Below are 72,089 nucleotides of genomic sequence, written 5' to 3'. Positions count from 1 at the left end.
TTATGATTATTTTGAGACAGAGTCTTGCTCTGTCACCCAGACTGGAGTGCAGTGGCACCATCTAGGCTTACTGCAACATCCGCCTCCCGGGCTCAAACAATTCTCTTTTCTCAGCTTCCTGAGTAGCACGGACTACAGGCTTATGCCACCATGCCCAGCTAATTTTTGTATTTTTAGTGGAGACGGGGTTTCACCATATTGGTTAGGCTGATCTCAAACTCCTGACCTCAGGTGATCCACCCACCTTGACCTCCCAAAGTGCTGGGATTACAGGCATGGGACACTGCGCCTGGCCACCCTATCTCTACTAAAAATACAAAAATTAGCTGAGCGTGGTGGCATGTACCTGTAATCCCAGCTACTTGGGAAGCTGAGGCAGGAGAGTTGCTTGAACCCAGGAGGCAGAGGTTGCAGAGAACCGAGATCGCCCCACTGCACTCTGGCCTGGAGATAGAGTGAGACTGCATCTCAAGGGACCAAAAGAAATAAGAAAGAAAGAAAAAGAAAGGAAGAAAGAAAGAAAGAAAGAAAGAAAGAAAGAAAGAAAGAAGAAAGAAAGGAAAAGAAGAATGAAAGAAGAAAGAAAGAGAAAGAAAGAAAGAAATGAATGAATGAAAAGAAAGAGAATGAAAGAAGAAAGATAAAGAAAGAAAGGAAAAGAAAGAATGAAAGAAGAAAGAAAGAGAAAGAAAGAAAGGAATGAATGAAAAGAAAGAATGAAAGAAGAAAGAAAGAGAAAGAAAGGAAGGAAGAAAGAAAGAGAAAGAAAGAAAGAAAGAAAGAAAGAAAGAAAGAAAGAAGAAAGAAAGAAAGAAAATTGACTCTCATATATGGATCTTGTCCACAGGTAGGTGGGTGACTCTCAAACCAAAATTCATTACATCTGTGAGACTGTAACTCTCCTAAGGGGAGAAATTCTTCTCAGCCAGAGAAGACTTATTTATGAATCCAGTTCACTGTTAAGATTGGGACTGGCGTACTTAGGCCCCACATACAAATTCTCATACTTGGAATCTGGACATGTGTGAAGTTGTTCATGTCATCCCTGTTGCTTTCTGCAGGTGGGATTGTGACATACATCTCTGCCCAGCTCCAGAGTGTTTTAGATGTTTCCTGTGTCCAGCTCACAGATGGGATTCTGATATATCACTGAAGCCAGCACTTAGGTGATGTGACTCTTATCTCCTGCCTTGGTGCTGCCCACAGGGGACATTGGGACATATCACTTGGCCTTACACCTAGGTAATGTATGTTTTCTGTCTTGCATTAGTGCTACTCACAGGTGCGTTGTGATGTATTGCTGGGACCCACATCCAGGTTATGTGACTCTTCTGCCAGTGCCCTGTCCACAATGGCCATTTTGACATATTGCTGCATCCAAAAGCTAGATGATCTACCTCTCCTTCCTGAGTTTTGCCCAAGAGGATGTTGTGAAATATCTTTGTGCCCATCACCCGTGTGGTGTGATTTTCTTCTCCTGCCTAGTCCCTGCTTAAAGAAAGTATTGTGACATATCACTTTGCCCAGCACCTAGCTCATGTTACTCTTCTTTTGTTTTTTAGGAATTGTTTGGAAAGAGATTGTAATACATTGGTGGGTCCAACTTCTCGGTGACATTACTCTGTTGACTTTGCCCTACAAGCAGAAAACACTGTGACACATTATTGGGGCCAACACCCAAGTGAGTCTCCTGCCTGAACCCTGCCTACAGCAATTTGTGACATAAGGCATTGGGACATATCTCTGGGCCCATCAACTATTTGACAAGACTCTTCTTTTTTAACAAAGGCTTTGCCCATAGGAGAGATTGTGACATAATTCTGAGCCCAGAAAATAGGTGATGTTTCTTTTGTTTTCTGCTTGAGCCCCACATTGTGATATATTCCTGTTCTCAGCAACTGAGGGAAGGGAATCTCCTGCCTGGGTCTTGCATACAGGGAGCCTTGTAAAATCTTTCCACACCATCACCTAACAGATTTGACCCTCATCTTCTGCCTTGGCCATGTTTACAGAAGGGAGAGTGGGTTATTCCTAGACCCAGCACACAGATCATATGATTCTGCATCCCGGTCTCTCTAGAGGGGTCATTTTGACGTATCTCTAGACTCATCAACTAGATAATGTGATGCTCCTCTTCTCCCTGAAACCTATCCATATTGTGAAATATGGAGATTTTGAAATACAGCCTGGCACAGCACCCACATGATGGTACTCTCTTCTCATGCTTGGGTGCTGTCCACAGGCATCATTGTGACTTATAGCTGGGTACAGTCTTCAGGTGATGTAACTCTCCTCTGTTTTTGGGCCCACACACACAGGGCATTACCATATAGCTCTGCTCCTCTGACCTAGGTGATGTGACTCTCCTGTCTGTTACCTCCTCTTAGGAGGTATTGTGATATATTGCTGGGCCAAAACTGAGGTGATGTATCCTTTTGTCTTGCCCGGGCCCTGCATACATGGTATATGGTAACATATGTCTGGGTTGAACAAATAGGTGATGTGACTCTTCTGCATAAGTCTTGCCAACAGGGGTATTATGACATACCTTTATATTCATTGCCTAGGCGATGTGACTCTCCACTCTTATCTGGGCCCTTCCAAAAGAGGGCATTGTGATATATCACTGACCCTACCACCAAGGTGATGTGATTGTTCTCTTTTTCCTGGGTTTGCATACTTTGGGTATTGTGACATATCCCTGGGCCCAAAACTTAGGGAATAAAAGGTTTATTCCTCTATCTTATGCACAGTGAAACTTGTAACATATTTCTGCATTCATCACCAAGAAGATGTGACTCTTCTGCCTGCATCCTGACCACAGAGAGGATGGTGACATATTGCTAGATCCAGCATGCAGGTGATGTGTCTCTGCTGCCTGGGTCCTAATTTGAGAAGTGGATTGCAACATACTGATGCCTGAGCATTCAGATAATGTGACTGTTGCCTGGTCTCTGCTCTCAGGGAAGTGACATATCACTGGCCCAGCGTCCAACAGATTTTACCCTCCTGCTCTCTTCCTATACGCAGGTGTAATTATGACATATATCTTGGAACACAACACACAGGTGCAATGATGACTTTCATATGTCAAACTAGCCAATAGGAGAGATACTGCTTCTCCTAGCTACACTTAGGGAAATGAAAAAAAAAAACATGGGTCTCCACGCTAGGATCATCCACTCTCTCACATATTACAGAAAGCTCTCAGGTGGTAGAGATTCTTATCACAGGGCCCAGCACACAGGTGAAATTTGTTTCTCGTATGCACACCCTGCACCCTCCTGACCATTATGATTTTCACCCTCACATATAAACAGAACCCACTGGTGAGGTCCTGAATTGCACACATGAATCAGTTTATAGTTGGAACTGTGACTCTCATATGTAATCATCTGTCCAGAGTTGGAATGGGAACTTCGTTAAAAACCCAGCGCATAGAAAGTTGATGATTGTCTTATCTGGACCCCGCCAATTGTAAAGGTGTTGACTCATATATTGGCTTAGGGCCATAGGTATGATCATGGGTCCATGTCAGCATGAAAATCTCTGAAAGAATTGAGACTGTCATGCATAACATATAAAGCCCTCAGGTGCAACACAGATAGTCCTAATAGGGCTCAGCACACAGTAATATAATGACATTGGGATGCACACCCAGCCAACATTAAAAATTGTCGTTCTTTCACATGATCATAGTTCGCTTTTGAGGCTCTGAATCCCACACCCGAAGGCAGTTTCAAAAGTTGAAAAATTGACTCTCATATGTGAGAGTCACAGATGTGTTGATGACTCTGAGATCATGAGTCAGCACACCTGGGAAGCTGTGATTTCAATTAGGGGACAAAGTCTGCAAGAGAAAATAGGGTTGCCACGCACAAGTTTAGTCCACTATTGAGATAGTGACTTGTGTACTTAGATCAAACATACAAAAGGTGTTCACTCTCGTGCCTAAAACCAGAATATGTGCAGGATTAATCCCATATCTGGACCTTCCTCCAGGTGGCATTGTGACAAATATACACTTTTGTCCAGCACCTGAGTGATTAGACTCTTCTGTTTAAGCCCAGATCACAAATAAAATTGGGACATATCATTGGACCTAGAACGTAGGTGATGTGGCTCTATTCTCTTGCCTTCATGCTGCCCACAGGGAGCATTGTAACGTATCACTGAACTTAACACCTAGGAGATTAGAGGCTCCTGCCCAAACTCTGTCCACAGTGAGCCTTGTAGCCTATTTCTGCTTCCAACGCCAGATGATGTGACTCTCCTTTCTGCCTGCACCTTGCCCACAGGAAAGATTCTGACATATCACTGGGCCCAGTAATCGGTAATCACGTGATGTGTCTCTCCTGCTATGGCCTTGCCCACAGGGAGTGTAGTGACATATCACTGAGCTCAATATTCAGGTGATTTGTCTCTGCTGCATATACTCTGATTTCAGGAGGGGATTGTAACATATCCCTGGTGAGCACACAAGTGATGGGACTCCCTTCCTAACCTCTGACCTCAGAAAACATTGTTACATATCCCTGGCCCAGCCTTAGGTATGTGACTCTCCTACATGGTCCCTGCCATCAGGGAAGATATTGACAAATCTCTGGCCAAGCATCCAGGTGATGTGACTCTCCTGCTACCTCCCTACCCAGAGGAGAGATTGAAAAATATATCTTGGCCAGCTCACAGGTGTAATGACTCTCATACCTCAAACCTGCCACTAAGAGAAACATTGTTTTTCATAGTGAGGCTTTGGAAAACAGGTAGGTCCTAAGTTTTCCTTTTGTATGAAGGTCTGAGGGGAATACCACTCTCTCTTATATTATATAAAGCCCTTAAATGGTACAAAGAGTATTATCACAGGGATATGTTGCACAACCTAGGGAAGGGGCCCAGTTATATGTCACAATTACCCCAGGAGGCAGGGCATATGCATGAGAAGAGAGTCACATCACATATGTGCTGGCCTAAGTGATATGTCATCATCCTCACTGTGGACAGGTCTCAGTAAAAACAGGAGAGTCATATCATTCTAATAATAGTCTCAGAGATACATCACAATGACTCCCCTGGGCAGAAACAAGAAACAAGAAACAAGGGATAAGAGTCACATCACCTGTGGGCTAGGCCCAGAGATGTCACTCTTACTTCCGTGGGCATGTGTCAGGCTGGAGAGGAGAATCACATCATTTAAGCACTGGACCAAAAAATACATCACAATCTTTCTATGGGCAAAACCCAGGTAAGGGAATAGAGCCATATCAAATAGTTCATGGGCTCAGAGATATGTCACTATGCTCTCTGTGGGCACGGTTCAGGTAGGACAATCACATTACATTGGTGCTTGTTCAGCAATATATCCCAATGCCTTCTGAGGGCAGAGCCAAGATAAAAGAGTAAAATCATTTTGGAGTTTTACCTATCGATATGTCACAATCTCCCCCTTGGGCAGAACCTGAAAAAAAGCAAAGAGTCACATTAGCTAAATGCTGCGCCTGGTGATAAGTCACAATTCACCCTGTAGGCAGAGACTAGACAGAAGATAGAGTCACATCATCTAGTGACTGGTGCAGAGATATGCCACCATGCCCTCTGTAGGCAGAGTTCAGACAGGAGAGCTATGTCACCTGTGTTTTGGACCCAGAAATATGTCACAAGAGCTCATGGACAGAGCACAGAAAAGACAGTCACATAACCTGAATATAGGGTTAAGTGGTATGTCCCAATGCCTCCTGTGAGCATTCCAAGGCAGGAGAGGAGACTCACATCACCTGTGTGCAAGACCCAGTGATAGGTCACATGGAGGAGTACCACTGTCATGCATATTGTGTAAACTATGGTAGAGAAATTGTCACCACAGGGCTCAGCACACTGGTGAGATTATGCTTCTCAGATGCACACCCCACCAATATTCAGGATGGTCTCTATCACACGTGGAGAGAGTCCACTCTTGAGGTCCTGAATTACACATGCAGACACAGTCCACAATGGGGATTCTGACTTTCATATGTGAACACCCAGCCACAGGTGGGATGGTGACTTATTTTTAAACACAGCTCATAGGCAGTTAAGAACTCTTACTTGGAACTTGCCAATTAGAAAGATGTTGACTGTCATACCAGGGCTTAAAGCTAAAGGTACCAGGAGGGGTCCGTGCCTGCTTAAGGTTTCAGAGAGGATTGTTATATTCATGCAGACTCTATAAAGACTTCATGTGGTGAAGAGAGTGTCCTGACAGGGCCCAGAACAAAGGTAGATTGTGACACTCATATCTACTCTGAGCCGAGAGTAAAAACTGTCATCTTTTCACATGAACACAGCCCACTGTTGAGGTTCCGAATCTCACACCGAGAGGCAGTTGAAAGATGAAAAATTGACTCTCATAAGTGGATGCGATCCAGGTTTGAGTTAGCGACTCTAAAACTAACATTCAGTAAACACGTGAGGCTGTGACTCCATTAAGGGGCCACAGTCCTTAGGAAAGACTGAAGCTGCCATGCACAGATCCAGCGCACCATTGAGACTGTGACTTGTATATTTAGACCCAACATACAGAATGTGTTTGCTCTCACACCTAGATATGGGACATGTGAAGGGTTGTCAGTCTCAACCCTGGACTTTCCTGGAGGTGTAACTGTGAAATATATCTCGGCCCAGCTCCTGAGGGACTTGACTCTTCTGCCTAGCCCAGCCCATATATAAAATTGTGACATTATTGAACCCAGCACCTATGACCCTCCTCTTCTGCCTGGGTCCCGTCAAAAAGAGAGATTGTGACAAACCAATGGGACACAAGCACCCACATGATGTGACTCTCCTCTTTTGCCTGGGCGCTGCATATTTTAGATATTGTGACATACTGCTGGGCATAATACCTAGGGAATTGATGGCTACTGCCTGAGCCCTGTTCACAGGGGACCTTGTGACATCTCTCTGCATTCACCACCTAGAAAAAGTGCGTGCACCCTGCCTACTAACAAGATTGTAACAGATTACTTGTCCTAGCAACCAAGTGATGCGAGTCTCCTCTCTTGCCTTGGTGCTGCTCGCAGGGGACATTATAACATATACTTGGTGCTGCACCCATGTTTTGTAATTTTTCTGCCAGGGCCCTACCAAATAAGCCACATTGCCTGATCCAACACCCAGGTTATGCAGCTCTCCTGCCTGGGCTCTGCCTACAGTGGACACTGTGACTTATCTCTGCACCCATCACTCAGGTGATGTGACTTTCTTCTGCTGACTGATTCCTGCTCAAGTGGGGATTGTGACATATCAATGGGGGCCCCATCTAGCTGATGTAACTATTCTCTCCTGCCGAGGTTCTTCCTGCAGTGGAAATTGTGACATATCACTGGGCTTAACACCAAAGGGACATTAGTTTTTTGCCTTGGTTCTTCCCTCAGAAGACATTGTAACATATTGCTGGGCTCAGCACCAAAACGATGTAAGTTTCCTGTCTGGACCCTGCATACAGGAGTGTCTGTGACATATCTCTTGACTCATCAACTATTTGATGTCACTCTCCTCACTTCCCTGGGCTTTGCCTATAGGAAAGCATCAGCCTGGGCTCCAGAGCCAGCCACCCACCCCTGCACAGACAAGTAGAGGTCTCATTAAGCTTCAGCACAGTCTGGGACCTTGGCTTTTTTTGTAACGATTTGTTCGACATGAGGCCCACTCACAAGGGCCCTTCGTGACTGGACTCAAGGAAAATGAAAAGGCCAACTTGTCTTTGTGATTGTCTGTTGTTTCTCAATAACTATTTCTCAGTAACAGTGCTGGATGAATTCCACTAGGGGTTCACACAACCTGTTCCAGGACTTAGTGACCATTGTTTCTGTCCGTGTTCATTGAGTTCAAATTTAATATTTAACTTTTCCTCCTCATTCAGCCTCAATTTGACACTGAATCACAGGAAAATATTTTTACCGATATACAGGGAAGGCACAACTGGTATAGATTACAGATAAAGCAGAGGAGAATTAAAAGCACAATTAATAGAAACCACACCCACCACGGCCAACGCCAATGCCGGTTTGACAGCCAGTCCATGATGGGGTCCTGACGGTTAGATTCTCACTGTTTTACTTGTCCTTGCATGTCTTGGTCAAGGAGAGTAATATTGTGAGACTTGTCAGGGATATACACACAACATTCAGTATGCAGCAAGGTTCAAAGCCCTCCTTAGGCTGCTGTAAGCATACCTAATGCCATTCGATTTTGCAACACAACAGTACACAGCTGAGCAAATTCTTCTGATAACAACAGAAGTCTAGTGCTACTATCTTAGGCGCTTTTTCTACATGTAGACTTAATATTTTAATTTGTTGCTGAAGCAGGATTGTACCAGGGGCAAGGGAGAATATTGTGATAAGTTTCCACCACCAGGGAGTCTGGCACGTTCATAACCAGCTCTCTTCGTAAGCATCTAAATTACTGGGGAGGGGAATATTATCCCAGATGCTGAATGGAATTAATGGCACCCCCAAGTGAATCTCCCCATCCAACATGGGGGCAGGTACAGCCACCCATAGTGTCTGCATACCCAGAGGGCCCCCCAGGGGACAGTAATGGTTATACTATAATTATAGTGCATTAAGATGTTATTAAAGTAGCAAAGAAGTCCAGGTTGGATTGCAAGTGTTGTTGTTTTGGCCCCATTGGTAGTGACAGAGCCATTCAGAAATATTGGCAAGGACAACTCTCCAAGGTAGTCCATTTCCTGTGGCCTCTGTCAATTCGATGCATAGCCAGCATTGACTGCAGTTGGCTTCTGTTGCAGTGGTTGCTGCCCAGTTGATGAACTCATTCTCAGCCTCAGACAAGATGACCCAGGTGCTGAATACTAGCTGACAGGTTATTCTCTGTAACAACAAAAATGAAGGGGAACATGATATTGTTTTTCATTTTTAGGAAATTGTACTACCTCTTTATTTTCTGCTCCCATAGCTACAAGGTCACCAGCCTTAGGGGCGGGTTCTGATGGAGGCTGTATCCATATTTTGGCTCCAGGATTTAAGCTACCTATACCAGTGGATCTGAATTTCCCAGTTCTGTACGTAGCCTCTGTTGAGGCAGAGATTTCCTCAGGGGTTAATTGTTAACAAGGTACCAGGTACCAATGACAATTGAGCAACCTGCATCTGCGGTCTTGTAACAAAAGAATGTGGAGTGGTATTGTGTAAAGTGAACTATAACTCTTCCCGGTAATCATTATCAGTTATACCACCATACATTATAATGTGTCTCATTGCCAGGCTTGAACGTGTTGTAATACATTCACCCACATTCAAGTTTGCATTTATGCTGGAAATTTTCGCCTGTCGATCTGCCTGCTGTTTAGTCTGTCAAGAGAAAGCAGAGATGCATGAGCATCAGTATGGAAAACAGCAATAATGGTAGTGTGCATCAGGATTCAGGTATCTTCCAATATTGTTTTCTCCAAACCTCTTTATTTGTAATTCACCATTTATTTCATGGTCATTTGGGCAACTAGGTAGTAAGACAATTTTCTGCTGACTAACAGTCGGTATACAGGCAACAAATCGCTCTGGCCTCCTCCTAAATAGCTCAGGGGATGGCTTCTAGTTCAGCCAGCTGGCTGCTCACACCCCTCCCTTCATCAGAAATGTTTATGTTTTTAACAGGATTATAAACCACAGCCTCCCAGCATCGAGTACCATCAATGTATTTGGTGGGACCATCAGTAACCAAGCGTGTTTCTGATCCTCTGGACTTAGTACTTTAAAGGATTTGCCCCATTGGGCAAGGAAGGTTTCCTTCCCTATCTGCAGGACTTGCTCAGTTGTTTGCTGAGCTGGCAAGTTTTGCACATCCTCATGTAAAAATGATACATGTTTTGGTTCCAGCTTAGCCTGGTCTTTTATGTACCATTTCCATTTACTTTCTTGAGTGTACCCTATCCAGTGAGTTTTGAGGGAGCTCATGACCCAAGTCATAATAGGAATTTGGGGCCTCATAAGAACATCATGATTGAAACAAAGGTGTTCTGTTTCCTGTGAAGCCCAGTAGCAGGCCAACAACAGCTTCTCAAAGAGAATATAAGCTTTGCCAGCCTCTGGCAGCTTCTGGGTCTAAAACCCCAAAGGTATCTTCTTCCCATCTTGTTTCTACCTAAGGCTCCAATAAGCATGTTGATCTAGGACAGTTACTTGCAGTTCTGTTGACCCATCCTATAAGGGCCATAGATCCAGGGCCAGTTGCTCCGCTTGTCTGGCTTACTGAAAAGCCAGGCTGTCTTTCTGTCTCCAGTGAAATTCATAGCATTTTCAAGTGACTGCCTGCAGAGGTTGTAAAATGTTACCCAAGTGGGGAATATGATGTCTCCAGAATCCAAGCAAGCCACTACAATTTTGGACCTCCTTTTCAGTGGTAGGGCTGCAAATTCTAGTATTTTAGCCTTAGCCTTTGGTAAAATGGACCGTTTCCCTGCATTCCATAGGATGCCAAGAACTTTACAGTTTGTGCAGGCCATTGAATTTTACTAGAGTTAACTTCCCATCCTTGAGACAGGATTTGGGTTTTTACCCTCTCCAAGCCCTGAAAACTGACTAGTTCTTCAGTTTTACCCTGACCGGGCCACTGGGACAGCTGCTTTTTCTGCAATAGGCTGGTAGCTTTGAGCCTGATCAGTCAAGACATAGGCCTGGCATGGGGCCAGGGCCAGTCTGGAAGTCAGATTAAAATTTTCCTTTTCCAGCTTACATTTCTCTTGTAGCAACCAGTCCCTATATTGACACTTTAACTCATAAGCCGTAAGCAAGCATCATCAATGCTGGGAAATTCCCTCAGCATTCCAATTACCAACTGGGATTCCCTGCCGCACCTCACGCACAGCCAATGATTCAAAATGCACTAATATAGATTCCCAATTTTCACAAAGGCCAGTTCCCTTGGACCAGTCAAAGGCCAAGGGGAAGAACTGGAGGAGTTTCCATCTGAATACATGGGAAGTTCCTGAGCTCCCTGTCTGGTTTCTGCTGCCAAAAAAATGGCACGCTTTTGCTTTTGAATCCTGTTCATGACGCCAAAAATGTACTGTGCGGGAAACACCCAAAGGGAGAAGAAAAAACACACACACACACAATAGCTTTAAGGGTAAACAAACTTTATCCCACTTAAAAGGCAATGCAGATATAATAAGCAAATATATAAGCAAGTTGCAATGGGAAGGGGAGAAGGGAAAGTATATATATTATATATATATAGTGTATATATACATTATATATAGTGTATATATATTTTAAATATAGTGTATATATATTATATATAGTGTATATATAATATATAGTGAATATATATTATATAGTGTATATATATTATAGCTATAGTGTATATATATTATAGCTATAGTGTATATATATTATATATACTGTATATATATTATTTATAGTGTATATATATTATATATAGTGTATATATAATATATAGTGTATATATATTATACATATAGTGTATATATAATATATATAGTGTATATATATTATATATATAGTGTATATATATTATATATGTTGTGTATATATATATTATATATATAGTGTATATATATTATATATATATAGTGTGTGTGTATATATATATATATAAAATATATATATTTACACTCACCAAACTATGGAGGATTCACTACCAGACTGTGAAGCAACAGCCTGGGCTCCAGATTGGCCACTCATCCGTGCACAGACGAGGAGAGATCTCATGAAGCTTTGGCGCAGTCTGGAACCCTAGCTCTTTTTGTAATGAGTTATTTGGCATGAAGTCCAGTCAGGAGGGCCCTTCACGACTGGGCTCAAGGAACACAAAAAGGTCAACTTGTTTTTTTGATTATCTATTGTTTTTCAATAACTAACATATAGGAATCAATTGAAATAGAAATTTATCTGAAACAGAGCCGGATGAAGCCTTCAAGGGGCTCACACAACCTGTTCTGGGACTTGGTGAACATTGTTTGAGTCCATGTTCAATTGAGTTCAAATTTAATATTTAACTTTTACTCCACAAAGTGTCAAAAGTAATTCCTTCAAATGCAGGAAATTATGTAGCTACTCACAAACTAAAATTCTCAACCAAAAGTCATAAATTGAGTACAGAGATAAAAAATAAAATAAAATCTAACTACATCTGTCTACAGGGTGCTCAATTTATTTATTGATTTATTTATTTTAGAGACATGGCATTGCTGTGTTTCCCAGGTTGGTCTCAAACTTCTGGCCTCAAGTGAACCTCCTACCTCAATCCCCTAAAATGCTTGGATGACAGATATGAGCCATCATACTATATAGTAACAAAAACAGACTAAAAGTGGCAAGATGCATCAAAACAATTTTATGCAAATCGTAAACAAATGAAGACAATGTCACAATTACATTATGCAAAATACTTTTTAAATGACTGTCTTAGTTTATAAAATATACTGTAAGTTAAAACTGTCAAAGAAAACAAAGGACAAACTAATAAAAGAGTTTATTCACTGGAAACCTAGGACAATTATATACATTTATATAATTGTATTTATCTAATTATGTATACACACACATATATATGCACCTCACATGAGGATTTTAAAATAAACCAACAACATTTTGTCAGAACATAAACAAAAAACTGCAATATACTGAGAACAATATTTTAATACACCAGTTCTGTAATTAATAATAAAGCCAGATAGAATATTAAAAAGAAAACAGAGGACATGAAAATACTATAAAGCAGTTAGATTTAACAGATGCATAGAGACCCCTCTACACAACAACAAAACTCACAGTCTTGTCAAAAGCTCATAAAACATTGTCCTAAAAATAAATATTAGGCAAAAAAAAATTCTTAACAGAATTAAAAAAAAATTGCATGTTACAGAAAACCCTTCAAAAAATCAATCAACCCAGGAGCTGGTTTTTTGAAAAGATTAACAAAATAGACAGACCGCTAGTAAGACTAATAAAGAAGAAAAGAGAGAAGAATCAAATAGACGCAGTAATAAACGACAAAGGGATATCACCACCAAACCCGCAGAAATACAAACTACCATCAGAGAATAGTATACACACCTCTACGGAAATAAACTGGAAAACCTAGAAGAAATTGATAAATTCCTGGAAACATACACCCCCACCCCAAGACTAAATAAGGAAGAATTATTAGCTATTGCTATGAATAGACCAATAGCAGGTTCTGAAATTGAGGCAATAATTAATAGCTTACCAACTAAAAAAAGTCCAGGACCAGACGAATTCCCAACAGATTTCTACCAGAGATGCAGAGAGGAGCTGGTACCATCCCTTCTGAAACTATTCGAATCAATAGAAAAAGAGGGAATCTTCCCTAACTCATTTTATGAGGCCAGCATCATCCTGATACAAAAGCCTGGCAGAGGCACAACAAAAAAACAATATCCCTGATGAACATCGATGCGAACATCCTCAATAAAATGCTGGCAAACCAAATCCAGCAGCACATCAAAAAGCTTGTCCACCACAATCAAGTCAGCTTCATCCCTGGGATGCAAGGCTAGTTCAGCATATGCAAATCAATAAACATAATTCATCACATAAACAGAACCAAAGACAAAAATCTCATGACTATCTCAATAGATGCAGAAAAGGCCTTCAACAAAACTCAACAGCCTTTCATGATAAAAACTCTAAATAAACTAGGTGTTGATGGAACATATCTGAAAATAATAAGAGCTATTTATGACAAACCCACAGCCAATGTCATGCAGAATGGGCAAAACCTGGAAGCATTCCCTTTGAAAACCAGCACAAGAAAACGATGCCCTCTCTCTCCACTCCCACTCAACATAGTATTGGAAGTTCTGGCCAGGGCCATCAGCAAAGAGAAAGAAATAAAGGACGTTCAATTAGAAAAAGGAGAAAGCCAAATTGTCTCTGTTTGCAGATGACATGATTGTATATTTAGAAAACCCCATCGTCTCAGCCCAAAATCTCCTTAAGCTGATAAGCAACTTCAGCAAAGTCTCAGGATACAAAATAATGTGCAAAAATCACAAGTATTTCTATACACCAACAACAGACAAACAGAGAGCCAAATCATGAATGAACTCCCACTCAACAATTGCTACAAACAGAATAAAATACCTAGGAATCCAACTTACAAGGGATGTGAAGGACCTCTTCAAGGAGAACTACAAACCACTGCTTGATGAAATAAAAGTGGACACAAACAAATGGAAGAACATTCCATGCTCCTGGAAAGGAAGAATCAATGTCATGAAAATGGCCATGCTGCCCAAGATAACTTATAGATTCAATGCTATCCCCATCAAGCTACCACTGACTTTCTTCACAGAATTGGAAAAAACTACTTTGAAGTTCATATGGAACCAAAAGACAGCCTGCATAGGCAAGAAAATCCTAAGCCAAAAGAGAAAATCTGGAGGTATCATGCTACCTGACTTCAATCTATACTACAGGTCTACAGTAACCAAAACAGCATGGTACTGGTACCAAAACAGATATATAGACCAATGGAAAAAAACAGAGGCCTCAGAAATACCACCACACATCTACAACCTTTGGATATTTGAAAAATGTGACAAAAACGAGCAGTGAGGAAAGCATTCCTTATTTAATAAATGTTGCTGGACAAATTGGCGAGCCATATGCAGAAAACTGAAATTGGATTTCTTCCTTACACCCTATACAAAAATTGACTCAAGAAGGGTTAAAGACTTAAATGTAAGACCTAAAACCATAAAGACCTAAAACCATAAAAACCTAAAAGAAAACCTAGGAAATACCATTCAGGACATAGGCATGGGCAAAGACTTCATGACTAAAACACCAAAAACAATGGCAACAAAAGCCAAAATAGACAAATGAAATCTAATTAAACTTAAAAGCTTCTACACAGCAAACGAAACTATCATCAGAGCGAACAGGCAACCTACAGAATAGAAGAAAATTTTTGCAATCTACCTATCTGACAAAGGACTCACATCCAGAATTTACAAAGAACTTAAACAAATTTACAAGAAAAAATGAGCAATCCCATTAAAAGGTGGGCAAAGAATATGAACAGACACTTCTCAAAAGAAGACATTTATGTAACCAACAGACATGAAAAATTGTGCATCGTCACTGTCATCAGAGAAATGCAAATGAAAACCACAATGAGATACCATCTTACACCAGTTAGAATGGGGATCACTAAAATGTCAGAAAACAACAGATGCTGGAGAGGATGTGGAGAAATAAAATGCTTTTACACTGTGGGTGGGCGTGTAAATTAGTTCAACCACTGTGGAAGACAGTGTGGCAATTCCTCAAGTATCTACAACCAGAAATACCATTTGACCCAGCAATCCCATTACTGGGTATATATCCAAAGGATTATAAATCATGCTACTATAAAGACACTTGCACACGTATGTTTATTGTGGCACTGTTCACAAGAGCAAAGTCTTGGAACCAACCCAAATGTACATCAGTGATAGACTGGATTAAGAAACTGTGGCACATATACACCATGGAATACTACGCAGCCTTAAAAAAGGATGAATTCATGTCATTTGCAGGGACATGGATGAAGCTGGAAACCATCCTTCTCAGCAAACTATCACAAGGACAGAAAAACAAACACTGTATGTTTTCACTCATAGGTAGGAGTTGAACAATGAGAACACATGAACACAGGGCAGGGAACATCAAATGCTAGTGCCTGTTTGGAGGTGGGGGGCTAGGAAAGGGATAGCATTAGGAGAAACACTTAATGTAAATGATGAGTTGATGGGTGCAGCAAACCAACATGGCACATGTATACCTATGTAACAAACCTGTACGTTCCGCACATGTACCCTAGAACTTAAAGTATAATAAAAACTGAAGGTTACAGACTATAATTTCTGACCAAAATGGATTAAAACTAGAAATCAATAACAGAAGAAAATTCATAAAATTCACAAATACATGAAAATTAAACAATTTACTCTTCAACATGTTTTTGTTCAAGAGTTAGAAAATTTAGTATTTTGAACGTGTCTATAACACCCAAGGTGAGCTACAGATTTAATACAATCCCTATGAAATTCTTAAGATTATTTTTGACAGAAACAGAGAATGTGACTCCCCAAAGTATACGGAATTTCAGGGGACCACATAAAGAAAGTTGGAAGCATTACAATTCCTGATTTCAAGACATGTTAGAAATCTACAGTAATCAAAATCGTTTGTTACTGGCATAAGGACAGAAAACTAGACTAATAAAAAAATCTTTGCCAATTCTGCAGACAGTGCCTGCATCATCCTGCAGACTGAAAATGATCATTTTGCTGCTGATGACTTTGAAGTGTGAGACAGAGCTGGCCATATGCCAGTTTGTGGAGAGCGACATTACTGATAACACCAGTATCACTCAGCCTCTGCTGGAGACAGAGATGGAGGCCCTCAAGGAAGAGCTGCTCCTCATGAAGAATCATGAGGAGGAAGTTAAAGGTTTATAATACCTGATTTCCAGCTCTTGGTTGACCATGGAGGTAGATGTCCCCAAGTCTCAGGACCTTGGCAAGATCATGGCAGGCATCCAGGCCCAATATGACGAGATGGCTGAGAACAACCGAGAGGAGCTGGACAAGTACTGGTGCCGGCAGACTGAGGAGAGCACCACAGTATTCACCGTGCAGTCCACTGAGATCGGAGCTGCCGAGAGGATGCTCAGGGAGCTGAGATGTACAGTCCAGTCCTTGGATATAGACCTGGACTCAATGAGATATCTGAAGGCCACCTTGGAGAACAGCCTGAGGGAGGTAGATGCAGATGGAGGAGCTCAACAGGATCCTGCTGCACCTGGAGTCAGAGCTGACCCAAACCCGGGAAGAGAGGCACCAGGCCCAAGAGCACGAGGACCTGTGGAACATCAAGGTCGAGCTGGAGGCTGAGATTGCCACCTACTGCCGCCTGCTAGAAGACGGGGAGAACTTCAATCTTGGCGATGCTCTGGACAGCAACAAATACCTGAAAAACATCCAAAAGAACACCCCTGCAGGATAATGGACGGCAAAGTGGTGTCTGAGACCAGTAACACCGACGTTTTGAGGTGCTGAGCCAGCAGAAGCAAGGTCCCTTTGGGGAGCAGGAGGCCAGTAAAAAGTTCAGAGGTCAAAAAAATTACCTTCAAATCACAGAAGTGTTTCCTTCACACAAAAGTAATATAGAATCATTAATACATAGAAGTGGAAATTAAGACAATTTCCACAACTACGCACCCAGAGAGGATTAAAAAAGTAATTGACCACCAACTAATAAAACAAATACACAAGTCATAAATAAAGTATGAGTAAAGTTTATACAGGCAGATGAACAGAGAATTATGTTGGCAATAGACATATGGTTGATTCACATTTGACTTATTTTCTACACTCTTTGAAACTGTACACAGTTGAATATAGTCGTGCAAAATTATAATATATAGGCAGAATCTAAAAACACAAATGATGTAAGGCAGCCTATCCTAACAAGGAAATACAAGAATATATAATATTAGAAAATAAAATTAAATAAACATTAACCTGTGAAATACTGAATAAACAAAGCATACAACGGAAGAAGACTCTTTCTAGGTAACTAGCATGTTCAACCATAACTGGGCACCCAGAAAGATCAGATTTTGAATTATTAGCATATGGTTAGAGTAACAAAATTGCACAACAAATACATTATAATCTCCCATAAAGAGCATTTAGAAGAAAATTTTAATAGAGATTTCAATGATATTAGAGACACTTTTTATTATATTCTTAATATATTACTCCTCTTTTTATACAAATGCAAAGGCTATAATTTATTTATTTATTTATTTATTTATTTATTTATTTAATTTTTTGAGACGGAGTCTCGCTCTGTCACCCAGGCTGGAGTGTAGTGGCGAGACCTCGGCTCACTGCAACCTCCGCCTCCTGGGTTCACGCCATTCTCCTGCCTCAGCCTCCTGAGTAGCTGGGACTACAGGAGCCCACCACCACGCCTGGCAAGTTTTTGTGTATTTTTAGTAAAGATGGGGTTTCATCATGTTAGCCAGGAAGGTCTAGATCTTCTGACCTTGTGATCCACCTGTCTCGGCCTCCCAAAGTGCTGGGATTACAGGCTTGAGCCACCGCACCTGGCCGGCTATATTTTTTGTAGTTTTAGTAGAAACGGGATTTCACCATGTTGGCCAGGCTGGTGTTGAACTCCTGATCTTGTGATCCACCCATCTCGGCCTCTTAAAGTGCTGGGATTACAAGCATGAGACACAGCACTGGCCAATAATTTATTTTTATAAAAGCAAAGAAAAGCCTTACATTTTTACATATGGGAAAAACATGAATATTGTAAAATATGCTGTGGAACACTACAATATAATAAGCAATTAGAAATAAATTATACTATCATTCAGATAGATGTTGAGGAAAGTAAATGGAAACACTAATGATAAGTTTTTCTATGCAGTGAACTTAGACACAAACTAAAACTTTTCTTAATGTGATGTGCATACTATCTACTTCACTTTCTGTATAACACATAAATTCAAGTATGCTATTCTGAAACCCCCGAAGCTAAAATTATAGGCTAATTTGACATACACAAAAACAGGACAGGGAAAACGTACAGATCACAGTCCCACTAAGCTTCATATAAGATTAATTAATAAAATAACTCATTAAGAAATCATGTGACAATTAAGAATTTGTTCTATTCCTGGCAAGTTTCCAAGTTTTTCTATGGCATCAAGTTCTTTAAAATTTCTTTGAGATGAGTAGATACAATAAACTATTCCACAGGTGAGACGTTTGGCATAGAGAGTTCACATTTCTAAGTTAGTTTCTACTAAGGGAAAGAAAACATTTTGACCTACATTACCAGAGATGAAAAAAAGAATAAAGTGAAATAGAAGATTCAACTTTATCATATGTGCTAAGGTGCTTTGGGCTCTGATAATTTTTTTTCCAATTTTTTTGCAGGATCACATTTGAAATCATAGGACTGAAAATTATGAAGAAGAAACCTTTGTCCTTGGACTTTCTGAAATATGTGAACCAAACCCCAATGCCTGCACTTTTACTCTCACAAACTTCTGACATGAGGCACAGATTTTTACAAAACAGCTTAACATGGAAGTCTCACAAAATGTGCAGATTTCCTCAGATCCCAAAAACAATGGAAAAGTACTTAGACCACAAGGCCTTCACAGGAATAACAGAAAGAAGAGGAGAACTTTGGCTGTCACTGTGAATGCCCTGGAATGCTAGAGGATGAACAGGAGAAGCCTTAGAAGATTGAAGAGCATAATAAGCAAGGGTAGGAAATTCCCATCTGTGGAGGCAAAAGAAGTAAATCTAGAATTTTCCAGAACCAATTTCTTTGAAGCAGAACTTCCAACACCACATTTTAAAGGTTTTCTCCTTGGCCTTTGCACCTCTCATCTTTGTTATTTGTTCATTCTTTCCTATTGGGGTGATGCCTATTATTCTCTCTTTTTACATTCCAAAGATATTTCCTTTACTGTAGAATGGGGCATCCAAGGGAGACTACAGCCATGAGTTCTTAGCTTCTGTTTCTGGTTGAGCCAGTAAGGTCCTTTCCTCATTCCCCTTTGCTGCTTATCACTAGAGACAGAACCTGAAAACCATTGCTGCAGGCTGCTAAAAACCTAACACAAAACAGAGCCATAACAAAAACAAAACAAGGCGGGTTGGAAAAGCTTGCTGTACAAGGCAACCAGGTCTGGCTTATATTCACCACATCCCTTCTTCTTTCCCAGAACAGCAATTGGGCTCAAGAGAAAACATCCAACTTTCAGTATCTCCCTCAGTATAGAATGAGAACAGTGGAACATATATTCAAAGGTTTGGCTTTTTGGGCTACCCCGATGACTAGATTCTGTCTCCCCCAACAGGGAATGCTAAAGGAAATGGCAGAGTTATGAGAATGACAACTTATGACTGCTGAGAAGAGAAGTTCCATGCTTATCACAGCCTCAGAGAAACAAACACTGCAATCAACTGCGGAAGCAAAGGACTACCGTGTCTGGAAAACAATGGGAAAAAATATCTTTACCTTAAAAATACACACACAAGCCCACAGAAGACACATTGAGGACCCTGTTAATGAAGCACCAGGATGTACAGCCTCACTGATTGTTGTATTATCTTGTAGTAAGAAAGTTTGTACATACTACATTACACAGTTGTTTTATAAATTTCTGAATCTCATCAAAAGATTGCAGGGCATACAGAAAAGGAAGAAAACATGTCCCAAATGAAGAAATAAAATAAACCTACAAATATCGACCTTTAAAAATATTTGTTGACTTTTAAAGGTCAAAATTTGTAGGTTTATTCTTTGTTGTTTTTGTTGTATTCGCATTATATAATTTCAAAAATCAAAATAATTATCAAAGCTCCTTAATGACATGGACACTCCTCCGGTCCGCAGGGCCCCCGCAAGGGAGGAGACTCGACACCATGCAGGACACCCGGGTGGACCCCCAACCCACGCCCAAGTCTCAGAGCAGGAGCAGGCACCTGGCTGCACCAGGACGAAGCCGCCTCCACCCCCAGCGGTCGCGGACTCCAGGAGCTCCAGACCTAGGGTCGTGGTGAGATTTTTTGCTTGACTGCGCGATGGTGGCTGAGTTGCAAGCAAATGGGTTTCATCACCTTAAATGGTTTTGAATCAATGAAGCTATATTCCCTTAAAAAGACGGACAGCCCATCGTGTGAACTATAGAGTTTGTGAACAAATTTATATTGGGTTCATAGTGGCATCATGCATACAGACTCCTGCGAGTTCCCCTAAGTTCTTAGAGGACTGCTTTGCCTTTTGAGCTGAGAGTTGCAAAGTTCCGTAAAGAATGGCCCTTGTCGATAAGCGCTAAGTCAAGAGACAGCGATTGGACAGAATTTGTGAAGGAATTCGCCGCCAGATCATGAAAGACCCCCTGAGCCCCCGCTCACTGGCCGCGTTCCTGGTCGGCCGTGACTGCACTGTGTACATGCCCATCCTGAAGGACCTGGCCACCGTGGCCTTCTGTGATGCAGTCCACGCAGGAGATCCACGAGAAAGTTCTAAACGGAGCCGTGGGCTCCATGATGTACCACACCATCACCTCACCAGGGAGGATCTGGCAAATTTCAAGGCCTTGAGAGTGATCGTGGGGGTGGGCAGTGGCTATGACAACGTGGACATCAAGGCTGCCAGCGAGCTTGGAATTGCTGTGTGAAACATCCCGTCCGCAGCCGTGGAAGAGACAGCAAATTCCACCAACTGCCACATCCTCAACATGTACCGGAGGAACACATGGCTGTACCAGGCACTGTGGGAAGGCAAGCGGGTTCAGAGAACGGAGCAGATCTGCGAGGTGGCCTCGGGAGTGGCCCCCATTCGTGGGAAGACGCTGGGCCTCATCGGCTAGGGTCGCACGCAGCAGGCTTTCGCAGTTCCATCCACAGCCTTTGGATTCAGCGTCATATTTTATTACCCCTACTTGCAGGACGGGATCGAGCAGTCCCTGGGCATGCAGAGGGTCTACACCCTGCAGGATTTGCTGTAGCAGAGCGACTGCATCTCCTTGCACTGCAGTCTCCACGAACTTAAGCACCACCTTATCCATGACTTTACCATAAAGCAGATGAGGCAGGGAGCATTCCTTGTGAATGCAGCCCGTAGTGGCCTGGTGGACGAGAAAGCCTTAGCACAGGCCCTCAAGGAGGGCAGGATACGAGGGGCAATCCTCGACGTGAATGAGTCGCAGCCCTTTAGCTTTGCTCAGGGTCCGTTGAAAGATGGCCCCAATCTCATCTGCACTCCTCACACTGCCTGCTACAGCCAGCAGGTGTCACTGGAGATGAGGGAGACAGCTGCCACGGAGATCTGCGGAGCCATCACAGGCCGCATCCCAGGAAGCTTAAGAAACTGTGTGAACAAGGAATTATTTGTCATATCTGTGCTTTGGTGGGAAATAGACCAGCAAGCAATTCATCCAGGCATCGTGGGGGTGGCTCCAGGAGGACTTCCCGCATCCATGGAAGGGATCTTCCCTGGAGGCATCCCGGTGACTCACAAACTCCCCACAGTGGAACATCCTTCCCAAGCGCCCTCTCCCAACCAGCCGTCAAACACGGGGACAATCGAGAGTACGCCAAGGAGAAATAACAGACAATGCCGGAAGGTAATCATTCAGATACACTTGGGAACAAGAGACAGTGAAAAATAGATAAACTAAGAGAAAAAGAATCTGACGCTCTTTTTAGCTGATTCTGGACATAGGCTCATTGGTATTGCAGTGCTAAAACTACAAGAGCTAGAAAACTGAAGATGTCGTCTGCTTACGGAAGCTCTGAAAGACTAGAGTGTGATTTATTAACGACCAACTTCCGTTATTGTGTGTTGTTTTTCATCTGTGCGTCAAATCACAAAGAATAAATAGAACTTTTTCCTTTATCAGTCCCTTGGGCACAGCAGGTCCGGAACACCCTGCTCAGAGTGTTGCATCAAGACTTCAAACATCAAAATAAAAACCATGAGGAGGAAATCCCCATCTTTTGACTTGAGTCCCTTCAGTCTACAGGGACTGTTTACCGCTTTTTGCTAATAGGAAGATCACATTACTAGAAAATGTGGAGTAAACTATGTGCCTGTGTTAGTCATCCGCACCCATAGGATTGAAGACAGTACCGGCCCCTGTACAGAGAAGCATCTCTCATATCTGAACTGCATACTGAGCAGGCAAGTCGGTTGCAAGTTCAGTAAAAGCCTCCGATAATGCAAGCAAAAAAAAAAAAAAAAAAAAAAGTATTAAGTTTCACAAGCTGTTTGTAATGAAGTATATTTTCTCAGTTTCAGATCCTCTGCTATTTTATTGAGTGGAAAGGGTTCAAGGTTTCTTGAACCCTTGCACTAAAAGGGTTCAAGAAAAATAATATTGCATTTTCTTATGTCACAGGAAACACTTTTAATGGTAACTTGTCAGATGCTGTATGAACAAACCCACTTTTTAAGACATTGATAAAGTCTTCTTTTCTTCACGTTGTGTTTTATACAAGAACACTTCAGATGTATTGGATGTGACTGATTTTAACAAATTCTATTAGATTTGCCTCAATTAGTTACATGTTCTGTTCATAGTCTTTTGTGAATCATTGTCTTTTTGTTTAAAAAGATGGCCTATTTTGATGCTTTGATTAGGTACATTTACGTTTTTGTAAGAAAAGAAAAATTTTTTAAATTGTCCCAAACAGAAAAATAATGGCTATCAGAAGTACGTTTTGTTGTAGTGTAGTACGAGTTACCATTACTGTAGTTGTTTATTGTAAAGATGGACATTTAGCATTCAGTGCAGTTTTCAATAAAATGTAATTAGAAAAAAACTGTTTAATGAACAAAAACAGAACACAGATAACAAAAGAATATTAGAAGAAGTGATACATAAAGAAAATGAGATATCAATAAAAATATTTTTAAAAACCTACAACAATTGTGGATCTGAAGAACATAATAACTATATTAAAAATTTAATCAACACTCACAAAAGCAGACTAATAAAGGAGAAAAAAATTACACAATTAATGACATTGTAGTTATAAATATTGAGTGATAAAAACAAATTTTTTAAACAGAATGTAGAAAAAAGTATAGGACGTACTGCACACCATCAAGTGGACTATTATATTTATAAATATAAATATTTACATTTTTTTGTTATCTTACAAAAACAATACAGGAGAAAAGTAATAAAGCGGTTATTTTTAAAAAGTAGCTGAGAAATCCCCAGATGACAAGGTAATTAAACAAGAAGAAATACTTCCAAACAAAAACCTTCAACTGGAATAATATCACTTCAGAAATAAAAAAACTAAACCTTTCCAAAATAAATAAAAGTTGAGTCTGTTACTAACCACTGGAACAGTCCTAAAGGAAACGTTAAAGAAACTCTATCACGTCAAAAAATGAAATGTTGCTGCACAGCATCATAAAAGCACATGAAAATAGAAAGTGCTATATTAAAGGTAAATATATAAACAGGTAAAGAAATCTCTACTGTCATAATGATGGTGCACAAAATTTTCAAAATATTGCCATGGACTTTAAAAAATGCAGCAAAAATCTGCATAAATGTGTGTTCATAGAGAATAAGAAAAGATAATATGTGATATTAATAAAACGGTGGGGATGTGAAGAGGTACAACTTTGCATTCAGTTGAAATATAGTTGTTATATACTGTCATAACTTTAAGATGATTTATGAAGTCTTTATTTCTCAAGATGATTACCAAAAAAACCTGTAGAATGTACGCAAAGGCAAATGAGAAAGAAATTCAATCATGTCACTACAAAATCAACAAACAAAAATAAAGAAGTAAGAGAAAAAATGATAAATAACACATCTACAAGAAACACAGAACACAATTACAAATAATAAAGTAACTTCATTAACTGCAGTAATTACTTCAAATATAAAAAGCTAAATACCTTAAAGAAAGTTAATAAATAATTTAATGTATTAAGAACAAAGAAGATCCGGCAATGTGCTCTCTACAAGAGTCACTTCAGCTCTAAGAACTCAAATAAGTTGAAAGTAACAGTATAAAGAAAATGTACTTTATGCAATGAGTAGCTACAATTGGAGGGCCATGGTCATAATTATATTAAACAAAATATATTTTAAATCAAAAATGTGAACAAGAGACAGATTGGTATTATGTTTTTGTTTTTGTTTTTGGAGACAGAGTCTCATTCTGTCACCAGGCAGGAGTGCAGTGGCACTATCTCGGCTCACTGCAACCTCCGCCTCCCCGGTTCAATCGATTCTCCTGCCTCAGCTTCCTGAGTAGCTGGGACTACAGGCATGCGCCACCACACTCAGCTAATTTTTGTACTTCTTAGTAGAGATGGCGTTTCACCTTGTTGGCCAGGATGGTCTCGATCTCTGGACCTCATGATTCACCCGCCTTGGCTTCCCAAAGTGCTGGGACTGCAGGCGTGAGCCATTGCACCCGCCCGGCCGAGACAGATTGGTATTATGTAATGGTGAGATGGATTAACTTTCAAGGAATCTATAACAATAATTTATAAATCATATATGTATATAATTTGAAAAATCTGCAAAAATATACCAATGAGATTTTGACAAAAATTACATTAAATTTTTATATTACTATAAATAGCATTGACATCTTTCTGTTTTTTTTTTTTTTTTTTTTTTTTTAGAGACAGAGTTTCTTTCTCCCAGGCTGGAGGGCAGTGGCACGATCTCGCGATAGGCTCAGTTCAACCTCCTCCTCCCAGGTTCAATTGATTCTTGTCTTTCAAATATGTAAAAGAAATATTGACAGAAGTCATGCAAGAAATACATAGCAACACAACAATGGTGGACTTCAAGACTCCACTTTCAATAACGACTAGAATAGTCAGATGTAATATCAGTAAGAAAGCCAAACCTGAACACTATAGACCCAACCAGCATTTACAGAACTCTCCAATTGAAAGGAGCAAAATCTGCGATATTCTAAGTCACACAGGGTACATTCTGTTAGGATACATGTCTTATTAAATTTAAGAAAACTGAAGTCATACAAAGTAAATGAAACTAGAATTCAAAAGCAAGAAAATGTGGCAAATACGTAAATAAGAGGAAATTAAGCAAAACCTTTCTATAGTCTTGCTGAAGTGTCAGGTGATTTAATATTGTTAAGATGTCAGGGCCGGCACGTGGCTCATGCCTGTAATCCCAGGACTTTGGGAGGCCAAAGTGGGTGGATCACTTGAGAGCAGAAGTTTGAGACTAGCCTGGTGAATATGGCAAAACCCTATCTCTACTAAAAATACAAAAGTTAGCGAGATGTGATGGTGCATGACTGTATTCCCAGCTACTCTGGTGGCTGAGACTGGAGAATTGCTTGAACCTGGGAAGCAGAGCCTGCAGTGAGCACATCTCACACCCCTGCCCTTCAGCCTCAGTGACTCACTAAAACTCCACCTCCAAAAAAAAAAAAAAATTGTTGTCATTACTACTCATGATGATATAAAAATGTAATGTAATTTTTGTCAAAATCCCAATGGTATTTTTTTTGCAGAATTTTTGTGTATAATTATAAAGGTTGCTTAGGAAATGTGACTAGCCAAACACCCTTCAAAAAGAACAAAGAGTTATTAAATTTTCTGATTTAAAATCATAATACAAAGCTACGAAAATAAAAAAAATATAGTATTGCCACAAAAACAGATACATAGATGATGAAACAGAATAGAGATCCCAGAAATAAACCCTTGCATATGTGATAAAATACTCTTCCATAAGCTTTCCATGATCACACAATAGAAAAATAAGAATCTCTTTAACAAAGAATTTTCCAAATTGAATATTTACAGAGAAAAAAATAAAGTTGGATGCTTCCTTTGTATCACATAAAAAAAGAAAAGTTTTTTTTTAATGGATTCAATACTTAAACATAAAAACTAATAAAATTCTTAGGAGTAAACATAGAGGAAAAGTTTATGACATAAGTCTTAAAACTCTTCCCTTAAGTTTGACATCAAATTCATATGCAACAAGGAAAAGAACAACGACAAAAAAAGGGACTACATTAAGCTTCAACTATTCTACACATCAAATAAAACATTTAGTGGCATACAAATGTCACCTAATAAGTGGGTGAAAGCTAGGCATGGTGGCTCATGCCTATAATTCTAGAACTTTAGGAGGCCAAGGTAGAACAATTACTTGAGGCCAAAGTTTGAGACTAGCCATGAAAACATAGGAAAACCCTGCCTTGTATAGGGTTATATATGTGCATACATACATACACACATACATGTAACAAAAAAAAGTAAAAATATTTTCTAATCACATATTTGGTAGATGTTAATTTTCAAAATATATAAATTCCTAAAACTCAACAACAAAAAAAGTTAGTAACTTGATTTAGAATGGCAAATGTTTGAAATGACTTTCTCCAAAGAAGATATAGAAATGACTAGGCATTTAAAAGGATACTCGACATCTCTCTTCTAGAAAAATGCAAAGCAAAGTCACAATAATCTACCACCTCAAACCTATTTTTAAAATAGTATGAAAGCTCTTCAAAAAATTTAAAATAAGATCATTATACAATCCAGCAAACCCTATTCTGGCTATGTATTTAAAATATACAACACATGATCCAGAAGAGATATTTGCACACCCAAATTTATTGCAGCATTACTAACACAAGCCAAAAGGCAGAATAACCCAGATGTCCCTTGACCAATGAACAGATTAATAACAAGTGACACATACATAAAGTAGAATATTATTCAGTCTTTAAAAAGTCACATTATATGATAATTATTGAGAACATCATGTTAACTGAAATAAGCCAGGAACAAAGTGACAGTCTATGATTCCATTAATAATCAGGTATCTTAAGCAGACAAACTCATAGGAAAAAAAGTTAGAATGGTGTTTCTTAAGGGCTGAAGAGATGGTAAAATGGGCAGTTGTCTTAAAAGGAATTTAATTTTAGTTTCGCAAGACATAGAAGTTCTACAGATCTTTTGCATAACTATGTGAATGTACTTAACACTAACGAAATATACACTTAAAAAGAATTAAGATGGTAAATTTTACATTATGTGTTTTTACCACAATCACGATTTTTAAAAGAAAAAATATGGACTTATAAAGCTTTCCAAAAATTAAATTTTGTTCACAAAAGATTTTCTCTCACACAAAGGAAGTATAGATTTATAATTAAACACCTTGTGAAATTAAGACTATTACAATGACTATTCATCCACACAAGATAAAACAACCACTGAAAATCAGCCAAAAAATATGGAAGATAAGCCATGAGCAAAGTTAGGGACATATTTATAGAGACAAGCACACACACATATAATTTAATTTTGAAAACGTATGACCGATTTATATTTTAATTAAACCCAACATTAGTTGCCTGAGTGAAATTTGTTTTTCAATTTGGGCAAATGAAAACGTTTCTGGGGTTAAATGGATTCTTTCTTCTCCGTTTCTTGATATGGACCTGTGCTGGGGATTGGTCAGCTGTTCAAGTGAAATGCACTCAGTTTTGGTTCTGTGCCAGGATTAAACCTACGATATTTCACATGTCATATATAAACCCCGATGAAGTGTTTCTAGGAGATGGCTACCCCATAATCTATGTTTTGCCAAACGCTTACTATGAGTTTCACCACCATCCTCTTGAACGTGGTATTGTAACTAAAACCCTTCAGGAAATTCTACTTAAAACTAAAATCATGTATATCTCAAGAAACTCCTTTCTGATTTGAAATGCCTCTGTCATGTATTGTCTGCAATCAGCATCCTCTTTCAAAGAAAGTAGAAAGGACACATGAGGAAACTGATAGTGTTAGTGCATGGGAGACAGAGGTGAGGATACCCATGGCGGATGAAAACATGGAAGTTATTTCTACAGCACGATCTTGTAAGTGTCTGACTGCGATGCTCCCTTGTATATCAAATGATGTACCTTTATTGCAAGAGAAGAAACTGCGCTGTTTACCTTGACATTAAGAGGCAATTTTGAATCTCTGTCGTGATTGCTTAGGACTGAGGATTTAATGTGTTATTTTGTGGAAATCTTAGAAGCAGTAATGGGATTTAATGATCTTAACTATCATCCATCTGAAAAATCTAACGCAATTTTAAATAAAATGGCCTGCTGCTTCCACTGTTCCCTTTTTAAACCAGGAGCTGCCACTGCTTTTAACATTATGAAGGTGAATCTATGAACAGTTTGTACTATTAAAAAAAAATCCACATTGACTTGAAGTGTACAGGCAGAGTTGGAAATTATAGCATCCAAAATTATAATACATACGTAAAACGCAAAATGAAATCAACTGCTTCCCTGGAACCTATTCTAAATAATCGAGACAGTAATATGGAATTGTAAAGAAAAGTAAGAAACATACTTACTCATAAAATCTTGCAGGCAAAGTTTTTTTTCTTTTTTTGAGACAGAGTCTCGCTCTGTCACCCAGGCTGAAGTGCAGTGGCGAGATGTCAGCTCATTTCAACCTCCGCCTCCTGAGTTCAAACCATTCTCCTGCCTCAGACTTCACTGAGATTGCAAGCACCTGCTACTAGACCCAGCTATCTTGCATATAAACTTGATATATCATTTATAAAAATATTTCTTAGATAACTAAAATATTCTACTGTGACTGTGCATTCATGAAGTTCCGGTATCTTGAATCATTGGCATGTAGTGTATGACAGTAAAATTTTACAGAAAATACACTATAACCGTTAATAAAAGGCTCTAATAAGAGAACTTTAATGCATAAGAATTGAAAAGACACCATAAATAATTTCCATTATGTTTTTAATACACTGATGCTATTCTTACATAAAGTAAAAAGGCTGGGTAAGTTGTGGTGGCTCACACCTGTAATTCCAGCACTTTGGGAGGCCGAGGTAGCAGACTGCTTTAGCACAAGAGTTCACAACATGCCTGGGCAGCATAGGGAGACCCTGTCTCTACAAATAATAATAAACAGCCAAGTGTGCTAATACACATTTGTGGTCCCAGCTGCTCAGGAGGCTGAGGCAGGAGAATTGCCTGAGCCTGAGTGGTCAAGGCTAGAGTGAGCTGTGATTGTGCATTGCATTCCAGCCCAGGTGACAGAGTGAGACCCTGCTTAAAGAAAAAAAACAAAAAAAAACAAAAAACAACTACAAATTAACCAGGAATAGTGGCATGCACCTGTACTCCCAGCTACTTCAGAAGCTGAAGTTAGAAAATCATTTGAGCCTGAGAGTTTGAGTCTGCAGTGAGCCATAATTGAGCTACTGAACTCCAGTCTGGGTGACAGAACAAGGCCTTTTCATAGATAGATAGATAGATAGATAGAATACACCTGGAGAAAGAGTAAATTTTAAAAAATATAGTGTAATTTTTAAAATAAACTTTATGTGTATCACTTAGAAATTTATAGAACAGGCCAGGCGTGGTGGCTCATGCCTGCAATCCCAGCACTCTGGGAAGACGAAGTGGGCAGATCAATGGGCCAGATATCGAGACCAAGACCATCCTGGCTAACACGGTGGAACCCTGTCTCTACTAAAAATACAAAAAATAAGCCGGGTGTGGTGGCGGGCACCTCTAGTCTCAGCTACTCGGGAGGCTGAGGCAGGAGAATGACATGAAACCGGGAGGCAGAGCTTGCAGTGAGCCGATATCGTGCCACACCACTCCAGCCTGGGTGACAGAGTGAGACTCTGTCTCAAAAAAAAAAAAAAAAAAGAAATTTATACAACTTAGCCAGAAGAATAAAAAACAACCTCTTAACAGTTTTTCAAATTAAAAAAAAATGAGTTTGAAGAGAAGGGAATAAAGGGGACTTTCAGTTTATTATATTTTTATTTTTTGGGTCAGGGTCTCACTTTGTTGCCCACATGGAAGCACAGTGGTGTGATTACAGCTCACTGCAAGCTTGGCCTCCCAGGCTCAAACAATCCTCCCACCTCAGCCTCCCTAGTAGCTGGGAATACAGGTGTACATCACCACAACTGGTTAATTTTTGTATTTTTGTAGAGAGAGGGTTTTACCATGTCGCCCACACTAGAGTTGAGCTTCTGGGTTCAAACATTTCACCTGCCTTGGGCTCCCAAAGTGCTGGGATTGAGCCACTATGCCAACCAAGTTTTTTGTTTTGTTTTGTTTTTGAGATGGAGTCTTACTCTGTTGCCCAGGCTAGAGTGCAGTGGCATGATCCTGGCTCACTGCACCATTCGCCTCCTGGGTTCAAGTGATTCTCCTGCCTCAGCCTCGTGGGTAGTTGGGATTACAGGCACCCGCCACCGAGACCAGCTAATTTTTGTATTTTTTAGTAGAGACGGGGTTCCACCATGTCAGCTAGGCTGGTCTCAAATTCCTGACCTCATGATCCACCCACCTCGGCCTCACAAAGTGCTGAGATTATAGGCATGAGTCACTGCTCCTGGCCACCAGCCAAGACTTTTGCTTTATAAAGATATTTATGATGTGTTCTTTTCTTTTTACAGTATGTATTGCATTTATAATTGGAGATACAAAAAAAGGCGACTGTTACTGTTTGACAGCAAGGCAGTAGTATTATCTTCATCAATATTTGCAACTTCATTCACAGGAACCTGTAAGAGAAAGCCCAGACAAAACTTTAAGGCAAAGAAATTACACTTGTAAAAAGTGAGAGGACTATTTTTTTTATAATAACCAATATTCCAGGTGAGGGCTGTTCAGGATCTACCACTGCTCCATCTCACTTGATAACTCTCACACCTGCCAGGGTAAGAAGAAGCAGAGAGAAGGACAAATTCCAGTGAGTTTTCTCTCCCACTGAGGACCTGTTTGTCAAGTTTCCTACCATCAAGTAAAAGATGTACTAAAAATAAAACATGTACCCTTGCAGATGCTAGCAGAGAGGCACAAAATAGAAAAGGAGGTAAGCCCGCACACTGTGGAGGCAGAGATCCAACTTAAGATTCAAAATGCACCAGAAAGTTGTGTAAAGTTAATTAAATTACGCAAAATCTTGGAACATTAGTTTCCTCACCTGTAAAATGGGGATCATGTGCCTACTTCATAAGTTGTTTTGACAGTTAAATTCACAAAGATATTTAATAAAGCCTGCTATGGCAAGTGTTCACATTAACAAAATAGTATCAAACTTCAAAATATGGGAAAGGTATTTTGAATAATGTCAACGAGGCCAAGGACAACATGCCCAGCTTCATAATGAATCCCAGCCACATTACACTGAGGAGATCTACAGGTAACTATACTTCTTCAACAAATTCCATTAGAGAGGAAGAGCGTGGAGTCTGACAACATGACACAAATGTGACCAGTGTACAGTGACTTAGGTAGTGGGGGGTGGAATCCGACATATTCTCCGAATTGCAGCTACACAGTGAGTTCCCAGGAAACAAATGGAATGGAAAAGGCAACACAAAAGATACTACCATAAATGGGGTGAGCATAGCAGGCTCACAACCATAAATCTAAGCAGGAGACTCAAATCACAAGGAGGACCGAGATCTGTGAACAGCAGCTTGTGGTGGCATCAGGTTCAGCTTTCTGAGACCACCGCTGTGGGCAGTGTCTTTGCAGGCACATACTCAGCAGCAGTGCATCTGAACACAGATCTCAAGGCTCTTCTCTTCATTAATTATTAAGGTGACAGATGACGGATACGCTCATGTTACAACATCCCCACGCTGTGGACCAGTGAATTCAGAAACCCCCACATAAATACACAGTGAAGAGTAGAATGACAATACTGCAGGACAGGTTAGGAATGCAGGCATTCGACCCCATAGAGTCTATTTAAAATAAGAGAAGGGCCCTAGTATTGTGCTGTGGTCTCCCTATATATAGTTCTTTATTTTTCCAATTTCATAAAGGCCATACAGTTTTTCTTCCTTTCTTTACAAATGTGCTGATGAACCCATGTGTAATTAATCCTAAAGCGGTTAATTCCTCATAAAGTACAGTAACACGATTCAATTGCTATGATGAGGTTTTTCAGGTTTTTTAAATAGTGTCCCATACTCACTAATCACAAGTGAAAATTATAAGAACATGTAATTTGAACAAAGTATCTTTTCACATAGAGTAATACACAGGTTTGTACAGATTAGATGCATCATGAAAGTTGGTAACATCTGGGAACAAAAGGAACCATCCTGAGGACATAAGGAACTTAGGGACGTCAATTATTAAGAGGTTACCTGGGTTTTCATTGTCTAGACAGAAAAATTTAACGGATAAGCCCCAGCATATTAAGGTACATCCCCAACGGCTGTGGGTGATCAACTTTCCATCCAAAGCAGAGATGTAAAACATGAATGACTTCCAATGCTGCCCAAGTGCTCTGCACCTTGAAAGGCATCCCCTCAAAGCTGCAGCACCACTTGTTCCTGAGGGATCAGGTCACCAACTGTGTTTTTGAGACACTCGTCAGTCAGGACTCAGTTGAGGTGAGGCTGGTGATTTCAACTGTAAAACATCTAAACCATCATCTTTAGGTAGATTATGATGCCTGGAAATTGTGGTTTTCTCCTCTGCTGTTAGCAGATCCTGGGTAACCCAATAAATACTCTCTCTCACGCGTCAACTTCTATATCACAGGAAAGGCGCTGTAGAGGGTGACATTTTCGCGAAGGAGCCACAGCCTGCATCACCCCCTGAAAGCTCTGAAGTTGCGCACGGGTGGGCCACGCAGCAGATGGATGTCTCAGTTCCCATAGAGTTTAGCACAGCAGGCGGCTCCCTGGGCTGGAAGAGGTGCGATGCTCTGGAAACCCCCCGCGGGTGTGTATGTGAGAGGACACCGAGATGTTCAGCGGGCTGTTCAGTGAGGACCAGACCCCTCCGATTTGAGCAAGGGAGGTGCACTTCGCAGCGTCACACCGTCCTCATCGCCCAGCCAGACCTGCCCCTCAAGTCCTTCTCCGGACTCCCTTGGCGATGGGGTGGCACCGCTTAGGAAAGGCGGAGGCCCACACCGCCCTGTCCCTTCCTCCAGAGCTGCGCACCACGGGGGAGGACAGACAGCGCATGCTGGGATTGTAGTTCTCAGGTCGGCGACCAATGGGCTGCAAACCGTTAAGACACCATAACTCCCAGCACTCCTAGCTAGGGACGCGCCTCCCTATCCTTCGCTGCCATACTACACACCACCCCCAAACCCAGCGCATGCTGGGATTGTAGTCCGTTGGCCTCGCAACCAATGGGCCGGAAATACTTAAAGTACTATGACTCCCAGGATGCCTTGCGAGGTACCCGCCGTCCCGATCCTTCCTCTAGGGCTGCGCACCGCCCCCAAGCCCAACGCATGCTGGGATTGTAGTCAGGTAGGCCTGAGACCAACGGACTGGAAACTGTTAAGAGACCATAACTCCCAGCACGCCTGGCTAAGGACGCACCTCCCTATCCTTCCCTCCAGTGCTACACACCGCCTCGAAGCCCGGTGGCTGCTGGGATTGTAGTGTGCAGGCCGGGGCCCAATCGCTGGAAACCGTTAAGAGACCATAACTCCCAGCATGCCTGGCCAGGGACGCGCCTCTCTATCCTTCCCCCCGCCCCCCCCCACCCGGCGCGTTAAACACCGCCCCAATCCCTGTGCATCCCGGGATTGTAGTTCGGTAGCCTTGCGATCGACGTGCTGGAAACCGTTTAAGGACTATGACTCCCAGGATGCCATGCCAGGGAACCCACCCTGTTGACCTTTCCTCCAGGGCTGGGCACCGCCCCTAAGCCCAGCGCATGCTGGGATTATAGTCCGACTGTCGCGACAAAAAGGCTGGGAGTGGATCTGAGACTACAGTGCCAACACTACGGGGTAAGTTTCATCTTCTCTGAGACTACAGTTCCAACACTACGGGGAAAATTTCATCTTCTCCTCCGCCCCTCCATGTTTCCAGTGCAATTCCTCCCTGCTGTGGGGAGCCTATCTGTTCCCAAACTTCTGCGTGCGAGGAGACAGCATGGCCAGGGCAGGTGGTCTCACTTGTAATTGTGACACAGTCTCCCCACGTGCCAGTTGCACGACTGTGTGCCTGAAGTTTGATTTTTCTCTGACAAGATAGAGCCCGGGAGCTTCCGACAGCCTGCCCAGCATTGCCATAACGCTTGCTCGCGGAGAGCTGGGCGCGCCCAGACCTTTGCAGGGCCCCTCCCTCAGCCCCGACCCTTCTCCTCGCCCCTCCCCTGCCACGCCCCTTTCGACAGCTGGAAAGTCATCTACCTTTAATAACAGTCATCTTTGCAAAAAAAGAAAAAAAAAAAACTCTGAGAATAACCTATCTTCCATTCTATTTACTATTTATTTCCATAGTATCCATAAATAGTAGCAATTAGAAATCATAGCAAGTCAAGCAAAATTCCTGCCTTGACTGTTTCATAAACCACGATATGGCCTTGCTGTGGTTTTATTTGTATTTTGTTTTGTATTTATTGACCTTTTGGATATAAATATTTAGGTATTTGGATAGTTTTTGGAAGTATTCCGCTATTAGTTTTTGATTTGCTTTTGTTCCCTATTTAATTTTTTTTTTTTTTTGTCTCTCCCTTCTCCTTAGACTCAATCATTCCACAGGTCTCGAGAACTCTGTTCATTTCCTTTAAACTTTTTGTACTTTTTTTTCCCCAGACTGATAATTTCTATTGCTGTGTCTTCTGTTTTAAATCTGTGGACAAACTCAAAATTTTTTTTCATTTCCTTATCTATTTTTTTTTTATATATAAGTTCATTTCTTTGCTGAAGTTCCACATCTGTTTGTTTATGAACAGAATATTTTCTTTTTTCCCCATGAACATATTCATAAAAACTGCCTTCAAATTCTTGTCTGCTGATTGCAACATCCTAGGATAGCTTCTACTGCCTGCTTTTGATATTGTGTATGGATTACATTTTCACGTTTCTTTACAAGTCTTATGGATTTTAAAATTGTGTACTAGAAACTATAAATGACAATTATAGATAGAAACTCTGGATTTTGTTGTTTTACCTTGAAGACTTTTGTTTTATAAACAGGGTTCATTGGGCTAGTGTCAAACCAATGCTTATCTCCGCTACAGTGGGCATAGCTGAAATCTTCATTCACTTGTTAAACACATATGTCATATATGTATTATGCATAGGCGTTTTTCTAAAATAATATATTTTATTCAAGTTTCATCATCGTTATTTGTGAGAGTTGAACAAGCTACTCCACAGTTAGTGGAAGTCAGAACCTCAGTTTTATTTGATTGTAGTATTTTATATAAACGAAATTATATAGTATGTATACTTGTACATCTATTTTCTTTCTTTCCTTTTCTATCTTCTTTCTTTCCTTTTCTTCTTTCTGTCTTTCTTTATCTCTTTTCTTTCTCTTTCTTTTTCTCTTTCTTTCTTTCTTTCTTTTTCCTTCCTTCTTTCTTTCTCTCTTCTTTTTTCTTTCTTTTCTGCAGGTTGGTGTGCAGTGGCATGATCTGACTGCAACCTCTGCCTACCAGGCTTAAGATATCCTTCCACTTCAGCCTGTTGAGTCACTGGGACCGCAGCCTTGCACCACCATGCCCGGCTAATTGTTTTGTGTTTTTGGTAGAGACAGGGTTTCACCATGTTGCCCAAGCTGGCATGTCTACTGTCTTTTATGCAACATTACATTTGTGATATTCACCCACCATTTGCAAGCAGCTATAGTCTGTTCATTTTAGAAAGTAGTTTTTACATTTTAGTAAAATATGAAAATACATAAAATTAACCATTTTAGTATTGTTTTGTGTGTGTGCAGTTTAAAGAAATTAAATACATTCACATTGTTTTGCAACGATTGTCCACGTTCATAAGGAACTTTTTTTCAATCTTTTAAAACTGAAGATCTGTACCCAGTAAACAGCACTCCCTTCCCATTGCCCTTTGTGTAGTCCCTGGGAACTACTCTTCTACTTTGTGTTTCTATGAACTTAACTGCTCTAAATATCTCTTATGAGTGGAAACATACAATATAGCAAAAAAATCATGAGGAAGAATAATGTATACTATATAACATATGTTTATCCATTTTAAGAAAAATGCTAGCAGAGATCAGGTCATGGTGATTATAGAGAAAGGTAGGTAACAGTGAAAAGGGGATTGGGTGCATTAAATTTACGACGTGATGCCTCAAGTGCCAGAGCAGTGAGCTTTCTGCCCCACTCGCAGGGCTGGTCAATGGTGCGGCTGGGACCCTATTCGAGCAGCCTGACTTCCAGAGCCCATGCTTAGTACAAACTTCAGTGAACCATGAAAGCAATTCCAACAACAGGCACTTAAGGGCTCTGAGATTTTATCACAGCCTGTTCTTCATGGATAGCAACTTCAGAGAAGAGTGACAGCTGTGAGGTTCCAGAAGCCACACCTCAGGTCCCCCAGTTCCTCCCCAGCAGCTGGGGTCCAGCTGCAACAGGGCCTGATGCCGGCCAGGGAACCATGGCCACAGGCTGTGTGAGGCTGGCGGCAAGACAGGCTCCCCTCCTGCCCTCTGCTCATCTGCTAGGTCTTTGCCTTTTATTCTGATTGTGCTGCTCCAGGCTTGGAACCAAGCCAGAAATTCCTCTTGAGTCTGAAGATGATGATTGTTTCCAGCTATCTGGAACCGCTGCATCTCCTGGAGGACTTTAATCTTCTGGAGACAGAGGGAAAGACAGGATGCTGACAGGGCCTGGGTGAGAGACTCTGTAGGGGCCTTATAAAAGAAGAAGGGAGCAGGGCTGGTCTATGGGGTGTTTCTTTTAAGAGGCTGTCACCTCTCCTCCAATATCATGCAGCCCTAACTTGTTCTCAGAGTTGAATGTAAACAGCCCTCCCTCTAGGAACTTGTCATCAACTTCACTCCCCGGACTGCACCCTGCATTAGGATAGGTCTCCTCCTTCTCTGTGTATTACTCCCTTTCAATAAATCTTAGATGTGGAAGACGGGACCAGGGAATGTCCTGCCCAGGGTGATTTCTGATTTCCACCTCCACCCTCCCGCAAAGTGAGGACTTCAGCTACTGCTCACCTTTGTGTTTTTCTGGGTTTTGATCATATTTCTCTGGAAGACAGAAAGCCAAAGACCATCAGAAAGGTCCGCTGGTCCATGAGTAGCCTCCATTTCCTGGGATTTCCAAGCTTCACCACCAACAGAGCCACCAGGGTCAGAGAATGTGCACAAAAGAGGCCTTGCAGCTCTGCAGCTTCACTACTCAGGGAGTGGGACTGATGGCTGCTGTTCAGCCTCCATCACTCATGAGTAAAATACCCTGTTTACGGGGTGGGGAGGGCTGTGAGGCCCTTGCAAGAAATTTTGGCAAGGACTGAGATCTAGGAACTCAGTTCAAGACTCTCTTCTCCCAGACCTCAGGATCCTGGTCCCTGACCCGTCTGCTCCAGGCTCACTCACATCCACACACTCCTTCATGGCAATGTCCAGCATCACCAGGTCAGTGAGGAATGTCTCCAGAGAGGGCATGACACCTGCACCATCAGAGTGGTAGTGGTGAGGAGCACCTGCTCTCAGGTGCCCACCCAAGTCCTGTCCCCTGAAATCTTATAAACCCCTGCCTCCTGGCGCCCTCTACCTAGGTTACCCACTTGGAGTAGCTGAAAACCCTCAGCTCTCTTTTCCCAATTCTCTATGTCTTTCCATTAGCTGTCCTCTATGGCCATTAACCTCACCATAATTACCTCCTTGGTGGGATTTTAATAAGCCACAAGGTCATGTGGTCCCTGGCTCCACCTGTTTTAAAAGCCACAGGGAGCCCAGCTCTCCCAGGCCTTCCTCTGGTCTGTCTAATGAAGGTGTTTTAGGCACTGCAGCCCCAGGAGAAAAGGGCTGGAGTAGAAAGCCCCTCTGCTTTTTTGATTTGGAGGTCTCCAGCTGGGAGAAATAAGCTCTGTTCTCTGAAACCCTGGAGCCCTTCCCCACTACAGGTACATTCACCTTCTGCTGTCACAGCTTCATCTGGGCTCTCTGGGGCTCCGCTACAGGGTAGACAACTTATAGGTCTCCATCTGCTAGGATGAGGGACAAGGTCAGTGAAAATATGCTTCTTTCAGTTGTGCCTCAGCCACACTAACCTTGGACACGGATAAGTGGCCTGAGTCAGCTTGTCTAGTGCTCTGACCACCTCCAGTGAGCTCTGACTCTAGACTCCCTCCCAGGTCCAACACTCCCTGGATGTGTCATTTTGGGCATGCAGTCGGGTTTCCCTGAGCTCTTTCCTCAACTGGAAAGTGTGGTGGGAACCAACTACCTCACAAGGCCTCTTAACACCTCGGTTTCATGTGGCTGTCATGATTGCTGTCACCGTCATCCCTCTCAGGATGAGCCAGACACAAGCACCCTCAGATTCTCTTTCTCCCTGAGCCCCATGATCGCCTTGTGAGGCCTGCCCAACAGGCTCATCATTCCTACATTTTCCACATAAGAAAACAGAGGCCCAAAGGGGCAATGACATGCCAAGGACCCCGCAAGAGAGGCCAACTCCTCCCTCAACCTGGAGGGACTGTCCCAGCTGTCCTCATCCAACACCCTAGCATCACCACTGACCAGCATTGCATCTTCTAAACTCTATGAGTGACAATATTCCCAGCCAGGCCCTGTGGTGGTGGACATGGTTCTGAGAATTGGGAATCTAAGGTGGAGGAAAAGTTAAATATTTAATATGAACTCAATTGAACATGGGCACAAACAATGGTCACCAAGTCCTGGAACAGGTTGTATGAGCCCCTTGAGGTATTCATCCAGCGCTGTTTCAGAGAAACCTTTCAATCCATTCCTATACGTTAGTGATTGAAAAAACAACAGATAATTGCAAAAACAAGTCGATCTTTTGTGTTCCTTGAGCCCAGTTGTGAAGGGCACCTGTGACTGCGCCTCATGCCAAACAACTCATTACGAAAAGAGCTAGGGTTCCAGACTGTGCCGAGGTTTCATGAGACCTCTCCTTTTCTGTACATGGACAGGTGGCCGACTCTGGAGCCCAGGCTTTTGCTTCCCAATCTGGTAATGAATCCTCCATAGTCTGGTGAGTGTAAATATACATATATATATGTATATAAATGTGTATATATACATATATAGATGCATATATATGTATATATATATAAAATATACATATAAATATACATATATATATTTTCTTTCTCTCTTTCCCATTGCAATTTGCTTATTATATTATTTGCTTATCATGTCTGCATTGCCATACACTTGGGATAAAGGCTGTTTATCCTTAAAACTATTGTGGGTGCCTTTTCTTTTCCCCTCGTGCCTTTCCCACACAGGAGCGCAGGTGATGGAATCTCGAAGTGACCTCACTTCCTTAGTTACAAACTCAAAGGAAGTTGAGAACTCTGGTAACCTGGAGCCCTCATTCTAGAGACAACCTTGTATTTACTAAGGAGAGTGTGAAGACAGCAAGATGTTCTCCTACTATGTCTTGAATTTCTGAGGCTCTCATCTCAGGAAGGCTTGAACTGAGAAACTTTTTTTTATGATGGAGACAGTGCTCATTCTGCACCACTGGCTCTTCTGGCCATTTGGAAGGGGTTACCCATGGATAACACAAGGCCATCCATGGCAGGCCTATCCAGGCCAGGCCTCACCTTTGATATCATCTCGGTAGCCACACACCCCTCCTCATCGCCACGTCTCGTGGGAAAGAAAGAGATAATGGGTCCTTTCTTGACAGGAGCAGGTTTCCATATATTGGGAGGCTAAAATCCTGTCAAATTTACACCACAGGTTACAGCTGGCAGGAGGGGAAGGTGAGTGCTGGGGATCACCTTTGTCTGTTCAGATGTTTATTCTAAGGCTTCAAGCTGTCATCTTGTTTTCTCCCTGGCTGGAGGTCTATGCAAATGCTCCTATGTGCCTGATATGGGGAGTAGACTTTCTAACTGGAATTTCCTCTGCGGGGAAAGCCAGGATGCCATTGATGCCTCTTGGCCAGGCTTCCAGGCACTCTCTTTGCAGAACTCTATTCAGGAGATCCCTGAGGAGCTGTTTGATGAGTCCAACTACTCTATCTCATTGAACAAAAGGCAGGTGCACCATGCCAACAACCATGGCCCGTGCTAGTCTGGAGTCAAGGTGGGCACAGAGAGGTCTCCAAATGGAAAAGACCAGGGAAGCCCAGGACCATGACCCAAATGTGAGGATTCCCCAGAAACCGTTTAGGGCTTTCTCCATTAAGTACCCACAGTTCCTTCCCAGAGGAATCTGGCCTCCATTAGTCCATAATGGCAACTTAGGTGCACAGTAACCAGTCATATGCTTGCAGGAATGTCAAAAGAAACACTTCTGTGTTGTTTTTACTTTACATTAGGTTGTGAGTATCTTTGCATGTTGCTATTATTTTTATTGTTATATCTACCCACCCCAGATACTTCCTGTAGCAGGCAGCTTCATTGCCTTGCCAGACCTTCTCTAAGTCTTAGAAGTTCACACTGTTACCAGAGAGAGGTTTTACCCAAAAAGTGGGAGTTATGCAAAAGGGTCTTATGAGACTCTATACATGTGTCTCCCAGAGCCCACCTCTATAGCCTCATCAGGACAGGAGATTTGCCCTCATATGTCTTCATAAGATTCCATAAGTGGAGCCTTTCCCTCAGTAATTTAGCCTTTTAATACTGGTTGAGCCTGACATAGTAAATTCTATTTCCACTTTAGCCATGTTACAGGGAATATACTTTTTTTTTTTTTTTTTTTTTTTGATACGGAGTCTTGCTCTGTTGCCCAGGTTGGAGTGCAGTGGCACAGCCTCTGCTCACTGCACTCCGCCTCCTGGGTTCACACCGTTCTCCTCCTTCAGCCTCCTGAGTAGCTGGGACTACAGGCGCCTGTCGCCATGCCCAGATAATTTTTTTTCTGTGTGTGTGTGTGTTTTTTTTTTTTTTTGGTAGGGACAGAGTTTCACCATGTTAGCTAGAATGGTCTCCATCTCCTGACCTCATGATCCACTCGCCTTGGCCTCCCAAAGTGCTGGGATTACAGGTGTAAGCCACCATGCCTGGCCGCTACAGGGAATATCTTATCTGTGTCCTAATAGGCTGTAACAGTTTGCTATGACTTCCGTAATACAGTACCACAGGCTGAAGTTCTTTAACGACAAAAATGGAATGTCTCACAATTCTGGAAGTTAGAAATCCAACCTCAAGCTACTGGCTGTGTGGTTTCTCTGAGGTCTCCATCCTTGGCTTGTAGATGATCATCTTCTATCTCTGTGTTCACAAGATCTTCTCTTGTGCTTTTCTGTCCTTCCTGCCTCTTCTAATAAGGGCTCCAGTCATCTGGAATTAGGATGCACCCCAATTAATTCACTTAACTACATTTGCAGAGGCTATATGTTCAAATATAGTCACGTTCTGAGGCACTAGGTGTTAGGACATGAACATATAATTTTTAGGAAGGGAATGCAATCTAGCTCACAACATTTACTAATCCCTTGTAGATTATAGTCTCCCAGGAAAATGATTACTCAGTGAAAGAGTGGGAAAGTGTAAAGTTTTAATAGGTAAAGCCGGAATATATTCCAAAAGGGTTGTGAAAGGTATACTGTAAATAGTAGTTTCTGAATTTATCTACTTTTGTGTATCCAGACCCCCTTGGATGTTAACATTCTTTTAATTTTTTTGTCAATCTGCTATCTATGTGGCAAAAAATTATGTTTCTATTTCAATTTTTCAACTGATATATTTGAGTTACCTTTCAGTTGATTTATACCTATTTGGATTTTCTGTTCCCTCAGTTAACCTGCTCAATTCCTTGGCCCTCTGAGGGGTTTCTCTCACCTTGGAGTCCCCGAGCACTGACACCTTTGTCAGGTGTGGGGTTGCTGTAGTTGTTTCTCAAGACTCCTTTTAAGGTTTTAAAAGACCCAGTTAAGTTGCTTTAAGTCAAAAGGGTTGTCTTAGGGTATCTTGTCCTGTGCCCTGTCTCTAAAATAGAAAGAAAGTGAGGCTTCCCCATGCCCTTTCCTCTATGTCAGGGACAGACATAGAGCCTCAGGTAGCTTAAAGGGAATTTCATGCAACCCTCACCGTGGAAGATTCTCATTCTTACCTGTGTTTTTCTGAGCAGCCATTTGACATCACAGAGCCTTGTTTTCTCATTTGTAGACTGAGAATGTTTTTTTGAGAATTCTCTGGGATAATGTTCTTCATAAAGATTATTAATACAAGTGGGTGCTGTTGTCTTACAGCTGATATGATATCGTGAAGGCCTTGAATGTATTCATGGTTTAATTATTCTCTACCTGCACATTAAGTTTGATATCAGAGGCCTAAAATCTTTTTCACCATAAACACCCATGTCCTCCACATGCCCAAATCTCTGAAGGATGGGGATTTCCTGATCTGAGCTCCACATTCCAGGCCTCTGGTGTTTCATGGTCTTGCCATGAAAGGTCTTGTCCCCTCCCCAAGAGGAAATGAGTCTATTCTGAACCTAGAGGTGTGAATGATGCCAATGCGCCAAACCAGGCACAACGGAGAAGCTGACAAAGTCCCTGACAGCACCTTCCAGGGTCAAACTCTCTTCTTCTTTAACATTTTTCTCAACTTTTACCAGGACTTCCCCACCACTCTATAGTTTCTGGACCAGCTGTGTAGTAGTTGAGCATATGTCTTCTCCAAGGCACAGTGGTGACTCTGCCAGCTACTAACTGTGTCTTAGGATACCAGTGCATCTTTATCAGCCTCAATTTGCAGTTGCAATTCTCTATAGAGAATTGTAAAATGAGCCTCTGTTCTGTACGAGAGACGTGCAAGGGGAGAAGAAAACACACACACAAAAAAACCTTTAAGGGTAAACAAGCCTTATCTCATGCAAATGGCAGTGCAGCTATAATAAGCAAATTGCAATGGGAAGGGGAGAAGGGAAACATATATACATATTTACGTTTACCAGACTGCAGAGGATTCATTACCAGACGGGGAAGCAATAGCCTCGACTCCAGAGTAGGTCACCCATCCGTGCACAGACAAGAAGAGGTCTTATGAACTTTCGGCGTGGCCTAGGGCCCTAGCTCTTTTTGGAATGAGTTGTTTGGCATGAGGCCCAGTCACGAGGGCTCTTCACAACTGGGCTCAAGGAACATGAAAAGGTTAACTTGTTTTTGCAATTGTCTGTTGTTTTTCAATAACATATAGGAATAGATTGAAACAGATACTTCTCCAAAACAGTGCTGGACGAATGCTTCAAGCGGCTCATGCAACCTGTTCTGGGACTTAGTGACCATTGCTTTTGTCCATGTTCAATTGAATTCAAATTGAATATTTAACTTTCCCCCACAACCTTATATGGTTTTTGTGAGAAATGAATGGCATAAAACATGAAAAGTGGATCCCTAATGCTTGGCTTTGTGGAAAGGCTGCTGGGGCATGCTCTGATTTTTCGTATTTATTATTTTTTTTCTCTTCTTTCACCCCAGAAGGTCTTTCATGTCACAATGACTCATGTCCCTCTATAATTGGACAATTATATAGAAAACAAACATGTTCTTACATTTGTAAAGGGCGTTTGAGCTTCCTGTTAGCTGAACTTTGTCCTTGAAACAGAGAGATCCTGTTATCTCTCTGAGTGTGCCCCAGGCACACTCAGACATAGCTAAAGAGGTTGTAGTTAGGGCTTATTTATTCATCACGTATATATAATGCAGTTTTCAGACATTTGGCATAATTCAGTGAAGACAGCAGATGACAGTTCCTGGGCCACAATTTACTTCAGGGAGTCAGACACTGAGAGTGGACATCATAAGCAGGTCATGTTCACGGAACGTGAGATCTGACGTTCTCATGCTCTTCTCTAGGAATGGATGCACCTGTCAGCTTCTGATCAGAATGACAGACCCAGGATCAAGCATAACATTTAAATAGATGAAGAAAACTTTTTTCCAAAAGGTAACATCGCTTTATGATAAAAATTCTCAACAAATTAGGTGAAAATAAATTCACTTCAAAGTATTAAAGGCCATGTATTACAAATGAATAGCTGGGTGGACAGATGTGCCATAAGGCAAGGGCATCCGCTTCCCTAGATACATATCCAGGGGCACAGAGAATGAGCAGTTCCAGGGTTGTGCTTCACCTGAGGTCCTCTCCAGGTCGGTTTCAAGAGGACAGGACTGCGGTTCTGCATCCACCTCTGTGGAGAGCTGGAAGTAAAACGAGCTATGCTCCACCTCAGCCTAATGTAGACAATGGCTACAGAAAAGACTGTTTTCTTCCTCATAAATAGGGGTGCTCGAAGTGGGTAACCTCGATTGTTTCACATACTCATAAGTGTCTGCCAGCCTTGGTTCTTCATTGGTGAACTAAGACTCTTTGCTCTGAGACTCTGCAAAAATGCTTCTACTCCCTGAGGCCCTTCAAATCACGCAGAGGCATGGCCACTCCAGAGGGATTTTGGGTAGATAAAGATGGGATAGAGCTAAACGTGCCACAGCACTGGACCCTGACTCTGAAGTCACGGGAAAATGCCAGTTCCTGTTGGGTTTTCGAGCTCCTCATTTGAAAGTCGTTTTAAATAATTTCCCTGGATAAGGGGAGGGTGCCTCATGAGTAAATAGCACACCCCAAATGGTGGAGGCAAAGAGAGGGCAATGGAGGATTCCAAGGTCACTCATTGTACTTGGAGCCTTCTGATCCTGCTCCTTTGTCCCCTGGAACTCTAAAGAGTCAGTGTCTTGAGGACGCAAAAAAATGGTACCTGATTTTTTTCCATAATGTTCCTGCATGGGGCTGCAGTGTTAGTGATGGCCTTGAGGTGGTTACAGCCTGCTGTGTTTCTGGTGCCTATTGAGATTTGCCGGAGCAGCTGGAGCAAGTAAGAGTCACACACCTCATGTTATTATCGACAGTTTCCACATTGCCCACTTAGCCAATCTCTTTTCCCTTGCACTCACCCTTTGCCAGCTACCTTGGTGGGCCCAACATGTAGCACAGAAAATGATTACATCATGGCTGCATGCCCCTCTGAGGACAGAACAGTCTGAAGACAGCTCGACAAAAGCACTAAAGCAAGTATATATAAAAGAAAAGAGCAAGGACTATCATATAAAGTAGAATGTTGAGAAGAGCTGCAAAGTCATTGCATGTGGGTACCCAAAGGCCTCACTGAGGTGATCTTTAATCCATGATGAGAATGACAACAGGGAGGCATCTCTGCACAAGAATGTGTCAGCGAGAAGCCACCCTTGGTGAAGAGTCTTACAGGTGTGAGTTTGGCAGAGATTAGAAAGGGACCAATATGGTACAGACAGCCTGAGGAAGAGATAAGCAGAGGCATGGAGAATCCTGGGGCTCGGGAGATGAGGCTAGATATCTGCTCCTTCTGACAACATGGCCCTAAAACTTAGCACCTTTCAATAGTATATACTATATCACAATTTGTGTGGACCAGAATCTGGACACAGTTTAGTTAGCTGCCTCTGCCTTCACGTCCCTTATGAGATTGCGGAAGTGATCTCAACTGAAGGTGGACCAGGAAAGCATCAGACTTTAAGCTCATGCTTGTGAAAATTGGCAGGGTTAAGTGTAGACTGAGAGCATGACCTTACTTCTGTCTACTGGCCTGAGCACTCTCTCCGTTCTTTGTTATGTGCGTCTGTACATAGAGCATCTCATAGCATTGGAGCTTGCTTCCTCTGTTCGAGGAATACAATTGAGAGACAGAATTAGGCAAACAGGTTCACACAAAAAGAGACAGAAAGAAAGGGAAAGACTGAGGAAGCAAATAGGAAAAACCCAGTAGGAGGAATAATGACAGCTTTAAAAAAAATCTTGAGAGTTACAATAATTTGTATTAAAATTGTAACCCCCCGTGTAATGCTATAAGGAGATAGGTTGTAATTAACTCCTGAGGTTGAGGCCATGATGATTGAGATTATTGGCTTTATACAAGAAACCCCAGGGGGATGTCTGTCTCCTACCAAATGAGAATAAAACTTGATGTGTGCAGTCTGAAATTCAGAAGAGTCATCACCAGAGCTCAACCATGCTAATACCCTGATCTCAAGTTTCTAACCCCTAGGAGTGTGAGAAATTAAATCCTGTTGTCTATAAGCTGTCTAGTTCATGGTTCTTTGGTATAGCAGCCTGAACTAATACAAAAGTCATACACTATTGTGTATTCCATTCGACAAAAGCTGAATTTGTGCCTCCAAACTATCAAAAAAAAAAAAAAAAGACTTTAAAAATTGGATATTTAGAATGAAAGATAAGAAACAGCTTGTTGAAACACTTACGTTTCCTCTGCTTATAAGATTTTTAAAAATTGGCTGGAATTTGTTGGAACCAATATGGTCAACTGAAGTCCATGGAGAATGAGTTTGCTGATGTTAGAGCCCAAATTTCCACTGCATGTTTCATACTAACTCTCCCTGAATATTCATGTGACCTGTGAGGAAGCAAGAGGAGCTGACTGTGCATGTCTCATGACTTTCCATATTACTACTTTTCTTCCAGCAATCCCCTCCTAATCCAGAGCCCACTTCTTAAGCTTTTTTTAATCAACACTGTCAAATTGTTCATTGTTGGTATATGGAAATGCAGTTTTTGTTTCTGTTTTGTAAAAATAATTATTTTATCTCTCAAATCTAGATTACCAATTCATTCAGAATAAATATGCTGTATATATTGGTAGTCATTTAACTTTTTCCAATAAGCTATCCAATTTCAATGTGTCTAAATGTGTAAAAATGTTGAATTGTGTTAGATTTTCCCTGACTCTCACCTGTCATTTATCAGTCAGAATTACATTGCTGCACACATAGAACTTTCATTTCTGGGGCCGGGCCTGGTGGCTCATGCCTACATTCCTAGCACTTTGTGAGGCTAAGGCAGGTGGACCACCTGAGATCAGGAGTTCGAGACCAGCCTGGTCAACATGGGAAAACCCCACCTCTACTAAAAATACAAAAATAAGCTGAGTGTGGTCGTGGGAGCCTGTATTCCCAGCTACTTTGGAGGCTGACACAGGAGAATCACTTGAACAATCCCACAACAAAAAACAACGAAAGTTAGTCTTCATGTCAAAAGTCTTCAATGTATTTTTTTTATCACAGGATTGCTTAGTGCAACATTTAATGGAATAGATGCATGCTACTGAGATGTAGTTCTCCAAGATTCTCTTAGAGTTTGTTGTTTTGTTGTGTCTTATATCAAATATCTGTCCTGTTCCAGGCTATTTTTGAAAGATTTTTGTACACAAATAACCTGGAAAAAGGGTACTAGTTTTTCTCTTCAGGTGAATGGCAGATAATTACTCAATCAATATAATAAAGACAATTTTTCTCTGTGAGGCAAAGGTTGGACAGGTTTGCATGTAACCTACTTTAAAAAGATTGAGGTTTCTTAGTCTTGAGTCTGCTCAGCTGTGGCACAAATCTTCCCTGTGTGCAATGTCCATCTGAGCCTTTTGAAATCCCTCTAAAAAATGTAATATGGACAAGGACAACTAATACAAACATAAGGCTTTTGCCTCCAGGTAGGCAGTAAATAGTAGGTATTTTTTTCACACTTCAGTGTCTCATGCCTTCTACCAGCATCCATGAAAATGGAAGGTTAATAGGTTGGTTTACAAATGGGATAAAATCTTAGATCCTTCACAATTCTTTAATTTTGGAGATGAGAATGGGATGCTGAGATAAACACAACTTTCTGAAAGGGGAAGAGGCACAAATACTTGAAGAGCTTGCAAGGGATATGAGAAGTTCCCCTAGGACCAACAGCAAATTCTCTCAGTCAAGTGGTAAGTTTGGTGAAACAATGGATCAAGACTCTGCTGTCTGCTAATGAGGCTGATCCTTGAGAAGATTATAATAATGAGCCTGAGAGTTTTGCATGTTCTTTTTTCTCCTGCTGGAAAGATCAAGGAGTTCTTAAAGCTAATGTTGAGGCTTGGATGAGTCCAAAACACGAGAAGTTCATGTGGTTCAGCTGTGAGCAGATAAAAGGCTACTAAAAGGCTACATTAAACAGGTCTTGTAAGTCTCTCCTTTACCCACATGAAGGAACCCACTCCCTCTGCACTTCTAATTTTTTTTTCCTTTGTCTATAGCTAACTTCAGCAACTTTAAGTATTAAACTACATAAGATTGGAGATTTGGATGGGGGAACACAAATGTATATAGCTCTGGTTAAATAGTTTTGGGGACGTTCTGGGAGAATTTTCTGCACCCAGAAACGTTGTCCAAGGGGAATCATGAGAAAATGGGCGACCCCGTGTGCCTTCGTCCCCTCCCACTTCCTCGCCCACCCCTCCATCAGGGATCCCATGTATTCCAGGATGACACGTGTTTTGGTTGTCTTTGGGCGACACCTAGCGGCGACCATTATTGAAAATGTAAGCCGTACAGAACAGAAAAAGCTCTGGTCGTCTGCGCACAGCTCACTCACTGCAACGTCGAATTCTGGGGTTAAGCAGTCCTCCTGTCTCAAGTTCCTGAGTAGCTGAGAATATAGGCATGTGCCACACTGCTGGGCAATATTTTTAAGTAGTGGTAATCTCTCTCGATGTGTTGCCCAGGTTAGTCTCAAACTCCTGACCTCCATCCTCCCCACTTTGGTCTCCAGAAGTCCTGGGATTACAGGCATGAGCCACTCTGCTCACTCCTATAATTTGATGTTTTCAACAATACTATGTAATGAAATGCATCAATAAGACATTTTGCAAAAGAAAAGTGACTATCACGATATAAACTTGTATACTTATCATGTGCTCACATGAATGCATGTGCGTGTCTGTTTGAATGTTTTCTGAGAACTGATACTCTTTTCCCCAGGGACACTGGTTGAAGAGCTGTGAGGACTGTCTGGGTGGGTGTCCTGGGCCCGGAAACGTAATCCAAGAGAGATCAGAAGACCGGCGACCCCGTGTGCCTCCATCTCCTTCTCCTTCCTCGACAACCCCTAAACCAGGGACCCCACCCATTCCAGGCTGGCTTGTCGTTTGTTTGCCATTTGGTGTCACCTAGTGGTCACTGTTATTGAAAATGGAGGCATCACTCCCAAACTGGCCACCTGTGCACAGTCAGGGAAAACTGGTTTCTCTCGGGCCCCACCCTGACCTCAGGGGCACTCCTTCCCTCCCTCCCCCCATGCCTTTTTGCATAGGAAACCTCCACCCTGGCTGGGCCTCATTGCTTATTTATTTATTTATTTATTTATTTATTTATTTATTTATTTAGAGACAGAGACATTTTCGCTCTTGCAGTCCAGGTTGAAGTGCAATGGAGCCAACTCGGCTCACTGCAACCTCTCCATCTCAGATTCAAGCCATTCTCCTGCCTCAGCCTCCCCAGTAGCTAGTATCACAGGCACCCGCCACTACGCCCAGCCAATTTTTGTATCTTTAGTAGAGACGTGGTTTCCCCATGTTGGCCAGTCTGGTCTCGAAGTCTTGATCTCAGGTGATCCAGCCACCTCAGCCTCCTAATGTGTTGGGATTACAGGCGTGAGCCAGGGTGCCTGGCCTATCATTTGTTTTTCTTTCTTCCTTTTTTTTTTTTTTTTTTAATAAGCATGAACAGTTCTACCTGGGTTTTAAAAATTGTGTGAAAGAAAAATATATCTTGGGGCTTCCAAATCACTAAAGTAAAGGCAAAAGTCAAGCTGGCAACTGTTTAGGGCCTGCCTGCCGTTCTATTTCAAAGTCACTCCTCTGCTTTTTCCTTTTTTTTTTTTCTTCTTTCTTTTATGAGATAGAGTCTCACTCAGACTCTCACGCTGGAGCCCAGTGGAACGATCTCGGCTTACTGCAACATCAGCCTCCTGGTTTCAAGCGATAAATGCATATTTGATTGCCTCCTTTGGAGAGGCTAATTAGAAACTCCAAAGAATGCAACCATTTGTCTCTTAACTACCTGTGACCAGGAAGTCCCCTCCTCGCTTTAAGTCTTCCCGCCTTTGTTAAGTTGTCCCGCCTTTGCAGACCGAACCAATGTTCATCTTGCATACGTTGATTGATGTCCCATGTCTCCCTAGAATGTATAAAATGATAATATTCTTTGATTACCTTAGGCACATGTCCTCAGAACCTCCTGAGGCTGTGTCACGGGTGTGCGTCCTGAACCTTGGTTAAATAAACTTTCTAAATTAACTGAGACCTGTCTCAAGTTTTCAGGGTTCACAACGGAAAGTGCATTATAGCTCCACCGTAGACTTATCATTAAGAAAAACTATCCTAAATCTCTGTAGATGCAAAGAAACCAGCTGCATGTAAACTGTAAGAAACTAAATGGCACTTACTACAAGTAAATGAATAAATGCTGAGAAAAAAATCATGAACCGCTCACCTTTCAAAGAAGCAATCATACTATGAATTCTGTGTAATTTCCAGAGCCAGTTTGTTTCATAAGCTGTCCCCACCAAACTTGGAAACTATTATGCCGAGCTAATTTTTGTATTTTCATAGAGACAGGGTTTAACCATGTTGGCTACGCTGGACTCGAACTCCTGACAACAGGTGATCCGTTGGCCTCAGCCTCTCAATGTGCCGGGACTACAGGCTTGAGCCACTGAAGCTAGCGAGTTCTCTTTCTTTTGTGAAGGGCAAGGCAAAGTGGAATGGATTCACCTAAAAGCGGAGTGCATGTCCTGGAAAGCATCATGGTTAGACCCATGTGGACAGGTTAGTTTTACTGCGTGTGTTCTCCATGTGTTGTTGCCCATGTGTTGCTACCATGGTAATCCTGCTCAGTATGAGAGGAACCAAAGGTTCAGACATCTGGCGTACGTGTTTGGCTGAGGAGCCAATGGTGTGAAGCTACCATCTATGGGATTATGACTGACCGCCTCTAAGTCAGAATCCTGCCCAGAAGAAAGGATGCAGCAGCGCTGACAAGACTCGGTTGACCTCAGATTGACGGTGCCCCGCCTTTCCCACTGGCCAGATGCTCCGCCCCGCTGCGCGCCAAGACCTGGCTCCGGTGCAGAGAGCTCCTTGTCCTAAAAAATGGCGTGTGGCCAGAAAGGGGTTTGCTTCCTGGCCCATCACATAACACATTTATGTGGAATCTGATACTAAACCATTCGTAAACGCCCTGCTTCTGGGTTAGGGTTTCCTATGGAGCAGAGCAGCTCCCTCACTGCAACCTATTGAAAGTCAGCCCTCCACATGAGAGTCTCTCAACCAGTGTGCGAAAAACCTGGCGTTGTGGCGTGTCCTGTGTAATTCAGCCCTCGACATCTACCTTCCTTCTTCCCTCTTTTTGCCCGCGGGGAGTTAGTTCCCTGGCCTGCTCATGCCCACCCTCCCCCGAGCCCCCGGGCATGCAGCGGCTGTCTCTCGCGAGAGTTCATTGGCGCCCATCGTGCATTTGGGAGGTGCTGGTCTCCACCAGCGGACTTTCCAAGATGCAGCGCCGGGGGTTGCCGAGGTAGGGTTGGCACCCCTGCTCGATGTTCCAGCTCTGTGATTGAGCTTCTTTCCCCCACCCCACTGGGAATTACTCTAAGGGTTGGGACTGGATTCTTCGACCCTGGTGCGAATGGTTGAGGCGCAGGTGTCAGAGGTTGTGCTCCTGCAGTCCGTGTCCGAGTAGTGTTCGCGCGTGCACTGGGTGGCTGTTGGGGTCACAGTCCCTCTCCCCGCCCCAAGTGTGCTGGGATTAAAGACTAGCCAGTCACCACCCTTGTGTCTTTACTCCTCTCCGCTGCCCGGGTCAACCAGCGGACTGAGGGGGAATGGCTGGCAGGTCTGCCAAGTTAGATGGCCTCAAAGCTGGGCCGGTTCTGTGTGATAAGGTTCCAACTGGGTCTGACCGCTTCCATCCACGAGCACCACATTTGTGCTTTAGGGTGGACCCTGTCGATTAGACGCCGGCATTTGGCTTCTCGATCAGCCCGCGAGTCGACCGCCTGTGGGAAGCAAGCAACATCCAGTTGACATGGCCGCGAGCTTCTCTGACTGGAAGACCAGGGACTAGGGCCTAAGGCCCCAGGCCTCAGGTCGCCGGTCGCCGTGTCAACTGATGTCTGCGGCAAGCGTTGGACTTGCCCGTCAACTTGGGATTTTTAAGGTAGACCAGATAACTTTGGTCAGCAGCAGTACCGCTTGCATTCACTAGTTGTCGCTTTTCACTGCGTTGTTTCTTCCTCTCCAATTGTTTCCACAGTACTTTCAGTGGCTCTTTGTTTTCTTTTTCTTTTACTTTTCTTGCTCCTCTTTCTACCCACTGAAGTTGCTGTTGTTTTACATTTACCTTTTATTTATTTATATTTTTTGAGGCGGGTTGGAGTGTAAGAATGCAATCTCGGCTCACCTCCGCCTCAACTTTCCAGGGCTCCCTCAGGTGATCTTCCTATCTCAGCCTTCCAAGTGGCAGAGACTACAGGAATCACTTAATTCTGTGATGTCGAAGCTGAACTGAGCCGTGATCATGCCATTGCCCTCCAGTCTGAGTGTCTCAGAAAGTAAGATAGACAGGTTAAAGAAAAAAATTTCCTTGAAATTAACTACAATTAAATGTGATCTAAATTACCTTTTATATTTTTTCACTCCCACGAGTTTCTTTATAATTATTGCTGTTTGTTATTATTTCTCTGTATCATTGCCATTAGTTATTGTTTTTATTATTTATCTAGTTATTTAGAGATGGAGTCTTTCTCTATCACCCAGACTGCAGTGCAGTGGCATGAGGAGAGCGGTGATGATGAAAGGGCTGTATGGAAACCTGCCCTTCTTTGGTGTCAGTTGAGCACAGTGAGAAGAGATTCACAATGGCCTGTATCTCAACCTGATGGTACTGTTTTTGTGCTCTGATGTTTAGGAACCAGTGAAGCCTTTCCATGCATTCCTGCCACTTCCTTGCATTTTTATTTTTATACTTTTTGATCAACTAATTTATTTATTAATTTATTTGAGATGGAGTATAGTTCTGTTGGTCAGGCCATGGCGCGGTATTGGGCCACTGCAACCTCCGCCTCCCAGGTTCCAGCAATTCTCTTGCCTTAGCCTCTTGAGTAGCTGGGATAACAGGTCTGTGCCACCATACCCAGCTAACTTTTGCCTTTTTAGTAGAGACAGTGTTTCCCCATGTTGCCGAGGATGGTCTTGAACTCCAACTTCCAGGAATCCGCTGTCCTCGGCCTCCCAAAGTGCTGGGAGACCCCATCTCATCAGACTCAAGAAAGAATGTTGGTTGATATAGAGAGGCGTGACACACTGCACGCGATCCAAATTGCTATTTTTAAAAATAAACCAGTAGGCTGGGTGCAGTGGGTCACTCCTGTCATCACAGCAGTTTGGTAGGTGGAAGTGGGAAGATTTTGAGTTAAGGAGTTTGAGACCAGCCTGGCCAACATAGTAAAATGCTGTCTCTATGAAAAATACAAAAATTAGCCAGGTGTGGTGGCACACACCTCTAGTCCCAGCTACTTGATATACTGAGGCAGGAGAATCCCTTGAACTCGGGAGGTGGAGGTTGCATTCAGCCAAGATCCTGCCATTGGACTCCAGCTTGGGTGACAGAGTCAGACTGCATCTAAAAAAAGAAAAAAATCAGTTAAAAATAAGTAAGTGAGTTTCCAAGAAAAAAAAAAAAAAACCCACGGTGACACAAACATACACCTCTCACCTTTTGAGGCAGCAATGACACTAAAAATGTCTAAACTCAGCTCATTTCTTGACTGGGGACCATGGGCATTTGGCCTGCTTCTTCGTGGAACATAATTTTGTGTGACACATTACCCAGGTAACATTTGCCTTTTTAGTGGAGTCAGAATTTTGCCATGTTGCCCAGACTGCTCTTGAACTCCTGACCTCCAGGTATCCACCAGCCCAAACCTCCCAAAGTGCTGAGATGAAAGAAGTGAGCCACACGGATTTCAGCACTTAAAATGGTGGACGCTGTCACCTTTCACAGCTCTACCGTGGGCTTTATTGATATTTGCCCAACATAGAAATGCTTTCTAAAAAGTAACAATTTGCTACATAATATTTCCACAAATGATGCCTTGGCCCGTGTTTGTTTTTGTGTTTTGTTTTGTTTGTACTTTTTACTTTACTTATCTCTTTTCAGGTGAAGTAGAATTTACCAATTTTAGGAAGATGTGTATTTCCCCCAAAACATGTTAGCTGGTGTTTTCTTCTGTCATTAAGTAGCGATTTTCTGAATATCTCAAGGTACAGTGAGAGCAGATTGATGTAAACTATACTTCATAAAATCTTCCTTTCTTTTCTTTTCTTTTTTTTTCTTTTTTCTTTTTGTTCGTTCAGGTGGAGTTTCGCTCTTATTGCCCAGGCTGGAGTGCAGTGGTGCGACCTCAGCTCGCCGCAACCTAAGCCGCCTGGGTACAAGAGATTTTCCAGTCTTTAGGCTTTCGAGTAGCTGAAACCACAGGCACACAACGCCAGGTCTGGCTTTTTTTTTTTTTTTTTTTTTTTTTAATACAGACTGGGTATCTCCATATTGGTCAGGCCGGTCTAGAACTCCCAATATGACGCGAACCACCCACCTTGGCCACCCGAAGTGCTGAGATGAAAGGAGTGAGCCCCGCGTCCGGCCATAACATCTTATCCTCTAGAAATCCAGAGAGGGTGGGTTTGGAGTCCCTGAGACCAGTCTTCCTTGGATGAAGTCCAAAGCTATGGCTGAGGATTAGGGGGTGTGTTGGGGCTGGAAAGTCATTCCCCTACTTTTGCTACCTAGGCCACGACATCCCCCGACACCCATCACTTGCTCACCCTTTGAGATCCCCCGCCTCCACTGCCTTGGATGCTGAACTCTTACTTTGATTTATTTCTTCCTTTGTTGCGTTTAAGGAGGGGGTGCAGGAAAGTTGGTGTGTGGGGGGAGGGGGTGCGGGGTGTGGACGGAGGGGAGCGTCCTAAGGGTCGATTTAGTGTCATGCCTCTTTCACCGCCACCACCGAAGATGAAAGCAACAATCAGCTAAATACCGCGTGTTCTCATCTATAAGGGGGAACTAAACTCATCTATAAATGAGAATGCGTGGGCACAATGAGGGGGACGAGACACGCGGAAGCCTATTTGAAGGAGGAGGAGTGGAAGGAGAGACAGCTTCAGGAAGAAACAAAACAAACAAAACATGAAAACTGTCGGGTAAAGCGCTGAGTATCCAGGTGATGAAATCATCTGCACACTGAACCCCCCAGTCAGAAGTTTACCTATGTAACAATCTTGCACATGTATGCTTGAATAAGAAATAAAAGTTAGCGGAGAAAGAGAAAGAGAGGGGGAGAGAGAGAGAGAAGTAAAACGAAAAACCACCTCCTTGACCTGAGTCAGGGGGTTTCCGATCCTGTGGGGGAAAGTTCTGAGACAATGAGCTATTTTGGTCTGTTCTTTTTTCTGTCTTTGCTTTTTGTTTTTTTTAAAGACGGAGGCAACCTCAGCCACCCAGGCTGAAATCCAGTGATGCAATCTCGGTTCACTGCAACCAACCTCTCCAGGGATGAAGCGATCCTCCTGTCTCAGCCTCTTGAGTGGCTGGGATTATGGGCACCTGCCATCAGGCCCCGCTAATTTTTTTGATTTAGTAGAGACAGAGAATCACCATGTTTGTCACGCTGGACTTGAAAAACATATAAAAATAAAAATGAAATGCAACAAAATAATTAAAAAGTGAGTTTCCAGGAAAAAAAAAAACAAAACAAAACACCGTGACATACACATATGCCTCTCGCCTTTCAAGTCATCAAACACGTTAGGAATTATGCGTAATTTCTTTTATTTATTTATTTATGTATTTATTCTTTTTGTAATTTCTTTTTTTAACTAAATTTTATTGTATTATCATGATTTATTTTTCAAAAAGGAGCCTCGGAGGCCCGCCCTTCCTCCGTCCCATTCCCTGGTTGCCCAGACAACCTCAGGAGACAGACCCTGGCTGGGCCAGATTGTTCTTCTCCTTGGTCAGTTGTTTCCTTGTCTTTCTTCATGTCTTTAACCTGCGTGGACTCTTCTGCTTGGGTTTTACAGATGGCAGCTCCACTTTAGGCCTTGTTGTTGGTGGGGACTTTCCTGATTCTCCCCAGATGTAGTGAAAGCAGGTAGATTTGCCTTGCTTTGCCCTTTCTTTCTTTCTTTCTTTCTTTCTTTCTTTCTTTCTTTCTTTCTTTCTTTCTTTCTTTCTTTCTTTCTTCTTTCTCTTTTTTCTTCTTCTTTTTTTTTTTTGACAGAGTTTCACTCTTGTTGCCTAGGCTAGACGGCAATGGCATGATCTCGGCTCACTGCAACCTCCGCCTCCCAGGTTCAAGTGATTCTCCTGCCTCAGCCTCCCTAGTAGATGGGATTACAGGCATGTGTCAACATGCCTGGCTAATTTTGTATTTTTTGTAGAAACGGGGTTTTGCCATGTTTCCCAGGCTGGTCTCCAACTCCCAACCTCAGGTGATCCGCCTGCCTTGGCCTCCCAAAGTGCTGGGATGACAGGGGTGAGCCAACACACCCAGCCTCTCTCGCGCGCTTGCTTGCTTTCCTGCTTGCTTGCTTGCTTGCTTGCTTGCTTGCTTTCTTTCTTTCTTTCTTTCTTTCTTTCTTTCTTTCTTTCTTTCTTTCTTTTCTTTTCTCTTTCTTTCTTTCTTCTTTTCTTTCTCTCTCTCTTTCTTTCTTTCTCTTTTATCTTTTTGAGACAGAGTTTCACTCTTGTTTCCATGGCTAGAGTACAATGGCGCGATCTTAGCTCACCGCAACCTCCACCTCCCGGGTTCAAGGGATTCTCCTGCCTCAGCCTCCTGGTTAGCTGGGATTACAGGGAGGCACCCCCACGCCTGGCTTGGCTGATGTTTGTATTTTTAGTAGAGACGGGGTTTCTCCGTGTTGGTGAGGCTGGTCTCCAACTCCCAACCTCAGGTGATCCGCCTGCCTTGGCCTCCCAAAGTGCTGGGATGACAGGTGTGAGCCACCGCGCCCAGCCTCTCTCACTCACTTGCTTGCTTTCTTTCTCTCTTTCTTTCTTACTTGCTTTCTTTTTCTTTCGTCTTTTTGAGACAGAGTTTTACTCTTGTTTCCACGGCTAGAGTGCAATGGCGCGATCTTGGCTAACTGCACCTTCCACCTCCCCGGTTCAAGCGATTCTCCTGCCTCAGCCTCCTGATTAGCTGGGATTACAGGGAGGCACCCCCACGCCTGGCTTGGCTGATGTTTGTAGTTTTAGTAGAGACGGGGTTTCACCACGTTGGTCAGGCTGGTCTCCAACTCCCGACCTCAGGTGATTTGCCCGCCTTGGCCTCTCAAAGTGCTGGGATGACAGGCATGAGCCACCGCGCCCGGCCTATTTACTCATTTTATTTTGTTTTTTATTTCTTTCATTTTATGTATTTACTTATATTTATTAACATAAACGTTTTTATACATTTATATATAAATGAAAATGTTTATCTTTATATTTAAGTACACTTCTATATAATAAATACGTATTTATTATATAGAAATATGCTTCTATATAATACATGTAGGTATTTATTTTATACAAATAAATACACATTGCTATATAAAGAAATGATTGTAGACAAATACGTTTATGTTTACTTATGAAAAGTGTTGTATTTATGTTTATAAATAAACAAGTATGTTTATTTATCTCTTCTTTCTTTCTCTCCTTTAAGTTTTTCTTCCTTCCTTTCTTCCTTTCTCTCCTTCTTTAGGTTTTTCTTCCTCTCTTCCTTTCCTTCTTTCTCTCTTTCTGTTTTTCTTTCGTGCTTCATTACTCTTTCATTCCCTGTCTTTCCTTCTTTTTTCTTTCCTCTGTTTCTTTTCCCTTCTTTCCTTCGTTTCTTTCCTCATTCTTTCTCTCTTTTTCATGTTTCTTTCCTTTCCATCTCTCTTTTAAAAATGGAGTGTTTCAAAAGTTTTCTTTCTGTATCTACATTTTTAAAATTGTCTCTTTTCTCCATTTTATTCCTCCCTCCGTCTCTGCTCCCTTCCCTCCCTCCTTACGTTTGACCAACTGTCTCTTTTCCCCATTCCCTCCCTCCCTCCCTCTTTACCTCCCTCTGTCTGTCTCTGTGTGGATTCTGGAAGAGCCTACGCATTCTGCGTCTCCCTGTGTCTGCAGCGACCTGCTACCGAGTCCTTGTTCGTTCTTTCTCCGTCCCTCCCTCCCTCCTTGTTTGTTCTTTCTCAGTCCCTCCCTCCCTCCCTCCGACCGAGATGCATCTCCAAACACCCACACGCCGTGGGTTGTCTTCTGACTCTGTCGCAGTCGATGCAGAGACACATTTTGGGGACCGTTTCTGTGGGGTTGGTGTAGAGGGGCTGCGTTTTCGGCCTCGGGAAGAGCTTCTCGACTCACGCTTTCGCTTTTGCGGTCCACGGGCCGCCCTGCCATCCGGATCTGTCTTGCTGACGTTCGCGGCGGTTGTCGGGCTCCATCTGGCGGCCGCTTTTAGATCGTGCTCTCGGCTTCCGGAGCTGCGGTGGCAGCTGCTGAGGGAGGGGACCGTCCCCGCTGTGAGCTAGGCAGAGCTCCGGAAAGCCTGCGGTCATCAGCCCGGCTGGCCCGGTGGCGCCAGAGCTGTGGCGCATCACTTGTGAGTCAGAGCTCTGGCGTGCAGGGTTAGGTGGGAGAGAGGCTGTCGCTGCGCTTCTGGGCCCAAGCCGAGCGTAGGGCTGCACAGGCTGGTCGACCAGCGCGCCGCAGCTCCCGAGGCCCGAGCGGCGACCCGCTGGGACACACAGCGCGTGGCGCAGGAGGCTGGGGACGCCCTTCCCGGCCCGGTCGCAGGCCCGCGCTCATCCTGGCCATCTGAGGCGGCGGCCGAATTTGTTTCCGAGTCCCCGTGGGGAGCCGGGCACCATCCTGCCCCCGTCCCCCGGGTGCCGGGGAGCGGTCCCTGGGCCGGGACACGGTCCCTCTGCTGTGATCCTTTTTGGCAAGTCCCCGTGCAGAGTCGGAGAGCGCTCCCTGAGCGCACGTGCGGCCCGAGAGGTCACACCTGGCCGGCCTGTCGTAGGAGGGGCCGGCCGAAAATGCTTCCTGATCTCGCTCTGGAGACACATGCCGGACCCTGCGTGTGGCACGGGCGCCCGGGAGGGCGTCCCTGGCCCAGCGTTGATCCCGCGTGTGTCTTGTGGTCGACCAGAGGGTCCCGGGTGCTCCGTGTCTGGCTGCAATGGTGACGTTTTTGGACACAGATGTCCGTGTCGTGAGTTTCCTGGACCAGCAGCGTGGTCGGTGACTCAACCTCATGCCCCCGGTGGAGGTATATCTTTCACTCCGAGTCGGCATTCTGGGCCAGCGGGTTGTTGCTGACATGTTCTCTGACAACCGGTCGTTGGAGATGTTGGGCTTCTGGATGCGTGCGGGGCTCTGGCCTACCGGTGACCTGGCTAGCTGGCACTGCTCCTGCTTGAGCCGCCTGCTGGAGCCTGCAGGCCTGCTGCTCTCTCGTGCGTCCGACCGTCCCGACTCCCGGTGCTAGCCCGGGTCTGGGTCTCTGACCCACCAAGGGGGGGTGGTGGGGAAAGCGGTGAGGGCTACTCTGCCCCAGTGCGCTCTCTGCTCTAGGCACTTGGGGCAGCCGTGACAACCCCACCCCGTTGGCTCTGTGCCGTGCGTGTCAGGCGTTCTCATCTCCACTGGGTTGTCTGCCTCCCCTTCCTCGGAATGGGGAGTAGCTGGGCTGATCGGCTGGCAGTTATGGATGGCTGGCCAATCCCCGCTCCCGGGGGGCTTTTCGTGATGGATGTGGTGATATCATGCTCTCCCTGGCCGGGTCTGAGCTGCGACGGGTGAGGGGCGGATATTCGTGGTGAATGGGACTGTTCTTGCCCCGCCCTGTGGGGGCCCCTTGTTTCTCTTCTCGCCTGCCGGTGGTGTGTTGGGAAGGCATGAGGTGCAGAACCTGGCCTGACCTCGGTGTCCCGCCGCCGCTTTCTGCGTTGCAGGGTGGGTTGGCGGGGTCCTCTGACACGGCAGGCACTCACTCCTCACTGTTGCCTCCTGTGGTTGTCAACTTGTGGGATACCCGCTTCTGTGGTGGTGGGGGTGCTGTCTCGCCAGCACGTCGTGCTGCCCTCTTGGGGGGTTTGTGCAAGCATTGGTTCCACCTGGGCCTTTGCAGTGATTCTGGTGCGCTCTGGGTTGTCCCTCAGGTGCACGAGGCCGAGTGGTGGTGTGTCATTCCCACCCCAGGTGCCCCCTCTTGCAGTTGCCCCTGTGGTGTCCGTGTGTGGGTCCTGAGAGAGCTCGTTGGGGTGGGGTTTGAGGTGGTTGATTGAGATGAGATGCGTCCCTCCCACGCGGGGAAGGGTGCCTGCCTGGTCTGGTGAGTGCACGTTCCGTGCTCCCCTCTGGTGGGTGCGTGTGGGCCGTGTGAGCAATCGCGGTGGGCTCGGGCCGGTGATGTGTGTACTGGCTGGCCACCGAGGGGCTACTGTTCTGCCTCCGACTGGTTGTGTGTGTGTTTACTTCGAGGTGGTTTGCCTGGGAAGAAAGGAGGCGGGTGAATGGGGGGGCCTTGTGGGGTTGCGTGCACGTGTGCACCGGCTGGGCCTTCACCCTGACTGTGAATGCTCAAGGTGGCTGCACACAGGTATTTCCTTATATGGCAGGCCCCCTCCCTTCCCCAGGCATCCCTGAGTACCTCTGTGGGCCCTATGAGGGGTGGCTGTCAGGTGGGGAGTGTGACCCACCCTTGGTGAGAAAGCCTTCTCAAATGATCCAAGAGGTGTGCCTTGGGGTACTGGATCCCCTGGCCGGCCGCCTCTGTCTCTGTCTCCTTTATGGTAGTGCTGCCATAGTGACTCGCTTGCAGAGGACCCTCCTCCGCTTCCCCCTTGACGGGGTGAAGGTGGGGAGAGTGAGGGTTCTGCCGGCCACTGCGGTGGTGGCTGAGTGTGGCTTGTTTGTCTACTGTGGCCCATGCCTCCCCCTTCTGAGTAGGGGGAGGATCCCGCTGGGCCGGGCCTGGTGTCCTAGCAGGTTAGGATGTGGATGTCAGTGAGCGGTGGGTGTGCGTGGCGTTCTGTCTGGCGTGTGAACCCTCTGGTGTGAGTCGGCTCTCTACCTGCTCCTGTGCCGAGTCACAACTGGTGCCGATGAGTGTGTTTGCTTGGCACAGGGTCGGGCTGCCTGGCCCTGGGAAAGCGTCCCACGGTGGGGGTGTGCTGGTCTCCTAGAGCGGGGCTGGGTTGCAGGATGGATGAGAATCATGTGCCCCTGGTGGGTTTGTGGCTGTGGTTGCTTTGGGGCCCTGGTGGTGGGACCCGGGGCTTGTGAGGTGGGTCTTGGTGGGTGCATGCCCCCTGTGGCAGTGATGACCCATTCGAATGCCCTGTCAACTTTTGATGGTAGTTGCCATGCCTACCATGGTGACCATGGGTGATGGGAAATCAGGGGTTCTATTCTGGAGAGGGAGCCTGAGAAACAGCTACGACATCCAAGGAAGGCAACAGGTGCTCAAATTACCCACTCCCGATCCAGGGAGGTAGTGACGAAGAATAACAATACAGGACTATTTTGAGGCCCTGTAATTGGAATGAGTCCACTTTAAATCCTTTAACGAGGATCCATTGGAGGGCAAGTCTGGTGCCAGCAGCTGTGGTAATTTGAGCTCCAATAGCGTGTATTAAAGTTGCTGAAGTTAAAAAGCTTGTAGTTGGATTTTGGGAGCAGCTGGGCCATCCGCCATGAGGCGAGCCACTTCCCTGCCCATCCCTGCCCCTTGCCTCTTGGTGTCCCCTCGATGCTCTTAGCTGAGTGTCCCGCGGGGCCTGAAGTGTTAACTTTGAAAAAATTAGTGTTCAAAGCAGGCCTGAGCCACCTGGATACCACAGCTAGGAATAATGGAATAGGACCGTGGTTCTATTTTGTTGGTTTTCGGAACTGAGGCCATGATTAAGAGGGATGGCTGGGGGCGTTTGTATTGCCCCGCTAGAGGTGAAATTCTTGGAACGGCGCAAGACGGACCAGAGCGAAAGCATTTGCCAAGAGTGTTTTCATTGATCAAGAACGAAATTGGAGGTTCGAAGATCAGTTACTGTTGTAGTTCTGACCATAAATGATGCTGACTGGCAATGTGGCGGCATTAGTCCCATGACCCGCTGGGCAGCTTCTGGGAACCCAAAGTCTTTGGGTTCCGGGGGGAGTATGGTTGCAAAGCTGAAACAAAGGACTTGATGGAAGGGCACCACCACAGTGGAGGCTGCAGCTTAATTTGACTCAACATGGGAAACCTCACCTGGACACGGACAGGATTGACAGATTGATAGCTCTTTCTCGATTCTGTGGGTGGTGGTTCATGGCTGTTCTTAGTTGGAGCGATTTGTCTGGTTAATTCTGAAAACGAATGAGACTCTGGCATGCTAATTAGTTACATGACCCCTAAGCGGTCGGTGTCCCCCAACTTCTCAGAGGGACAAGTGGCATTCAGCCCCCCGAGACTGAGCAATAACAGGTCTGTGATGCCCTTAGATGTCCGGGTCTGCACGTGTGCTACACTGACTGGCTCAGTGTGTGCCTACCCTATGCTGGCAGGTGCGGGTAACCCATTGAACCCCATTCATGATGGGGATTGGGGATTGCAATTATTCCCCATGAAGGAGGAATTCCCAGGAAGTGCCGGTCATAAGCTTGCATTGATTAAGTCCCTGCCCTTTGCACACACCACCCATCGCTACTACCAATTGGATGGTTTACTGAGTACCTTGGATTGGCCCTGCCGGGGTCAGCCCATGGCCCTGGCAGAGCACTGAGAAGACGGTCGAACTTTATCTAGAAGGAAGTAAAAGTCATAACAAGGTTTCTGTAGGTGAACCTGCAGAAGGATCATTAACGGAGCAAAGAGCAAGGCTTGGTGCTGCCGCCGTGTCCTTCCTCTTCGGCTGACCGTGTTTCCCCCACTGCGGTGCTGCACGGGTGGGGCCCTTGCCATTAGTTCGCTGCTCAGCCCTGCCGGCCGTGAGAGCCGGAGAACTGGGGAGGGAGATGGGGGAGAGGGAAGGTGTGTGTGTGTGTGTGCATGTTGTGGGGCTGGCTGGCTGGCCTGGTGAGTGGCTGGGAGTGGTCCCTGGTTGTGGCCCCGATGTGTGTGTCCGTGGGTGCGGAGGTGGTTCTCGGCGGCGTCACGGCGGGGTTGGGGGGTCTTGGTGCCCTACTCCCTGCTGGGGCCCGTTGTCTGGCCCCACCCCGCTGGCTCCCGTCAGGGCTTGCCGGATTCCCACCGCCGCCGTTGCCTCCGCTGTGCCACTGGGCCCGGCCTGCTTGCTTTCCCTGGCCTTCCTGCTAAGGTGTCTTGAGGGTCGGGTACTGGATGCTGGTTCCCCCCTCCTCGTCTGCCACCCCTGCTGTCCAGGTACCTAGTGCGTTCATGGTACTGAGGTTTAAAGACCCCTTGGGGGATTGCCTGTCTGCCCATGGGTTGGGGGTGGTGGGCCCTCCGGGGAGTCCCGTCAGGAGGGCCTGGCTCCTCCCACGCCTCCACCACGGACTCCGCCCCACGGCCGGGCCGCACCGCACTCGCGTGCAGGTGCTGATGCTGCAGTCCTGGCGGCTGTTGGGTGGGGGCTTTACCCGGCGGCCGTCGTGCAGTTGCGCGCGTGCCGTGCCTGTGGTGTGTGCCTTGTGCTGTGGGGGTGGGAACCCCCGGGTGCCTGTGGGGTGGTGTCTGCGCTCAACCCTGTGTGGGCAGTGTGCGCCTCCAAGTGGTGTGAAACCTTCTGACCCCTCCCCAGAGTCTGGTCCTGTTTGCTGTCTCACTGGCTGGCCTGAGGCAACCCCCTCTGGGGACCTCGTACAACAGTTAGCCATGGATCACTCAGCTCATGCATCGATGAAGAACACAGCTGCAAGAATTAATGTGAATTGCAGGACACATTGATCATGGACACTTCAAACGCCCTTGTTGTGGCCCCTGGTTCCTCCCGGGGCTATGCCTGAGTGTCACTTGCCAATCAATCGCCCCCGGGGATGCTTCCAGGATCCATGGGATGCATGGCTGGTGGTTCCCTCGCAGGGCCCGCCAGGGCCCTCTGTCCCCTCAAGTGCAGACCCAGTGACGTCTGCCCTCCCCTTCTGTCATGCCCGCCCCTTCCGCCTGCCCCTGTGGGCCCTGCATGGTCACCTGTTGGGTGGCAGGGGGAAGGGGGCCCGGCTGGGAGAGAGACAGAGGGTGGCGCTGCCGCCTGCGAAGATGGAGAGGGAAGAGAGCCGGCTCTGGCTGAGTTCCTGTGGCTGCCACTGCAGTCTGGGTTCCTCCGAAGGGGGCTCCCTTGTGCCGCACGTGGCTTGGGGTTTGGGGTTTGTCGGCCCTGGCCGGGTGGAAGGTCCCGTGCCCATCGTTGTTGTGCGTTGGCGGGGGCGTGTTGCATGTGGGGGGAGGAAGGCAGGCCCGGAAGGAAGGGATCGGGTGGGGGAGTGTGTCCCGGTTGCTGCAGTTTGCCACCTGCCCCTGGTGGCGGCCTGGCTGGCATCCGGCTGACTGCCGCTCCCATGCCCCTCCTCCTCCCCGCCACCCCTAATCCGAGGCCCCGTCCTCCTCGCCCTCCCACCTGCCCAGCTCGCTTTGTGGTGCGTTTTCTGGGGCTGGAAGCCCACCCCATGGCCCGCCTGTTTGTGCTCATGGCTGTTATCCCGGGGTTTGCCTCTCCCTGGCGGTGACCTGCGGGATGCCGCGGTGTTGTCCGCTGTCGCGTGGCCGCGCTGTGCCTTGCCGGGGCCCCGTCCTGAGCTTCTGCGTTGGGGTGGGGCAGCTCCGCCACCTCTGCGTCCTTGGACCTGTCCCCCACATCTGTGTGGGGGACGGGTCGGGGTGTGCCGTGTCTGTCCCACCCCGTGCCCCTCCCTCCCATCTTCCTGCTCTGGCGGGGTGGCGGGGGTGCCGTCGGCTGTGATGCTCTCTCTCTTGCCTCTCCCCTTGCTGGGCCCTTCTCCTGACGGAGCACCGGGTGGTCGGGTGGGCTGGCTGGTGCGTTCCGTCCATCCGCCGACCAGCCCACCCCCGCCCTGCCCTGCCCGTTTGCCTCCTTCCCCTGAGACTTGACCTCAGATCAGAAGTGGTGACTTGCTGAATTTAAGCATATTAGTCAGCGGAGGAAAAGAAACTAACCAGGATTCCCTCAGTAAGGGTGAGTGAACAGGGAAGAGCCCAGTGCTGAATCCTCCCCCTGCACTGGGGCATGGGATATGTGGTGTATGGAAGACCCACTCCCTGGTGCTGCCCGTGGGGGGCCCAAATCCTTCTGATTGAGGCCCAGCCCGTGGATGGTGTGAGGCCGGTAGTGGCCCCCCGTGTGCTGGGCCCAGGTTTTCCTGGAGTCGAGTTGCTTGGGAATGCAGCCCAAAGTAGATGGTAAACTCCATCTAAGGCTAATTACCTGCACGAGACCGATAGTTATGTACCATAAGGGAAAGTTGAAAAGAACTTTGAAGAGAGTTCGAGAGGGGATGAAACCATTAAGAGGTAAACGGCTGGCATCTGTGCAGTCCACCTGGAGGATTCAACCTGGCCATGGGTCCAGCCGTGTCAGTGGCCCGGCAGACCTTCCCCGCCCCCGGTTCCTACTGACCCCTCCAGCCTCCCTCCCTCCCCTGCTACCCCTCCTCAGGAGGGGGTGGGCTCCGGTGGGCGTGGTGGGTGGGTGTGGTGGTGGGTGGGTGGGGGAGGGGTTTTGGCGGGGTACCATCCCGCAACAGGCGACAGGCCGCAGCAGGGTGCATTTCCACTGTGGTGGTGTGCCGTGACCGGCTCCAGGATGGCTAGGAAGGCCCGATAGGGAAGGTGGCTGGGGGGGCCCTGTCCGTCCATCAATCCTCCCTCCACCCCCATCTTCCCCGGCACCAAGTTGTCCCTCAGGAGGGCGTGTGGGTCGAGGCGGCAGTGACGGCGGCAGCAGTGGAGGGACTGAACCCCCCTGAGTGTTACAGCCCCCCGGGCAGCAGCACTCACCGAATCCTGGGGCCAAGGGAGTGAGACCCGTTGCTGTGCTCTCCCCACTGCTGGTGCTCACCCCCTGGGGGTCCCCTGTGAGGGGGTCACCCCGTGGGGGTGTGCTGGTGTCTGAGAGGGCCCCAGCTCTTCAACGCTTCTACTGATTGACTCGAGCAAGCTCTGGCCACAGATAGTGCATTTGTCCAGCAGAGTTGAACGTCACTGTGTTTCAGCACCCTGTTCTCTAGGCCATGGTGACGGGCGATCTGCCTGGAGAACTTGGGCCACAGAGGGAGCATAGCACTGGCCAGGAGGGGCCTCTGGCCTCTCCGCTCTTACCCTGACATCTTTGGGCTTTGGGGAGTGTTGGATTCCTTGCTGTATGTAGTAAGTGGTATGTTGCACTGCAGAGCATCTCTGCCATGTTGCTGTGTGACCTTGGACAGGCCAGTTGGCCTCTCTGGGCCTTGGTCTCACTCTGTCTCCCAAGCCTAAAGTAAGTTTGTTTTGAGACAGTCTTGCTCTGTCACCCAGGCTGGAGTAAAAATGTCATGCTTGTGGGCTGTGTACTGTCTCTCCGAAAAAACAGTGAAAGGCAAATACATGGAGGAATGGGCGCAGCTGTATTCCAGTAAAACTTTACTTATAAAAACAGGCCTGGGCTAGAATTGGCCCGTGGGTGGTCACTTGCTGACTGTGATTTATTGAGGTCACGGTTCTGTAAGTTGCCTACTGGAACGGGGCACAAGCTGAGTGTCATCTTAGCTCACTGCAACCTCAACCTCTGGAGTAGAAGGGACTATAGGTGCATGCCACCACACATGGCTAATTTTTATATTTTTAGTAGAGATGGGGTAATCACCATGTTGGCCAAGCTGGTCTAGAACTCCTGACTTCAAGTGATCTGCCAGCCTTCTCAGCCTCCTAAAGTGCTGGGATTACAGGCATGAGCCACAACACCTGCCCCCATGTTGGGTTTTGATGCTTTTACTGGTCACAGCATTTTGGTTCAACCAGGAGGCATAATGCATGTTTTAATTTTATTCCTGAATTTTGCCCAGTGACTGTTGGTAAGCTAATTTCAGCCTGCCCCGTTGCCTTCTCTGGCCACTGAGCTGGGGACAAGGAGAATGAGGAGTGTTCTATGGATGGTGAGATGGGTCCCCAGCAACATCACCCTCAGTCTGGTCCTGCCTTTCAAACAGTGTCCATGGAGGTGTTGGAGGAGGCTGAGCAGGGAGAATGGAATGGCCAGCCTGGCTTCCTCCTGGTCCTGGCTCTGCTGCCAGCACCTGCTGGTCTGGCCTCAGTTTTCTCAGCAGGAGAATGGGTGCATCTGATAAAGTCATAATTGCTTCTGGCACAGACTTCAGCAAAGGCAGCCAGCAGGTTGGGAGACGGTGTACACACACATGTGAGGAGAATGTGTGCCCATCGTCAAGGCAGCCACTCCCCACAGGCTGTGTCACATAGACCTCAGGAGGTGGCTTCCAACAAAAACTGAAGATCGGAGCTCTTCTGTCCCTGCTGCATGCCTGTACATGGTGGCCTTTTGCCTTCAGTGTTTTCCCCTCGCTCCATGAAGCGGATACTGAACCCTTGTGAGCTGTTGAGAATGAGAGGTTCTTTTTAGTTTCTTTATGGAGGTAAAATACACATAACATAAAGTTAACTTTTTTTTTTTTCCCCCGAGACAGTTTCACTCTTGTTGCCCAGGCTGGAGTGCAGTGGATGGTCTTGGCTCACTGCAACCTCTGCCTCCTGGGTTCAAGCGATTTTCCTGCCTCAGCCTCCCGAGTAGCTGGGATTACAGGCGCACATCACCATTCCCGGCTAATTTTTGTATTTTTAGTAGAGACAGGGTTTCACCATGTTGGCCAGGCTGATGTTGAATTCCTGACCTCAGGTGATTCATCTGCCTTGGCCTCCCAAAGTGCTGGCATTACAGGCGTGAGCCACCGTGCCCGTCCTGTGCAAGAGTTTTTATAGAGCTTAATCTCCAGTACCTTCCGGAGCTCAGCAAGTGGGGCCAGAAGTTCCCACCTTCTTAGACACCTGTGTTCTTGGTGACCAGTCCCAGTCTGAGACTGGGGCCCCCACCCTGTCACCTCATTAGCATAAGCTCCAGTGGGGTCAAAAGGGACTCACTTCTACTCAGGAAATTCTAAGGGTATTAGGATCTCTGTGCTGGGAATTGGGGACAAAGCCCAGTGTATTTCTTATCCCACAGATGATTCGTGCTGTAGAATCAGTGCCTCCTTCCTTTTTATGGCTGAAGGTACTCCATTGTACGGTAGCTCATATTTGTGTCTCCATTGTGTGTGGATCAGTGTTTTGTTCTTTCTGGGTTTTGGCTGTTGCAAAATGTGCTGTTGTGAACATTTGTATGCATGTTTCAAACATTAGAGGGGGAGGGTGTGACATTTCCTCCCTGTTCATGGGGTGCCTGTGGGGCAGCAGGGCCACCTGGCCATGCTCCTCCAGTGCCCAGGACTCTGGAATGAGTGTGGTCACTCATCCCCCCCCTTGACAGAAGAGGACACAGACTTAGCTCGAATGTGGGCAGTGGGGAAGCCATGGAGGGGGCTGGGGTCAGGCAAGGTGGGCTGCTCCACAGACCAGGCCCCTGCTTTGTGGCACCTTCCAGAAAAGGGGCCCAAGGCTCAGGCAGACTGGGTCTGGCTGGCTACAGGCAGGCCCCCCGACTCGGAGTCCAGCACGTGGAGGACCAGTTTTGGAGGGGGGGGCATTTCCTGTGGATCCCAGAGCTGTTTCAGAACTCCTCACAATGATGGTTTCCACCTCTGTAGAAGTGATGAGCACCTCCAGAAATAGAGGTGCATCTGCAGGCTAACATTTTGTTATTTTTCAGATGAGTCTTGCTCTATTGCCCAGGCTGGAGTGCAATGGCATGCTCTTGGCTCACTGTAGCCTCTGCCTTCTGGGTTCAAGCAATTCTCCTGCCTCAGCCTCCTGAGTAGCTGGGATTACAGACATGTGCCACAACACTCAGCTGATTTTTTTTTTTTTTTTTTTTTTAGTAGAGAAGGGGGTTTCACCATGTTGGCCAGGCTGGTCTCAAAACCCTGACCTCATGATCCGCCTGCCTTGGCCTCTCAAAGTCCTGGGATGACAGGCATGAGCCACCATTCCCGGCCCTATTTGTTTTTAAGATGAGTCTTGCTCTGTTGCTCAGGCTGGAGTACAGTGGCATGATCTTGGCTCACTGCAGCCTCTGCCTCCTGGGTTCAAGCAATTCTCCTGCCTCAGCCTCCCAAGAAGATGGGATTACAGATGTGCACCACCACCCCCAGCTAATTTTTGTACTTTTAGTAGAGATGGGGTTTTGCATGTTGGTCAGGCTGGTCTCTACCTCCTGACCTCAAGTGATCCTCCCACCTCAGCCTCCCAAAGTGCTGGGATTACAGGTATGACCCACTGTGTCTGGCTTGCAGGCCAACATTTTAAATAGTTCAGTAATTCAGTTATTCGCTACTGGGGGAAGGAGCATTTCCCTTTAATTGATGCCATTAAAATTTCCTAGAACCCAGTTGCAGATTTCTTAGAGAATTGGTTGACATGTAATTTACATATCGTTGTGATTCGCCCTTTGAAAACCTGCGGTTGCCATGTTTTTTAGTAAATTAGGGAGATTGTGCAACCATCAGAGTCGACTTAGGAACATGTTCATCCTCCCTAATAAAGACGCGAAAACCATCAGCATTGCTCCCCACTCCGATCTTCCCTCCTCTTCCCAGTCCCTGGCAATGACTAATCTGCCTTCCATCTCGGTAGGTTTGCCCTTCGTGAGCATTTCATGTAAATGGAATTGTGCAAAATGAGATCCTTTGTGACTGGCTTCTTTTTCTTAGCATCGTGTTACCGAGGTTCATCCGTGTTGTAGCCTGGGTCAGGCCTTTATTCTTTTTGATGGCTGAATCATGTTCCATTTTAAGGCTGGACCACAGTGCATTTATGCATTCCGCAGCTGAGGGACATTTGGGTTACCTCCACTTTTGGGCTGTTAGGGATGCTGCCATGAGAACATTCATATACACTTCTTTTTTTTGGTAGAGATGGGGTCTCCTGTACTTCAGGGCTGGCCTCACACTCATGGGCTCAAGCCACCCTCCCACCTTGGCCCCCCAAAGTGCTGGGATTACAGGTGTGAGTCACTGTGGCTGGCATGCATGTTTTATTATTTTTAGTTGTATGCCTAGGAGTGAAATTGCTGCCTCATTGAAACTGTGTGAAAGTTTTGTTCTTTTGTTTTCCACAATGTACTTTTAAAAAGACTTAAAATTTTTACAGTTAACCTTTGAACAATGGAGAGGTTAGGGGTTCCAACTCCCACACAGTCAAAGTCCAGGTGTAACTTGTGACTCCCCCAAAATGTAACTACTGATAGCCTACTATTTAATGGAAATCTTACAGATAACATAAACTGTCCATTAACACATGTTTTGTATGTTATAAAAACAAATAACCTTATCTTAAATAAGGTAGAGAAAAGAACATGTTACTAAGAGAATCATAAAGAAGAGAAAATACATTCAGTCCTCACTGAGTGGAAGTGGATCGTAGTAAAGGTCTTCATCTGCATTGTCTTCATGTTAAGTGGGCTGAGGAGGAGGAGAGGAGGGGGAAGAGGAGGAGGAGAAAGGGGTTGGTCTTGCCTTCTCAGAGGCTGCAGAGGTGGGAGAATATCCACGTGTAAGTGGACTTGTGAAGTTCAAACCTGTGTTGCTTAAGGGGCAACTGTATTAAGATTGCAGTTGTAAGAAATAGTCCACAGATACACCCCGTTTAACCCCATAGTCTCGTCCTGGGACAGTACTATAGTATCATGGCTGGGATGCTGATGTTGACATGGTCAAGATTCAAATGCTGCTGTCCACACCAGGACCCCCCACGGTGCCCTTTTTATGGCCTGACACACTTCCTTCCACCCTTACTTGCTCTATAACCCCTGGTAGCCACTCATCTCTTCTCCATCTCTGTAATTTTGTCATTTCAGTAATTATACAGAAATGGAATCACACCGTAAGTAGCCTTTTGGGATTGGCTTTCCTCTTCTTGGTCAGCACAACTTTCTAGAGAGCCACCCAGGTCTTGTGTTTCAAATGTTCTTCCCTTTTTATTGCTGAGTAAATGTTCCCTGGTGTGGATGTATCAATTTGTTTAACCATTGAGCTTCTGAAGGCCATCTGGGTGGTTTGCAGTTTTTGGCTATTATGATTAAAGCTGCTTATAAACTTTAGTGTATAGGTTTCCTTGTCTTTTTTTTTTTTCTTGAAGACACCTGGCCCTGTCACCCAGGCTAGAGTGCAGTGGCATGATCTTGGCTCACTGCCTGTCTCCCCAGCTCAAGCCATCCTCCCATCTCAGCCTCCCAAGTAGCTGAGACTACAGGCGCATGCCACCATGCCCAGCTAGTTTATGTGTTTTTAGTAGAGACTGGATTTCACTACCTTGACCAGACTGATCTTGAATGCCTGGGGTCAAAGCGATTCACCTGCCTTGGCCTCCCAATGTGCTGGTATTACAGGCGTGAGCCACTGCACGTGGCCCATAAACATAAGTCTGAATTTCTGTGGGACGAATGCCTAGGATTGTGGTTTTTGAGTCACATGGGAGTTACATATTTAAGTTTTTAAGGAACGGCTACACTGTTTTCTGTAATGTCTATACCATTTTGTATTTCCACCAGCGATGTGT

The 72,089-nt window shown here is 44.8% G+C and overlaps 2 long non-coding RNA genes and 2 pseudogenes across 2 annotated transcripts; 3 read left to right on the top strand and 1 right to left on the bottom strand.

Moving 5' to 3' along the window:
- Positions 1-16,282: 16,282 nt before the first annotated feature.
- Positions 16,283-17,289, top strand: LOC129395594 (keratin, type I cytoskeletal 18-like; annotated as a pseudogene).
- Positions 17,290-20,704: 3,415 nt separating this feature from the next.
- Positions 20,705-23,040, top strand: LOC129395710 (C-terminal-binding protein 2-like; annotated as a pseudogene).
- A 4,151-nt stretch (positions 23,041-27,191) lies between these two features.
- Positions 27,192-33,353, bottom strand: LOC129395617 (uncharacterized). The gene is made up of 2 exons (XR_008622954.2): positions 32,758-33,353; positions 27,192-31,158 (listed from the first exon to the last, which is right to left on the bottom strand). It is a non-coding gene; the product is annotated as an uncharacterized LOC129395617 (long non-coding RNA).
- A 919-nt stretch (positions 33,354-34,272) lies between these two features.
- Positions 34,273-50,923, top strand: LOC129395616 (uncharacterized). The gene is made up of 3 exons (XR_008622953.2): positions 34,273-34,370; positions 44,348-44,438; positions 49,322-50,923. It is a non-coding gene; the product is annotated as an uncharacterized LOC129395616 (long non-coding RNA).
- The last annotated feature ends 21,166 nt before the right edge of the window (positions 50,924-72,089 follow it).

Source organism: Pan paniscus, chromosome Y, assembly GCF_029289425.2.
Source record: "Pan paniscus chromosome Y, NHGRI_mPanPan1-v2.0_pri, whole genome shotgun sequence".
NCBI lineage: Eukaryota > Metazoa > Chordata > Mammalia > Primates > Hominidae > Pan > Pan paniscus.
This window is presented reverse-complemented; position numbering and strand designations above follow the sequence as displayed.